The sequence below is a fragment of the Phyllostomus hastatus genome, unplaced genomic scaffold, assembly GCF_019186645.2.
Source record: "Phyllostomus hastatus isolate PE091 unplaced genomic scaffold, TTU_PhHast_1.1 phas_contig_17, whole genome shotgun sequence".
NCBI classification, from domain to species: domain Eukaryota; kingdom Metazoa; phylum Chordata; class Mammalia; order Chiroptera; family Phyllostomidae; genus Phyllostomus; species Phyllostomus hastatus.
This window is the reverse complement of record NW_025333664.1, coordinates 44150275-44222363: the sequence shown is the minus strand read 5'-3', so window position 1 is coordinate 44222363 and position 72089 is coordinate 44150275. Positions and strand designations below refer to the sequence as shown.

The 72089-nt window shown below is 39.1% G+C and overlaps 1 pseudogene; it reads left to right on the top strand.

Annotated features, from left to right (window-relative positions):
- The first annotated feature begins 42629 nt into the window (after window positions 1–42629).
- LOC123814701 lies at window positions 42630–55821 on the top strand (annotated as a pseudogene).
- The last annotated feature ends 16268 nt before the right edge of the window (window positions 55822–72089 follow it).

Below are 72089 nucleotides of genomic sequence, written 5' to 3'. Positions count from 1 at the left end.
GGAACAGCAATTATTTACAATAATAATGGAAGAAAATCATATTACAGACTCTATGTGATCTGAATAACAAGAATAGGAAGTATAGGACCTAGAGTAGTGTGCTATTGGAACACAAGTGAAGTGAAAGACAGTAAATTAAAAATATACTATTAAAGCGAAAACAAGGGAAACCAGTCAAACAATGCACTTTAATCAGCCAAGCAAAGAAGACTAAACAGAACGAAGAGAAATATAACAATACTAATGAAAGATGTAGGATGGCAACTTTGTTGGAGGAATCGTGATCCCCTTTCTCTGTGCCAGGAAGAGAAACTTGAGGATCAGCAGAGGAACAGACCAAAGGGTCTGGGTCAGTGAAACCTTTATGAAAGCAGGACATCAAAAATTATAGCAGACATTGAAAAACCAGACGGTAAGGAGACTGCTTCAAGACAACAGGGACCCAAGGATCAGTGCGGGAACCAGGAGGGTTGCAGACACCAGGCCCGGTGCTTCCAGGTCTGCCTCAGGGCACCCAGGAGAGCAGAGCTGCTGCTCCCTCCCTGGACAACGGTGGGTTGAGCAACACTAAGGGATGCCTTGTTGCCTGAAGGCATGGAGAGGGGAGTTGGACTGGGAGACAATCACAAAGGGGCTGCAGGCACCTGTGCATAGCCCTGGGAGGGTGACTGCCCCCAGCCTGCATGACCAGAAGCAGCCTGGGTGTGCACCTGCACCCCCAGACAGGTGGGAGTGTGGATCTTAGGAAAATCCAGACCTCCTCACAGCCATGAACAAGGAAAGGGCAAGGGGGTTTGAGTGTTTTTGAAGCCTGCAGCGGTGAACTCCAGGGAGCAGGCACCCCGTCAGGATCTCTGACTCTCATGCTGTGAAACCAGAAAGGACATGGTGCTTCGGGGGTCCCTGGAGCCCGCAATGAGACATTGATGGAAGTGCATGCCCCTTTGCTATCCCCGGAGCTTGCACAGTGAATCCAGAAAAGACACCAGTGCTTCCCGAGAGCACAGAGTCCACCATGGTGAAATTTGGGAGATGGGTGCATCTCCTTGGGATCTCCAGAGTTTACACCTTGAACCCAGAAAAGACGCAGGAGCTCTGCAGAGCCCTGAGGCCTGGGAGACTGTGGCAGTGAGCTCCGGAGAGCGTGCTCAGGAGTGCCCATATCCACATACCGGGTCTTGCAGATTGGCTCAGGGCAGAGCACCCTGCTCACCCTGGGGACAATACCAGAGAGGCTAACAGAGTTTTGACTGGGAAGATAGATAAGCACTCCAAATGCTCCTCAGCCTGCTGAAGCCAGCAAGACCAGAAAAACTACTCTGGCCAGTTAGAAACCAACAAGAGGCTTTTTTTTTGGGGGGGGGGGGTTGTTATGTTTGATTGTTTGATTTTATCTTGTTTTAAAGGTAACTTTTTATGTTTAAATTCTTAGTATTTTTATATCTCTCAATTCCTTATGTTTTTCTTCCTTTCATCCTAGTATTATTCCTTCCACTCCAAATTTATCTATCCTGCATTCCATATTCTTCTTTTTTTCCTTTTTTTTTGAGCTTGCAAGTTACTACAAATTTGTATTATCTTTTTCTCACTGTTCTGACATTTTTTATTTTAATAACATTTTGGTATTCTTCTTTTTTCTGTATAATCTTCTTTGCTTGGCTGGTTATACTGTCATTTGATAGGCTCCCCCTGTTATCTCAGTCACAGTGTGTTGATAATTTACTGTCCTTCATTTGTGTCCCATTATTCACCTTCCCAGGTTCTATACTCTTTATTCTTGTTATCTAGATCTCATAGATTTTGCCACATGATTGTTGCTTTAATATTACTGTAAATAAGACCTGGTTCATACAATTGTAAATACTACTCAAAACCCATACCTGATCTCAGCCTACTTCGCAATTTCCTGAACTATATTATTGTGGGGGTTTTCTCTATTCTTTTACACACTACTTCTATTTACTAATCTTTCTTCCAAGACTTCATCAAAATCTGACCTCCCCCAGCCTCACAGCTTTCTAGATCCAACTAACAATCCTTTCATCCCCAATAAGAGTCTTACCTTCTTTCCATCCTTTCTACAACATGGCTAGTGGGTTGGAAGATCACGGATAACACTATAAGTAGCCAAAGGATATCCCATCTCTTCTCTACTGGCTGCTAATGTAAATATCATAGAATACTGTCTTGCTGTCTTAAACCATTTTGCCTTATTCCTCCAATTGATCACAAAAAAGAGTAGGGGGAAGTTGTGAACACCAGGATACATGAAGGAGACTGCACCACTGAACCCCACAGGTATTCTACCACAGAAGTTTACACCGTAATCACAGGGAATCAGAACAGATCAATTTAAGGAACAGAGGCTAACAAGAAGAATCCCACGAACAATGAGAAAACAAACAAACAATCCCCAATTGAAGGGAAAGGAGGAAGCCTCAAAAAGAATGCTAAATGAAATAGAGGCAACTCAACTATCACACAGTGAGTTCAAAACAATGATTACCAGGAAGTTCAATCAACTCACAGTGAGCTACCAGAAACTACAGGGAAGCTACAACGATCTCATTGCAAACTATATCAACATGGAAAAGGAAATAGAAACTATCAACAAGGGCCTAGAGGAAATGAACAATACAATTTCTGAACCAAAGAACACAGTAGAAGAAATGAAAAGCAGGATTATGAAGCAGAATATTGGATTAGTGAGCTAGAGAACAAAGTAGAAAAGAACACCCAGAAAGAGCAAGAAAAGGAAAAGATGCTCAGAAAGAATGAAGAGGGATTAAGAGAAATGCAAGACAATGTAAAATGTAATAATATCCATATAATAGGGACACTAGAAGGAGAAGAAGAAGAGCAAGGAATAGAAAACCTATTTCAAAAAGTAATGATGGAAAACTTCCCTAATTTGAGGAGAGAAAAACTCACACAAATTCAGGAAACACAGAGAGTCCCAATCAAGAGGAACCCAAAGAGGCCCACCTCAAGATACATCATAATTCAAATGGCAAAATTTCAAGACAAAGAGAGAATCTTAAAGGCAGCAAGGGAGAAACAGGAAGTAACATACAAGGGAGCCCCAATAAGGCTAACAGCTGACTTCTCAATGGAAACACTCCAAGCCAGAAGAGAATGGCAAAAAATATTCCAAGTAATGAGAACCAGAGGTCTGCAACCAAGGCTACTTAACCCAGCAAGGCTCTCAATCAAGATAGAAGGCCAAATAAGAAGCTTCCCAGACAAAAGAAGTCTAAAAGAATACACCTCCACCAAACCAGCTCTGCAAGAAATACTACAGGGACTACTTTAATGAAAGAAAGGAAGAGAGAGAGAGAGGAACACATGTACATAAAAGGCAATGAATAAGTACCGATCCATAATAACCTTAAATGTAAATGGATTAAATGCTCAAATCAAAAGACATAGAATAGCTGATTGGATAAGAAAACATGACCCACACATATGCTGCCTACAAGAGACCCACCTCAGGATAAAAGACCTGCAAAGGCTGAAAGTGAAGGGCTGGAAACAAATTTTCCAAGCAAATGGACAGGAAAAAAAAAGCTGGGGTAGCAATACTCATATCTGACAAAATAGACTTCCAAAAAAGGGCCATAAAGAGAGACCCAGAAGGTCAATTCATAATACTCAAGGGAAGAATCCACAAAGAAGACATAAATATTGTAAATATATATGCACAGAACATAGGAGCACCCAAATACATAAAGAAAATCTTAGAGGACTTTAAGAAAGTTATTGACAGCAACACAATTACTGTGGGGGATTTTAACACCCCCCTATCAAAAATGGACAGATCTTCCAAACAAAATATCAACAAAGATATTGTGGCATTGAACAATACCCTTGAGGAAATGGACTTTACTGATATATACAGAGTCCTCCATTCAAAAGAAGGTATATACACATTCTTTTCAAATGTACACAGAACATTTTCAAAGACAGACAACATGATAGGATAGAAAAAAAGCCTCAACAATTTCAAGAAAAGTGAAATCATACCGAGCATTTTCTAAGATCACAAGGGACTGAAGCTAGAAACCAACCACAAGGAAAAAACCCAAAACACTCAAAATCATGGAGATTAACTAGCATGCTATTAAACAATGAGTGGGTTCAGAATGAAATTAGGGAAGAAATTAAAAGATTCCTGGAAAAAAATGAAAACAAACTCACAAAAACCCAAAACTTATGGGACACAGCCAAGGCAGTCCTCAGAGGGAAGTTCATAGCGATACAGGCCCACCTAAAAAAGTTAGAAATATTTCAAACAAACAACCTAACCTTACGTCTACAAGAACTGGAGGAAAAACAACAAAGACAGTACAGAGCAAGCAGAAGGAAGGAAATAATCAAGATCAGAGCAGAAATAAATGACATTGAGACTAAAAGCAAAATTCCAAGGATCAATGAATCCAAGAGCTGGTTCTTTGAACAGATAAACAAAATCAACAAGCCTTTAAGCAGTCTCATCAAGAAAAAATGAAGGAGACCCAAATAAACACAATCAGAAATGAAAGAGGAGACATTACAACAGATACCACAGAAATACAAAGGATTGTAAGAAATTACTACAAAGAACTGTATGCCAAGAAATTTGAAAAGCTAAGTGAAATGGACAAATTTCTAGAAAAATAAAATCTTCCAAAAATCAATGAAAAAGAAGCAGAGAGCCTGAACAGACCAATAACAGCAGAAGAAATTGAGGCAGTAATAAAAAAACTCCCAAGACACAAAAGCCCTGGATCAGATGGTTTCACAGGAGAATTGTACAAAGCATTTAAGGAAGACCTAACCCCTATCCTTCACAGACTATTCCAAAATATCCAAAAAAATGGGAGACTTCCAAACTCTTCTTATGAGGCCAACATCATCTTAATTCCAAAACCAGATAAAGACACAACGAAGAAAGAAAACTTCAGGTCAATATCACTGATGAACATTGATGCTAAAATCCTCAACAAAATACTGGTAAACCGCATCCAATAATACTTTAAAAAGATCATACATCATGACCAAGTGGGATTCATTCCAGGGATGCAAGGATGATGCAATATTCTCAAATCAGTAAATGTAATATATCACATAAACAAAAGCAAGACAAAAATCACATGATCATATCTATAGATGAAGTAAAAGCATTTGATAAGGTCAGCACCCATTTATGATAAAAACACTCAGCAAAATGGGAATAGAAGGATCATTCCTCAGCATAATAAAGGCCATATATGAGAGACCTATAGCCAACATCATACTCAATGGACATAAATTAAAATCTTTTCCACTAAGATCAGGAACAAGACAAGGATGTCCACTTTCACCACTTCTATTCAATATAGCAATGGAACTTTTAGTCACAGCAATCAGAAAAGAAAAAGAAATAAAAGGCATCCAAATCAGAAAAGAGGAAACAAAACAGTCACTGTTTGCAGATGACATGATAGTGTACATAGAAAATCCTACAGACTCCACCAAAAAACTGCTTGACCTAATAAATGAATTTGGCAAAACAGCGGGATACAAAGTCAATATCCAGAAATCAAAGGCATTTCCGTACACCAACAATGAAACAGCAGAAGCAGAAATCAAGAAAAAAAATCCCATTTGAAATAGCATAAAGAAAAATAAAATACCTAGGAATAAACCTAACCAAAGAGGTAAAAGACCTGTATTCAGAAAACTACATAACACTGAGGTAAGAAATCAAGGAAGACACAAACAAATGGAAACATATACTGTGTTCATGGATTGGAATAATTAATATTAACAAAATGTCCATACTACCCAAAGAAATGTACAGATTCAATGCAATACCTATTAAAGTACCAATGGCTTATTTCACTGACATAGAACAAACACTTCAAAAATTTTATGGAACCATAAATGACCCCAAATAGCCGCTGCAATTTTGAGAAAGAAGAGTAAAGTAGGAGAGATCACAATACCCAACACTAAACTATACTACAAGGCCACTGTAATCAAAACAGCCTGGTACTGACATAAAAATGGGCACATAGACTGGTGGAACAGAACAGAGAGCCCAGAAATAAACCCAAGTCTCTATGGTCAATTAATATTTGACAAGGGAGGAAGCAACATAAAATGGAGTAAAATAGCCTCTTCAACAAATGGTGTTGGGAGAACTGGACAGTTACATGCAAAAAAATGAAACTCGAGCACCAACTTATACCTTATACAAAAATAAATTCAAGGTGGATGAAAGACTTAAATATAAACTGTAACACCATTAAAGTCCTAGAGGAGAACGTAGGTAGGAAAATCTCAGATATTTCACTCAGAAACTTTTTCACTGACTTGTCCCCTAGAGCAAGGGACATAAAGGAAAGAATAAACAAATGGGACCTCATCAAAATAAAAAAGCTTCTGCACAGCTAAACAAAACAATATCAAAATAAAAAGAGAACCAACTGTATGGAAAACATATTTGCCAATGATACCTCATACAAGCGTTTAATCTCCAAAGTATATAAAGAACTTACACGACTCCACTCTAAGACAAGCAAACCAATTAAAAAATGGGCAAAGGACTTGAACAGACACTTCTCCAAGGAGGACATACAGAAAATCCAAAGACACATGAAATGATGTTCAATATCACTAGCTATCAGAGAGATGTAAATTAAAACCACAATGAGATACCACCTTACACCATTCAGAATGGCCATCATAAACAAATCAACAAACAACTAGTGTTGGAGAAGTAGTGGAGAAAAGGGGACCCTAGTGCACTGTTGGTGGGCGTGCAGACTGCTGCAGCCACTGTGGAAAGCAGTATGGAACTTCCTCAGAAAACTAAAAATGGATCTGCCTTTTGACCCTGCAATTCCATTGCTGGGACTATATCTTAACAACACTAAAACACCAATACAAAAGGATCTTTGCACCCTGATGTTCTTAGCAGCACAATTTACAATGGCTAGGTGCTGGAAGCAACCTAGATGCCCATCAGTAAATGAATGGATCAAAAAACTGTGGTACATTTACACAGTAGAATTCTATGCAGCAGAAAGAAAGAAGGAACTCCTACCCTTTGCAACAGCATGATGGAACTGGAAAGCATTATGCTAAACGAAATAAGCCAGGCAGTGAAAGACAAATACCATATGATCTCACCTTTAACAGGAACCCAATGAACAAAACAAAGAAACAAGCAAAATATAACCAAAGACACTGAAATAGAAGACAGACTGACAGTCACCAGAGGGAAGAGAAGGGGGAATTTCAGGGGAGAATGGGTAGGGTGTACAGGAACAAATTTCAAGGACACATGGACAAAAACTAGGCGGAGGGTTTTGGGGAGGGGTGGGTGGGTGGGCTGGAACGGCAGTAAAAGGGAGAAAAGTGTACTTGAACAATGATTAAAATAAAAATTAAAATTAATAAAAAAGAAAGATGTAAGAATAATGAAAAAATAATACAAATGTACACTAACTTGCAAGTTCTCTGGAATAGCAAAGTGATATTTTTTTCTCTCAGCTGTTGTGGTGACCCCTGTTTGGGTCCAGTTTTGGTCTTTTCACAGTTCCAGGTTTTATTGTCTCACTTGTGGGGATTAAAAAGAAAGAAGAGGAGGAGGAAGGAACAAGAGACACAAAGGAAGAGAAAGGAAGAAGAAATAAAAAAAGAAAGAAGGAAAGCGAGGAAGGACTTGAACGAAAAAAATTACCAAAAAAAAAAAAAATAAAAGCCGTCTGCTGGCTTCAAGCTGGCCAAGCCAGTTTTGCTGGTCTTCCTGCCTGCAGCAGGCTGAGGGGGAATTGGTTTCACTTTCCTCCCTTCCTGAATGGCACTTTTCGCAGTTGCCCAGGCTCCAGCCCAGTTCCTCACTTCTCTGGGGGGATTGGGGGACCGGGGACTGGCACGGGGGGTGGGAGGCGGCTCAGTTCCCTTCTGCACCCAGCCTAGGCCTTCATTCCACCAGTTTTGGGGTTCTTGAGGTGCACCAATTAGGGACAATTCACAACCCCCCTTCTTGCTCTCTACTGTCCTAGATGCTAGGGACTCTCAGTGCCCCTTCAGGTTAGTTCAGCTCCCCCACTGTGTTAAGGCTTTCTGAGGATTGCTGACTCCATGAGCTCTGCAGTGCTCTCCTCTTTCCTCTTAGAGAGGCAGTTGGCCCTACAGGCTGCCACTGCAGTTGCCACCCCCTCTGCTGTTTACTGGGGTGGGGGGCACAGGGGTTGGGTGTGAGGTGCCTCTGGGCATTGGGGTCAGGTGCGCAGCATCCAGGGCCTGTGGGTATGGTGGGATGATATGCTACCAGTTCCACAGGTTTGGATGTGCACTCTCCCTGGGGCTTTGACTGTGAGCGTGGGGCCATCTGTGTCAGCGTGCCTCACCGCAGGAATGATGAGCACCTGGATGAGAAGAAGGCTATGTCAGCTGCTAAAGGAGAATTCCCCAAACAGCTGCTGAGTGTCTCTTTTTTCACTTTTTCTTTTTGAAAAATTCCTCCTGCTCAAACCTGCTGCTCCATACAAAGGTCTGGCTTCTCACACAGTCCAAATCTCCAACCCAACAGGGGACTATCCGGATCATGGCTTGTCATGGCTCAATTCTCAAGTCTCCCCATCCAGTGCACACAGACCCAGTGTGTTTGCCACTTCATCTTTATTCCCCTCCTTGTGACTTCAAACAGCCAAGACTCTCCCTGTGCTGCTCAAATCTTGTTTGGCACAGGAGGGAGCTATTGACCCCACTCTCTCCCAAGATCAGAGGCAGACCCTGCAGGCACCAGGTCTGGGGCTTCTGCTACCCTGGTCCCCACGAGCTTATTGTGCTTAAACACTCTCCTAACTGTATGATTTTTCTATGTCCTCTACAATTTTTGGTCTCCAGTCTTCATATATGTCGGGGTACTGTTGGCTGTTCGCTCTGTTCCTCAGATCGGCTAGGTGTTTCACCCACGTGCAGGGGGAAGTGGACTCTGCTACCATCTATCTCACTGTCATCTTCTCCCTCCCTTTTCTGACTACTTCTAATCTCACAGTTGAATATACTGATGACCAATGAGGTAAATATTCCTTTCAAGTTTAATTTATAGTAAACCTTTTAGTAATGACATTAGGTCAAACCAATAAGGAAGACCGATTTTTTAAAATATTATGAATGCTAAGGAATATTAAAAAGTTGCTGAAATGTCAAAGCCCTTGGAAATCAGCCCATAAAAGATGAAAATAAGAAGGTACTTTTCTGGATAGAAAAAAATTTAGAATATGCTCATTAAATGGCACAGGTAAAATTTTTAGTGTTAGTAAAATTGGCTTTGAGGAAATGAAAATGAAAATACTGAGAGGAGAGTTAATTATTGTTAGGTAGAGGTTGTTTTTTTTTTAATCCTGATTATAAGTGACAGACAACACTCATTGTTTGAAGTGTCCCTAAATGCCACTCTCTATTTGCAAGGGCAGTTGTTTTCAGCATCCCTCCTTTGAAAAATCTGGTTCATAGTACTACAGATCTTGAAGCCTCTGGGTTCCATCATTCATAGTTTCGTAGATCCAGGTATTCAGGGATTACAGCTGAAAATCATTACATTCTCAAAAGAGAGCTAACTATGAAATCACAGGTTATCTCATTGTACTGATTGTTCTAATATTGACTTAGTCAGTTGCACGTAAAACAATTATTCTTTGCTTGTATTCTCAGGCTCAAATCCCCATTCAAATGATATGGAATTTCTAAGCAGGCAGATAATGGGTCCTTGGACACAGAAGTCAGTCAGTCCCATGATGCAAAGCAATGATTTAGAACCATCTTTTTTTTAAATTATTTATTCATTTTTTAAGAAAGAGAGGGAAAGAAATATTAACATGTGGCTGCCTCTCACATGCCCCCAACTGGGGACCTGACACGCAACCCCAGACATTTGCTCTGACCAAGAATTGAACCTGCTAACACCCAGTTCATAGGTTGGCCCTCAATCCACTGAGCCACACCATCCAGGGCTAGAACCAAATCTTAGCACTGCCACTCACCAGCTCTGGAACCTTACCCTCATTCCTCTCTGGAGACTGAGTGTGTTCATCAACAAGCAAGACCAAGATTCCTTTTATCTTATTGTTATTGGTGGAAGATGAGTTCTTGTGGTATCATAATAAAAAAGAATTTTCTGAGACCTGGATGAGAAGATAGGATTTTGTGGTAAATTTTGTTGATGATGTAAAATTAAGGGGGTTCCCCTCCTGACTTCCTAGTGTCCCATCTCTGTCTGTTTTGTCATGAAAAATGTCCAGTCTTGGCCTCAGCAAGTCCAAGATAAAAGTCAGTGTCCAGGATTTCTGCTGCTTGGTAAAGTCTAGTCCAGTCCAACATACAGCTAGCTTATGCTGTGTTTTTAACTGTAGTCCATTACTGTGCTGTGATTTTCAGACACCTTCCAGGAGGCTGTATGTGGAATCCATATGGCCATTGGCCTCATGGCTGCTAAGGCTACATGGCTATAGAGAGAGAACACACAAGTGCATGGTGGGAGTGCAGGTTGAGAGAGACAGAGAGAGAGAGAGAGAGGGAGAGGGAAGGAGAGAAAAGCTGTGAAGCTCCTTCATAGAGAGAGAAGGAGAGAGGGAGAATTTCTTTGTTCCCCAGGATTATAACCAGGAGCTTGGGTTTGGGATGGACCAGGTGCCTTTTCAAAAGAACTAATGAACTTCCCAAGTTTTCACCAGTGTTGAATGATTTTACTCCCCCTAGTTAGACTAACATGCCTCTTTGGTTAAGCTCCTGCCACTGTACACCATCCCTCAACAATCTGACACCTGAGTAGGGAAAGGAAGGTTGTGGCAGAGCAATGCTGTAACCTTTGGTGTGTAAAGCTGTAGCTTCCTGTCTAAGGAACAGACTATGCTTCCCAATTTATTAAGGTCAATATCAAAGTCTCTTTGTGTCTCATTTTAAACTAACAATTAGTTAAATACTGATAATAACATTTTTGTGTATAGCATAAAATAATTAAGACAATGGATGGAATAGAAAGATTGGAGGGGGAATAAATAGCAGCTGGACATAAGGCTATGTGGAAAGACACATGAAATAAAGACTAGAAGTGAGCCAAAATTAGAATTTGAGTTTCCCAGGAGCCCATGCAAAGAGAAAAGCAATAAAAGGTGAATAGTACCCTATAGTCACCCCTGTGTTCCCTTAAAACTTCCACCCTTAGGCTGCCTTTGTTGCACTGGGCCACTTCCACACCATCCACCTGCATGCAGGATAGGGGCAGATGGTACTATCACCAAGATCCAGGTACTACCATGTTCATGACAGGTTAAGCTTCTCTGGCTGGTGAGTTCTAGTATTTTAATCCAATGCATTTTGAAAAAAGTTAATGTTAATGCCACATAGCCTTTAATAAAAATCACAGGGTACTTGTAGGACTGCTGTATGGTACTCTAGGCTTAGTATAGATGATACAAACATATCAAACTAGTGCCTGCTCTCAAAACTTGAAATTTTGTTTCTGGATCCAAGACAAGGTATACTTGATTTTGTAGCAATAATATTTGTCTAGCTTGGGTTCTAGCAGAAGTGTATATGGTTTGTTTAGGTGACTCTAAGAAACACAAGTAGAGGAGGGTAAAGTGAGTGAGGAAAGGATGCCAATTGACCCTGTTTTCCGGAGTGGAAAGGGGAGTCACTGTAGTGTCATCAGCAAAAAGTAAAGAAAGAGGATCATAACAAGAGAAGATTACCACCCCCTAGACCCATCTCTATTATACAGTCAGTCATCCAGTTCTACTATTAGACATAATATTTATGGGCACAGAGATAGGAGAGAAACCAAAGATGGTATGGTGCCAGGGGACCACTGAATAGAAGAAGTGAAGATAAATGACTTGGTCATGATAGTTGGATATGGTAAAATCAAAGAGAATAAGTCCTGCAAGTGTTCACTGGCTAATATACTCAGATGCCTATAGCACATGAGGTCAATGTCAGGGCCCTATTGTTCTGATCTACTACTTCAGGTCCTAGACCAGCCAATATTTAAATAAATTATTTGTGCTTCTGTATGCTGAAAGGAATCCTTGTAACTAGTCATTATGTGGATTAATTCATTTTTATCATATTACCAGGGAAGAAATGGATTTTTCTTTGTCAATATTTAGTAAGCATCTTGACAGGCTTTATGTAAATTATTTTCACACACTTTCGGCCTCTAAGCACTCTACATCTTTGTTCTGATTTCATGCCTACCAATATTCTTTTAGACTATGCACATCTCAGATACTCTAATTTTGGGGTGGAGATGACTACTGGAGAATGAGCACTGTGTTGATTGGTTGAAAATTTAGAGTAAGCATGAAACTAATGGATAAGAGCTTAGGCAAAGGCAGGCTGGCTTTGGACTCTGGCCACATTTGTCACAATTAACCTTACAAAGCCTTAGTTTCTTCAACTATAAAGGGGTACCCTTTCTCATCCTTAACCTAGGGTTGTATTGACAATTAAGTAAAACAAACAAACAAACAAACAAACAAACTTGATTTGGTTATCTCATACATGACAAGGGTTCAATAATTTAGAGTGGCATCATTATGTGTTCATGAACACTTTATAAATGTGATTACTTTGAACTATGATTAATCTTGGTATTTTAATTTAAAGCTAATAAAAGAGCTACAAAAATTCAATTAACTATTACAGTAGAGAAAGGAACCCCCCCCCCCGCAGCCAAAAAGCTTTGGATGGATTTTTCATATACAAGTAAAGCTATTTAGCAACCACTGTTGTGGCCCACCATACCCTCTTAGAACCTACTGTTTGCTTCCACCCAATTGAACACACTTTTAGTGCAAGCATCTTTGACTCTCCCCCTGATGACATTTTCTGGTCCTCAGAGTATGCTCAATGTATAAGCTGAAACATCTAGTTTCTCCTGGACAGGAGAAACATTTAGTAGAGTTACTGCCCCAGCAGCAGACTTCAGCCAATGGTGTCTCTGGATAAATGTCACTTCTTCATTCTCACCCAGGTATAAAAAATCTGAGGCACATCTTACATCTTCTCCCACAAGTCTCTCCCACAAGACTGAGCCCAGGTGCCCAACACAATCACTTGACCACTAACACAACTTCTATTGGCTACTTCCTTACCCAGTCTCACATTCCCACTCCTCCACTGAAGTGGGATCCACTAGTATCACCTCCCACATTAAAAACTTACACCCAAATCCTTGCCTCAGGTTCTGCTTTGGGGGATGGCCAAACTAAGACAGATAATTTGTTTGGTGAAAGTAATCAGGTGAGGTCTATACATCTGGATTAAGACAAAGAAATATTTTATTTTCCTCAAATAAAAAAAGAGATTTCTAAGGTGAAGGTTTCATAGAGTATTAAGATCGTCCTATAGCAGAGCAACTCCATTCAAATCCATGCTCTTTAATGTACTAGTTCTGGGATATTAGAATAATCAACATGAGATATTGAACATAGTTCTTGACATAAAGTCTGATTATGAATTTTAAAAATACTCTTTAGTAAAGTATAATTTGCAAACAATAAATGTATGCATTTTAAGTATACCATTTATGTTCTAACAAATGCATGCAGTCATGTAAAAACCTCCCCAATAAAGTTAACATATCCATAACCTCAGACAGTCCTTTGCCATTGGCAGTCTACCTTCAACTGCTATCACTGTAGTTCAATGGACTTTGATTGAAAGATAATACTAATGATTGGATTCAGTCAAATAGGTAAATAACAGTACTTCGAGAAGATTTGCTTTAGTATGTTCTGTTATTTTTAGTCAAAATAATTTGTATTTCCCACTTCTGTGAGTAATAAAGAGAAAGAGAAAGCCAGTTTCAGAATTGGTGGATTATCTCCTGACTTTTAGATATAGTGAGGTGAGAGATAAGATTAAAGGGCAAACAAAAGGTGGAATAGATTTGAAATTTGCAACAACTTCTGCTATGAAATTGCCAGAAAAACAAATCTGTGACACATTCATTAAATTATAGAAAACTCCTTCAATCGTAACTTGATCTTCATTCTACTTCTTGGAATTTTAAATCATATCAAATTGAGGTCATATCTTCAATATCTTATATGGGTAATCCCAAGGAAGGAAGTTTCATAAAGGATATTTATGACTTGTTCTCTGAGTCAATAAATATTTTTTCAACAAATATTTGTAGGGTTTCTTCTATGCACTAAGGTCTGCCCTACACCCTCTAACATGTAGAAAAGGCATTTCTTCATGGAGAGTGCATCCCCAGGTAGATAATAATAAGTCAATACATAATCATATAAGGGGAAAATTAGTGCCAGACAGAGACTGAAACAGAGGGACATGATGATAGAGATCACTTTAGACAGTGTCTCTGAGAAGGTCATCTTTAGGCTAATTCTGAACCACATAGAATGAGCTAGAATGCACAGATTGAGGGAAATTGTGACAAGTAGAGGGAACTATTTATGAAATAGCCTTTAGGTTGGAACCAGAATGACACATTCCAAACCTGAAAGCAAATAAGTGTGGTCAGTACATAGAATCAGAGGTGAGCAGAGTGGCGTGAGATGGGAACTCATAGAGGAGCATGTCCTGGATGGGGGGAGTGTAAGGGCTTGTATATTCTATGAGAAGTCTTGACCAATTTTGAGATTATTTCTATTTTCAAAAATTTATTCTGAGTGCTGCAGGGGAGATGATATTGTGGTGGGTCAGGAAGAAGTTTGAATCTACTTAGTCATCCAAGTGAGATATGATGATATCTTGGATCAGTGATACAGATGGAGTGGACAGCTTCACACCTATTTGAGGTAAAGTAAACAGGATTTGCTGACATCAAGAATAACATTCACAATGTGAAATATAAACTATGAAGACTTGGAATATGTAAAGTCAGAGAGACAGCTTGAAGATTCATCAACTTTTACCAGGTATTTAAACAAATAGATAAGATGAGACCCACTGAGAAGATGCTTAGAAGTAAAAAGAAGAGCGCATTCTGAAATTTAGAAGACAAAGTGGTCATGGTGAATGGGGTTGGAGAAAAATGAGATCATGTATCATGGGAACCAAAAACAAAGTATTTTAAAAAATATTTTGGGGGAATGTAAAATACAGGAAAATTGTGTTTACTAGTGGCCACTGTCACTTTGATGTTCAGTCTGCTATATCAAGCAGACTTAACAGGAGAATTAACTTTGGCAAATCCTCATGGTGCCATCTTGTCCTCAACCTCACAGATCCTGTGGTTCTGCACACACCCAGTACTGTATTTGTTTTCTGCTTTGTACCACAGAACAAATGGTTCTACTTCAATATTTGCTTATTTCCTCCCTTTTACTTCACCCTTGTATCTCTGGAGAAATGAGAGAGTTTGGCATAATTATCACACTGATTCATGATCTCATATTGTAGCATTCAGGTTTTATTAAAGAAATCTGAAGTCCCAGTGCATGTATTTGTTGGGAGAAACATTCTTGGGTCAGTCAATAGTCATTCCTGTTTTATTTTACATGAGTGTTCTTAAAAATTATTTTACACACCCCAGGAATAAAGCAATTTAGGAAGTTACAAGAAGGTATGTTTTGGAAATAATTCTTGTTCATATGTTATCATTCCAAAACCTTGGTGTTGTTTTCTCCTACTTGCATTTCAATTTTCTAAAGTAAAACCCTTTGAACATATTCCCAAAATCCACTTAGGTTAAAAGAACACAGTTTTTCTTTTTTTGTTTGTTTGTGTATTTGCTTGTTTGTTTTTTGACATGCCCCAAATAGCAACTAACTAGACTGTCAAGTTTGCCAAAGCATCTCCAGGTTAAAACCAATGTTGTTTCTCCATATTTCCTTCTTATCTTTTGATGAGAAGCATATTTTTCAATATGCATAGAGTTAACCATTTACTCTGTTGATGATCCTTCAATTGATGACCCAAGCCATGTGATGTCATCACAGAAGAATGCTAAACTCCAGCAAAACACTTAGCTTTTCATTCTACGTTTGAGCAACCTAGAAACAATTTTGACAATATGATTCAACTACAAAAAATTAACAACAAAAACACTCCCATAGGTGGCCTTTGCCCTTGTATATGGCTTTGCCTTCACTTAGGAACTTGGGAGCTGCTTGTTTTCTCTTGAAAGTCAGAGGCAATCACATTACCCTAAGCCAGATAAAGAGAGGCACAAGAGACAAATACATGCTCTCTCTTGCCTTTCCCTAAAATGTGATGTGCTAAGGGGCTGAGATGAGCTACTTATTTCACTTTATTTCTATAATAGATTACTACTTCCTGTCCTCTCTCATGGATGGAACAACAGAGTTGAAGGACAACACTGTTTCCCTGCCATAACTATTTTCATAAAGATCACAAACTCTGGATTGCTAATGACCCCATCTGAGTTTTTACCTTCACTTGCCTCTCCAACACATTTGAGGTTCTTTTACATGTTCCTCTCACTCTTCTTCCAGGTCCACTTAGTCTGCTGGCCTCTTTAATGTCATTCTTTCTAGGATCCTTCCTATAGTTGCCTTTTCTTCTCACAAACTCTCAAAATGATGTCCACTTCAGAGACTTCCCTGAATAAGTGTGAGAGTCTAGGTCTCTATGTTTAAGTTTTACATATTTCAGCTGACCATATTCACCTGGATTTTTCAACCATTCATTTACTCATTTACATGCTCATTCATCTAATTAGTTGTGGAGGCCTGCTTGCTACGGCAGTGTGGGGAATTTGTGGCAAATAAAATAGCACAATCCCATTTCTCCCTGCTGAGTCAGTGTTATCACCACAGATACATCAAACTCAAAATGATCATGGCAGGACTCTGTATCTTGGACCTTAATACTTCCCCTTTCCTAAGTTGGTCCCTGATACTCAAGGTATGAATTGGACCTTTCCATCCCCAAGCCCTGGCAATTCTATACTCTATCTCACAAATCAGTAACTTTTTTCCATCTTCATTTCTACTATCAACACTCCTAGGTTAAGTTACTCCCAGATCCTACCTGAATTATGGTGACCACATTCTGCTTGATTATTCTGCATTTTCTCGGAATAAAGTAAATCTTAATCTGGCATGCAGACTCCCAGGATATATCCCTGCCCACTTTCCAGCCTCTCATTCTCATATCTTCCAATCAGAATCTAAAGTGGCTACACTGACAGCTCTGTGCAGTTGTAGGCATGTCCTGATTCTCCTGGCATTTTTTACATGGTGTTCCCTTCTCCTGGTAAGCCCTGCTCCCACTCTGCTCCTTCTCTTAATCCTTATCTCTTTGCTATAATGCCTGCCTATCTTTCAGTTCTCACTGTCACTTTCTCTAGTGAGTCAACTCCCCAAGGCTAACTTTGAGATATTCTTCAATATTTCCCACCTCCAAACTTGTAATGTCATTGCCTGACCATGTGATATGCTATCTTAGTACCCATTCTAGCATGGTGCCCAGAACATAGGGTGTATTTGGTAAATATTTGATGAGTTAATGAATGAGATAATTACTTAACCAAAGCTATCTAGCTGGGTATGATGGGACAAAAAAGGATGTGTCCTTGAAAGAGAGAAGGGACTTTGAATGAATAAAAATGTCTCCATTGGCCTTTCTAAAATTAATGTAGAATAAGAGTTCTGGTCAAGGTGGAGGCATTGGTAGAAACCCTTTCCTTCCTCACACAACCAACAGGAGTATAACAATCAATCTAAAATCAATAAACAACCAGAAGGGCCAGAAAATCAAACTGCATGGGACTCCAACAACCAAGAAATTAAAGAATCAGTCAATCAGACCAACCAGACTGGTAGGAGGGAGAGAGGCAGATGAGCAGATGGACAGAGCCATCAGCAAGGCTGTGGACTGTATGGGTGGGGCTGGCTGAAAGGATCTGTGGTGAGGCAGCTGATAGAACCACCCAGTGAGGCAGGGGCTGGCTGAGAAAACCGGGGCTAGGTGGTGGACCATTCGGGCAAGGCTGACTGAATGGGAAACTGAGACTCAGAGCTCATTGTGGACTATGGAAGGGGTTTCCATGGTGGGAGAAATTCCCAGTCTCACACAAGAGTTTTTTTTTTTTTTTGGAAAGTGGGGCTGGAGTCCAGCAAGTGAGCTACATTGTTCTTTCTCTGATCCCTCCCCCTCAGAGAGTGCCACAATGGCAGCAAAGAGGGTTTTCCTGCCTTGGTGAATACCTAAGGCCCCACCCCCTTACAACTTAACAGGTACACCCAGACAAAGAAATATGGCCCAAATAAAAGAACAGAACAAAACTCCAGAGAAAAAGCTAAGCACTGAGGAGATAGCCAACTTGTCTGATGTGGAATTCAAAACACTGCTAATCAAGATGCTCAAAGAACTGATTGAACTTGGTCAAAAAATAAAGAACAAATGAAGATTACTCAAAGTAAAATAAAGCAAAATATTCAAAAAGTAAACCATGACAGGAAGGAAACCAGGACTCAAATGAAATATTTGGAACAAAAAGAAGAAATAATCACCTAACTGTAACAGAATGAAGAAACAAGAATTCAAAAAAAAAAATGAAGAGAAGCTTAGGGACCCCTGAGACAACTTTAAATGTCCCAATATCTGAATTATATGGGTGCCAGCAGGAAATTGAAAACTTACTTGAACAAAGAATGAAGGAGAACTTCCCCAACCTGGTGAAGGAAATAGACTTAAAGGAAGTCTAGAGAGTCCCAAAGAAGTTGGACCCAAAGAAGAACACACCAAGGCACATCATTATTAAGTTACTCAAGATTAAAGATAAAAAGAGAATCTTAAAAGCAGCAAGAAGAAAAGAGAGTTACTTACAAAGGAGTTCCCATAAGACTATCAGCTGAATGCTCAAAGGAAACCTTACAGGCAAGAAGGGGCTGGAAAGAAGTATTCCAAGTCATGAAAGGCAAGGACCTACATCCAAGATTGCTCTATCCAGCAAAGCTATCATTTAAAATCCAAGGGCAGATAAAGTGCTTCCCAGATAAGGTCAAGTTAAACGAGTTCATCATCAGCAAGCCTTTATTATATGAAACATTAAAGGGACTTATCTAAGAAGTTGAAGAAGATACAAAACAATGAACAGTAAAATGGCAAAAACTCACAACTATCAGAAAATGAACCTTAAAAAAACCTTAAAACAAATACTAAGCAAACAAGTAGAACAGGAACAGAATCAGTGAAATGAAGATCACATGGAGGGTTTTCAGTGTGGAGGGGGAGGGGAAGAATGGGGGGAAGGTACAGGGAATAAGAAGCACAATTGGTAGGCATAAAATAGATGGGAAGAAGTTAAGAATGGTATGGGAAACAGACAAGTCAAAGAACTTCTATGTACAACCCATGAACATGAACTAAGGGGGGGAATTCTGGAGAGTTTGGGAGTGCAAGCTGGAGTGGAGTAAAGGGAGGAAAATTGGGAAAACTGTAAAAGCATAATCAATAAAATATACTTTAAAAAAGAATAATGCAGAATAAGTTCTGGTTTTTCCTGGTTCTTCCTCTTATCCCAGTTAGTAGAAATCAAATTATCCTTAAAGTCATTTGAGAAATTCCTGAATATTAAGTAAAACAATATTAATAAAAAGGTTCAGAAAAAGCTTCAGAAATTTGTCCTGCCTATTAACCTACATACAAAAATGGGCATATAATTATTTGCTATTAATTAATTGGGCTCCTGTATACATTTGTTATCGGAAATTCTCAATTCTTCTAGAAATCTGGTGTCAAAGTAGATTGAACTACAGATGGCTAGACCTGAACTGTAATAATATCTGGAACAATCTTAATTTGCAAATAATGAGAAGTTAGGAAATAATAGTGTATTATAAATATGCATTTGTAAAGTAGTTGTAAAATGCCTTTAAAATATGTGTAACTTATTTTGGCTGATTTTTGAGCCTTGAACTCTTGTGCTATAAGTCCTGAGTTTTAAAAAGTATCAGTTTCAACATCAGAAAAGCTACTCATTTGTCTCTACTTGGTCCATCAGCCAGGACAATAGTACTAGAAAGGTGGGCCAAAAAGCAGAACTAAGGGAGTTCCCTCAGAAAATGTATTTTCTTCCTCAAATGGCAACTGTGGGGAAGGTACTTGGGATACTCCAGGAGGTGAATCTACCAAAATGTGGTCCCAGGGTGGGGTGGTCCCTTTGGATAATGCAGAACCTGGTGCTCAGAGAAGTACATGGCTTGCTGCATTCCAGGAAGATGAAATTCTTTGCAGAGCTGTCCCAAATAGGCTTGTTCTATTGATGGATTTTTTTCCCTGTCACCAAAATTGCCTTCTGGACTCAGTCAACATGCAGAGCTTCCATTTGTGTACATTTGTGCCTGATTCTAAGCCAGGATTGTGCTTAAACTACACTCTAAAGTTTCCAGTTTTCTTTAATAAAAATAGCATTAGAACACCAATATTTATTTAAAGATGAAACTAATGATTTTATTTCCCTTACACTTCACAAATAACTTTTTACACAACTCATCAAATTTTTAATAATATATTTTATTATTCCATTTATTATTTTTATCAAATGTTAATCTTTACAATTCTGTGAAGTCTTTTATACTTTGCTATTTTTTAAAGATTAGAGTAGTGGTTCTTAAAGGGGTTAGGTGACTTGTTCAAGGTCATACATGAATAAGAAAAAAAGAATGGAGCAAAACAGCAACATATGTAGTGATAAATAACGAAAGTAAATGTGCAACAGGAGCAATCTTTTGTCAAGGAGCTTCATTCAGCATAGAAGATAATGAGACTCTTAGCTTCCTCTCCCCATCAACTCCATTTTTTTCTGCTCATATTAGAACACATTTCAACAATTAATGTTTCTTGGAGAGACTCCTGATAACTCCAAGACAAGAGCTCTGTAAAATCTTACCCTTTCTTTCATTCAACATTTAGACATTCATTTTACCTAACACCATTTTGAATTCTTTTAGGTTCAAAAACTTACAGTTATATTTCATATGATATTGAAACTAGATTTTTATGAAAACTTCCTCAAATTATTGGGTAAGACTTTACTCCTTCCATGGATTTGTCTTCTAACTGAGCACAGTATGCTTTGAACTCTTCCTGCTGGGGATCTGTACTTGGCTCACACTAGAGTATGGACACAGGCTGGCATTACTTGGGTTCTGGGTTGCACACTGATAGCAGGTACGTTACAGCCTACCTGGAGTCCTTCAGTGAGTTATTGTGAGGTGTGTTAATTGGAAAGGTCAATCTCAACCCTTCATTATGTAGTTGAAGAAGCAGACACAATGAAAGACCAAATGAACTATCCAGATTCCCCAGAAAGTGAGGTTAGAGTTGAGGTCAGAATTCAGGGGACCACACTTCCTACCCAGTGCTGATGACAGCTCACACTTTCATGATTTGACCTCTTGAGCTTGCATTTTTGCCCTGTGTTGATCGAGATGTCTTTGCCTTGGTAATCTGTTGGATTAGTGTTTGTTATGGCTCTTGGTAGATTTTTTTTCTCTCTGCTGGATCATTCCTACCATAATGTAGACATCATAAAATTTCTCCCGCCTGAAAATTCCTGTCCTGACCTTACATTCCCCTCCAGCTACCACCTTGTTTTCTAATCTCCATGAAAAAAAACTTATTTTCTTCTCTCATTCTCTCTTAAGCATGCTTTAACCAGGGATATATGAGTTCAGTTCATATGGTACTGCCATTGTATTAACCATTTCATTACCTTTCGAGTTCTACACACTGTATTAGGTACTGGAGACAAAATAGCTGATGATGTCCACATGACTAAGTCCATTGCCAGGATACCTTTTTGACCTGTTTGCATTACCATGTGCAGTTGGTCATGCCTCAACTGCTGGTCCTTAAGCACTTTGACACTTAGATTCCAGCTTCTTGGTTCCCCTTCTCGTTTTTTTTTTTGTTTGTTTGTTTTTCCCCCTTTTCTCTTCATAATGAGCTTATCTTTTCTAACCATGCTCACTTTCTTGAAGATCTATGTCATCTGACCTCATCACTTTGAAAACTATTTATACTCTAACAACTCCCACATTTTTAAAGTTTTTTTTTTATTGATTTGAAGGAGAGAGAGAGAGAGAGAGAGAGAGAGAGAGAGAGAGAGAGAGAGATCAATTTGTTGTTCCACTTATTTATGCATTCATTGCGTGATTCTTGTGTGTGCCCTCACCAGTGATCAAACCTGCAAACTTGGCCTATTGGGATACACTCTAAGAAAATGAGATACATATTTTATCTTCAGCTTGCAACTCTCCTTTGAGCTCAAGACATGAGTTTCTAATTGACTACCCAGTTACCTTTTGGGGTGTTTACTGAGCATCAAAGTGTAACATCTCCAAAACAAAACTGCTTGTCTTCCCCTTCCCCCTCTACCTTTCTTTTTATTGTCAACATCACATGTCCACTGGTGCACCTCAAAAATCTCAGTTATCATTGACCCTTTTTTCCCCTCACACCCCACATCCAATTTAGTAGCAAAATCTGTTGACTCAATCTGTTAAATTTACCTGAATCTGATCCCATCTGCCATTGCCCAGACCTCCATCATCTCCTGTCTAGTCTATCATTCCCCACCTTGTCCATCTTCCACAAAAAAGCCAGAAAGGCAACAAGAAGATAGTTACTCCTCTACTCCAATTCCCTGAAGATACCTCTCTCCCTTGTGATGACTCCAAGGTAACCCTATAAGATGAAGGTCCTGTTCTCTGAGCTAATTTCCACCTCTTCTATCGCATACTCACTGTGCTTCTGCTTCCCAGACACACTCTCATCTGAGGGCCCATGCACTGGAGCCCCTGTGCCAAGGACAATCTTCCAGATATATTTAAATGTCACTCCCTCCCCACCTCAGGTTCTGGTGGAAATGTGACCTTTTCAGTGAGGCGTCTTCTGGCTGCTTTTTAAAAATAGTGACACCTACCACTATCTCCAATTCCATCAGCTTTCCAAATCATTGTGCTTTGTTTAATTTTGCTACATAGCACTGGTCCACAACTAACCAAATAGTGTATATTACTTATTTAATGACTTACTGTCTGTGCCCCTCAAGCTCCTAACAGAGATGGAGTCAGATCTCTTCTTCAGCTTCTGCTGTGTACCCAGCACCTGAGAGGGTGCCTGCTACAGAATGGGTATCCAATAAACAGGTGTTAAAGGATTAGAAAGTACAGAGAAGTGAAAAAGAGAACATAAAGGACACCCTCCAATGTGGAGAATCCTGGCCAGCAGGATCCATGTATGTTGTGGCTGCTAGAGAACAAATACACATGGACAACAGAAGTCCTCTGGAGAAAAAGGGATGGCATGGCCACTCTCTGAGAAAGAGAGGGTGTGAGGGCCAGAGAACCCGTCCCTGACTGAACAGGTTTTTATTGGTTCTCTGGGTACCTTACATGGAGGGTAGTCCTCATTTACTATGCACAGATTCACTGCAGGGTATTACCTTTTACAGAAAACAAAGGAAAGAAGGTTGCTAATTACTTCAAAGAGAAGGATGTTGCAGACCAAGGAGAAAAGTGGTTGAACCAGTCACACTCCATACTTGGGAGGTTTAGCTCAGATTTTAGGAAGTTGCAGTAAGCCCTTGCTGCCTCAATTCAGGGTGAGGGAGTTTTAGCAAAAGCAAGTCTCATAGCATTCTAGGTATAAAGCAAGCCTGATTCCCCATGGAAAAACCTCTCCATGGGCATAGTCCTGTGTGCCACACTCACCCCACTGGTTTTCCACATGAGGGCTGAGTTACGGTTCCATGCCATGTGAAGTAGTTCCCTATACTCCACCTCTTTATCAAAGTTGCTTTAGTAAGCTATTTATGTATTATTATTATTTTTTTACTCTCTTTTAGATAATTTCCAAGCATACTGTGGATAAAATTATTTTTTTATATTTTTATTGAACTCAGTGGGGTTACATTGTTTAATAAATTATGTAGGTTTCAAATACACAATTCTATAATACACCATTCATATATTGTATTGCATTCACCACCCAAAGTCAAGTCTCCTTCCATCACCATTTATCCTCCCTTTACCCTCTTCTATCTGTCCCATCTCTCTTTCCCTCTGATAATCACCATACTATTGTTTGTGCCTGAGTTTAATATTTTGCTTAATCCTTTCACCTATTTCACCCACCACCTAACCTCTCTCCCTTCTGATAGCTGTCAGTCTGTTATCTGTATATATGAATCTGTTTTTTGTTTGTTTGTTTTGTTCATTAGTTCTCACATATAAGTAAAATGATATGGCATCCATCTTTCTCTGACTGACTTATTTTACTTAGCATGATACTCTCCATGCTCCATTCATGCTGTCATAAAAGGTAAGAATTCTTTCTTTTTTCTGAGCTAGTGAAAGTTACCACAGCTGTCTTGTCTACAAATGGGCTGATGGGCATCTGAGTTGCTTCCAAACCTTGGATATTGTAAATAGTGCTGCAAGGAACATAGGAGTACATATATAGTTCTTGAATCAGTGTTTTGGGCTTCCTTGGATATATTCTCAGAAGTAGAATTGCTGGATCAAAAGGCATTTCCACTTTTAATTTTTTTGAGGAAACTCCATACTGATTTCCACAGTGGCTGTACCAATCTACATTCCCAACCAATAGTGCACAAGGGTTCTCTTTATCCACATCCTTGACAACACTTGTTTGTTGAATTACTGATGGTATCCATTCGGACATGTGTGAGGTGATAGCTAATTGTGGTTTTCATTTTCATTTCTCTAATGATTAGTGATGTTGAGTATCTTTTAATATATCTGTTGACCATCTGTATATCCTCTTTGGAGAAGTGTCTATTCAAATCATTTGCCCACATTTAATTGGTTTTTTTTGGGGGGGGGTATTGAGTTGTATAATTTACTTATAAAGTTTCGGTATTAATCTCTTATCAGATGTGTCATTGGTAAATATGTTCTCCCATTCAGTGGGCTGTTTTTTGATTTTATTGTTTTCTTTTTCTGTGCAAAACCATTTTTAATTTGATGTAGATCTATTTGTTTATTTCTTTTTTGTTTGTTTGTTTCCCTTGATCTAGGAGATACATCAGGAAAAAAGATTGCTATGAGAGATCTCCAAGATTTTACTGCTTATGTTTTCATCTAGGATTTTTATTATTTTAAGTCTTATGTTTAAGTCTTTAATACATTTTGAGTTTATTCTTTTGTATGGTGTGACAAGGTGATTAATTTGCATGTATCTGTCCAATTTTCTTAATGTCATTTATTGAGTAGACTGTCTTTAACCCATTGTGTTCTTTCCTCCTTTGTCAAACATTAATTTACCATAAAGGTATTGGTTCATTTCTGGACTCCATTTCATTCATCTCATACCTGTTTTTATGCTAGTACCATGCTATTTTGATTATTATGACTTTGTAGCATGGTGTAATATCAGATATTGTGATAACTCCAATTTTGATCTTTATTCTCAAGATTGCTGAAGCTATTTAGTGTCTTTTGTGGTTTTGTATAAATTTTTGGAAGGTTTGTTCTAGTTCTGTGAAGTATGCCACCGGTATTTTGATAGTAATTGTGTTGAATCTGTAGATTGTTTTGGGTAGTAGGGACATTTTAATGATATTAATTCTTCTTATTGATAAGCATGGTATATGCTTCTAATCATTTGTGTCTTCCTCAATTTCTCTCTTCAGTATCTTATAATTTTCAAAGTACAGGTCTTTTACCTTCTTGGTTAAATTTATCCCTAGGTGTACCTAATTTTTCATAGTTGGAGTTCTAAATGGGATTGTTTTCTTAGTCTCTCTTTTAGAGATAAAATTATTTTTCATACAATTCTACTGTGATTTAAAATTAGACTGTTTTGTAACATTTTGTAACTGCATGATAATCCATCATATGAATTTATAATAATTGAATTTGGTATGCATTTTCCATTGTTACCAACAATGCAGAAATCTTTCTACATAAATCTTTCACAGTTTTGTATTTTATGTCCTTAAACATTTCTAGAAGTAGAATTACTATTGCTGGGTCGAAAGTTATCAGCATTTATTTTGTCAGCAAGAGTTAAGCTAATTGATAATATGTATTTGGGGGAATTTAATTCCAGAATATGCCCTCAAGACAGTACGATATTTACCTTATCTGTATCACAGTCTACTGCTGTGATATGATACTATGAAAATCCATATATAAAATAGTCCTTCATGGATTCAATATAACCATTATGTATTCAATATTGTTCACTGTGGGTCAAGGCAAAAAAAATGAACCCATTCATTTAGAAGTAATTCCTAACTAATAAGTGGGAACAGATAAAATTTTCTGATAGTCCTTTCTCAGGAAGCACAGAGTCAGAGAGTGGTATCTGTATTCCTATTTTGCTATTTATTGGCCCTACAGCTAAGGGTTTGTGTGGCCCTCTGTATATCAGTTGCCTTTATCTCAAATAAATGAGGTTATGTCAATTACCAAGGAATTATAGTTTTCTTTTTACCTTTGAGAGGCTATTAATCTACCAGAAATTATGATTTTCAAAATCACTGCATCTCATTTCTTATTTCTTAATTATATGCTTATTTTTTAACCACCCTAGGAATTCCACTATTAGGCATTTACTCCTCATCTCCAAATGAAAGAATATATCCACAAGAAGCTTTGTACAAAAATCCTCAATGTAGCTTTACATGATAGCCTGTGGGTTACCAACAGGTTATATTTATGGACTTCTACTCAACATTTAAAAGGAATGAACTACTGATGTATCCAACAGCATGAATAAATATGGAGATGCTGAGTGAGATAAAACAAACACATATTGTATAATTCCATTTATACGAAATTATGTAACTGGCAAAATGAATCCATTGGTGCTAGAAGTCAGACTGGGATTACCTTGATTTGGGGCAGAGGTGCTTGACTGAAGAAAATTTCTGGTAACTGTCTGGGGTGGTGTGAAAGTTCTATATCTCATACTAAGTGATGATTGTACACAAGTGTATACAACTGACAAAAATCATTGAATCAATACTGAAGAACTCTGTATTTCATTGTATGTAAATTTTATCCTCCCAAAATAATTTTTTTTTAATCACACCCCTTACCTAATGAGTCCAAAAACAGAATTAAAGAGTGTTTTGGATATTTTTGGGCAGGCTTCCCTTACTTGGAAGCATATATTTGGAGTTGTGAGTTACACTCTTGCATGGGAACATGCCTGTGTGGCTCAAAGTCCTCAGGCCAGTTTCTGAGCAGGACTCAGGCCCAGGCCTTCCTGTGTGTTTTGGCAAGCTACTCTCCAGTCTCAGGAGCCTCCCAGATCACTGTGAATGTGTAGGTGAAATGTAAACATGATCTCAGGACTGCAAAGCAGGCTGGCTGAGATGCTTTATAAACCCCAGGTGAGGAATTTGAAGACTTTTTAGAGAAAATGCCAAATGCACTTGCAGAATGGATGTAGCAGTTTAGTCTCACTGAAGTCAAGGCTTAGTTGTTGGCTTGTAGAAGTCCCAAAACAGCCAATGTGCTTTATTGCAATTTTGCAAGTGCTGGAATTTAAAGCCAAGAACAATCCTTTATGAGGATGAGAAACACATGTTTCCCAACAGTGGGACCAAAACATATGACCTTTGGGGAGAAGTATCACAGCTGCATGATTGGGTAATTATATGGGTAATTCCCCACAGGAAAGGAGATATGGAGGCAGGAGGTATAATTCTAAACAAATAAATAACAATTTGAGTAATTCAAGTATTCTGAAAATCCATGGTTTTTCTAAATTTTTTTGCTTGGGAAGCAAGAAATCTACCTGGAAATAGTGCTGTGTGTTTCTGTTGGCTCTCTGTCAAAGAGGATGAGAAGTACATCAGTACCACTGGCTCATACTGAGAGAAGAGGGTCCCTTTATCATTGACAGTATGCTAAAATATAAAAAGATAGTGCTGGGAAAGTTTGAGTGTGAGCCTGTTCTCTCCATTGTGCCCATTGTACAGGGCACAAGGAGCTGGTTCCAGAACCTCCACCAGTGAAGGTTGTTAGTATCATGTTTTGAAATTCACTCCTGAGCTATGTTATGTGGCTTGGCTTGTGTTTATTTTACTAACACTTTTCTAATTTGAAGACTGATTTGTGCTCAATATATTAAACTCAAGAAATAGAATGGCTCAAATGTTTTAAAAATAACAAAACTTCAAAATCTCATTGTTCAGAGAGGACTTGGGTTAATATTTCAATGTAGGCCTTTCATATACTTATAAATGTACACTACAAATATATCACCATAGTAATATTACTATTTTGTGGCTCACATTTTCATCTGTAAAAATATCATGTCAATAATATTCTCCTATAAGATGATTTTTATTGGTAGCATATATTCCATAACAATGTATCACAAGTTACCTGATTAATCATCTACAATTAAAACTTAGATTCAGCATAAATTGTTTTGAAAAACTAGATTTGATATTTTCAAATGAAAAATTCTTTTAAGCACTGATTAAAAATCAATTTAGAGTGATACTTCTAACATTTTACTAGTTTTTTCACAGAAACTTCTGAGTAAAGATAGGAGTAAAAACAGATTTTAAATTCTTCCTCCTGAAACTTAATGTCATCATCAAATCATCACAAAGCACCAGCACTTATCAAATTAAAAAAAGAGGAACTTTGCTTCAAATATGTATTTCCCATAATATTTCCAAAGTATAAGCCAGTGAAAGAGTAAAAGATTTCAAGAGTCTGTGTGCTCAACAGCTGTGTGCTGTGGTTCACACTGCCTCTGACATTACTCTTCAGAGAAGCCATATTGGTAGAGGAAAAATTGTTGACCAAATACATTTTTATCTTCACCTGAGGACATTTTTCACTGCTTTTAGAAGGGAAAGGAGAGAGAGAGAGATAGAGAGAGAGAGAGAAACATTGACATGAGAAACATCAAACAGTTGCCTTGTCATATGTTCCCTGACCAAGGATTGAACCCACAACCTGGATATGTGCCCTGACTGGGAATCTAACCTACAACCTTTTAGTCTACTGGATGAAGCTCCAACTAATTGAGCCACACTGGCCAGAGCAATATTCTTGACAAGAAATAAAAAGAGAGAGAGAGTACATGGAAACCATCTGTAAAACAGAATTCCCACCCAGCAAGTTTGTTGAAAAGTCTCTGAAGGCACATTTTTGCTTTTTTTGAAATTGGGTGGGATAGGAGGAAACTATAGATAATCAGAGATAAGATTCTTCTGTCATAAATAGTACATTAGCAAAACAAAATGCCAAGAGAAACTATATCAGGCAACATCCTTAGAAGGATCAGGGGAATCCAGGGAGTAACAATAACAATCAGCCTCTCCCCTGAGCAATAGTAGTTCAGATGTTTGCACAAAGAGGCTGGCATAGTAAGTAAAAAGTAGAAAAGTAAACAGCAGGTACAGGGTCCCCTGCTGGGTGTGCAGGGCTTCACCCTAGACCAGGAAGCAATCTGAAGCTCAAGGGAACCTCCCATGAAATTAGAATATGCATTCCTGTAAGTTGAGGGAACCCCATTTCAAGGCTTCTGATAAAAAGCAAAGAGAAAGCAGAGACCAGGGCTCCTAACAACAAAGCTGTGTGGCATGGGATAAACACAGCTTTAACACTTGAAGGGCCCCAGCCACATGCAGAACACATGCCTTCCTTCTTAAAAGATATAAAGCAATAATTAGTCACTACATCATTAAATATGTTCCATCATCTACATTGACTAATATACATTGACTACTAAAGGCAAAATCAAAGGTATCAGCATGCATTCAACATTTGTAAGTCTGAAACTGGCAAATCTAGAAGATGCTTGAATAATTATAAGTATCTGAGTGTTTGGTTAGTGATGTTTAAAGTGTAAAAGTGGGGAATTGTAACCCATCCCATCATTCATCTGATATTGTTTCTGTTAGTATTGACTCTGACTAATATGTAGCTTGTGTATAAACAGCATGTTTGTTTAAGAATCCTAGTACTAACTTTATAATACAGACTCTGACCTTCAGGCATCCCAGCTCCAGAAGATTTGCTGATCTTCAGCTGTAGAGCCAGAATGACATAAAGTTCTGCATGATGTGAATCCAGATGAGTAAACCAGGATGTTGTACACCAGACCATCATTTACCTTATCAGGATGGATTGTGTTCATCTGCATGTAGAAAACTTTTCAACCCCCTCCCTTGATCTCTTTGTTCTGTTTCCCTCTCCTGTTACAGATTGGACTTGGGTGGGGGGGGACAAGATACTGTTATCGAGTGGACTCCGTCTCCCAGGCTCCCCTTGTACTAAATTCTCCTTGCCCACCACCCTTAGGAATCATGGCTCTCAATGCCAGAGTTTGGTGAAAAGGAAAGGAACTATCTATGAAGAATGGGGGGAAGATGGGAAAGGTTCATCAAAGAACATGTATAAAAGACCCATGGACAAAGCCAAAGTGGGTGGCATTGAGGGTTGGAGTTGAGCATGTGTGGGGCAGGGGGGAAATGGAAATAACTGCACTTGGAAAACAGTAAAAAAATAAAAATAAGTAAAAAACCAAAATATTTTCCCTAAAAAAGTTATATGGGCTTAGAATAATGACTTATTGTCTTTGTTAAAATCCCAAAGTCCCTTAAAACACCCACAAACACACAGGGTCCTTCCTCCACACCTTTGCCCAGTCAGGGGTACTGTATCACAGGAAAAAAAAAATTTGAAGTCTGTGGCTCAGCTAGCCCCTGATCCTTCCCAGTAATCCATGCTCAGTTGGCAGGTCTCACGCAGTTCTCAGCAACATCAGCTGTGTCACCGGGATCTCCAGTTCTTAATCTAAACCCATGTGGCACCTTCTCATGGCCCATCAGCATGAATCCTTTCATCCCTTTCCTTCCCACAGCATCTCTCCTACATTCTTCCAAACTGCTAAAGAGAGAGCTCTACATGGCTGCTACATCTTGCTTTCCTGCTTCCTAAGCCCTGTGGTTAAGGAAGCCCCAAAACCGTGTGGTGCCCACCCAAAACCATGTGGTCTGCTCCACATGGCTATCCTGCCTGGTTTTAAATCCTGGCAGTTATCTTCCTCTGCAACCCCATTTCTGACTCCTCCTACAATTGGCCACATCTGCCAGCACTCCAGTATTTTTCCAGATTTTCTTGGCTGCTGTAGTAAGTCCAGGAACATGTGACCCTGATGCAGACCCCAGCTTGTGGGGTCCACCACATTGTGGATGGGGGAGAGACATTCACGTGGACTATCGAGTCCAGTGGAGGAAAAGGGTGGGCAGCTTCCCTTCTCAAGGGGAGCCAAAAGCCATGGCCTCTGCCATGACAGGCCTTTATTTGGTTTCTCAGCACAGTACTTGATGGTCCTCATTTACTATGCACAGGTTTGCTTTAGGCAGTTACCTTTTACAGAAAACATAGGAGCCAATGTCGCTAATCACATCACAGAAGAAGGATATTTGCAAATGAAAAGGGAAAAGTAGTTGAACTGGTTACATTCCATACTGGGGAGCTTTAGCATGGAATTTAGGAAGTTACTTTGCAGTAAATGTTTTCTGCAAATCAGGGTGAGGGAGTTTTCGTAAAAGCAAGACTCAACGGGGCCTAGGCACATTGTAGGCCTGATTCCCCATGGGAGAACCTATCCATGGGCATGGGTCCTGTGCATCTCCGAGTGGGAGTGGCCCCATGCCACACAGAACAGTCTCCTACATGACCCCATGGCATGGCAAACTATCTCCAAGCTCTCACACAAGTGTATAAAGGGGAATTTGCCCCCCAGTTACATCCTGAGTCACAGTCACCCCCATATCCCTGGCTCAAAGTGTGGCCACACTACTTAACATATCTATGAAATTAGGCAGCTGTTATAGACATGGATTCTTTTTCTTTTTTTTTTTTTTTGCTTTTTTTATTGATGTTTGAATACAGTTGTCTCCATTTTCCCACCATCAATTTCACCCACCCTACCCACACCCACCTCCCACCCTCAACCCCACCCCTCACCCCTTGGCTCCATCTATTGGTTTTTCACATATGCCCATTCATATCCCTTTACCTTCTTTCCTACATTATTTCCAACTCTCCTGCCCCCTGGTTACTGTCAGTTTGTTGTTGATTTCAATGTCTCTGGCTATATTTTACTTGCCAGTTTGTTTTGTTAATTAGGTTCCACTTGTAGGTGAGATGATATAGTATTTATTTTTCACTGCCTGGCTTACTTCACTTAGCATAATAGAGCTGTCCAGTTCTATCCATGTTGTTCAGAAGGGTAGGAGCTCCTTTCTCTCTGCTGTGTAGTTATCCATTGTGTAAATGTACCACAATTTTTTAATTTATTCATTTACTGATGGGCACCTAGGCTGCTTCCAGCACTTGGCTATTGTAAATTGTGCTGCTATGAACATTGGAGTGCATAGTTTTTTTGAATTAGTGTTTTAGGATTCTTAGGGTATAATCCCAGCCATGGAGTGGCTGGGTCAAAAGGCAATTCCATTTTTAGTTTCTTGAGGAAATTCCATACTGTTTGAGGCTACCCCAGTTTACATTCCCACCAGCAATGCACTAGGGTTCCTTTTTCTCCACAACACAACCAAACTTACTGTTTCTTGAATTATTGATGATAGCCATTCTGACCAGTGTGAAGTGGTATCTCACTGTGGTTTTAATTTGCAGTTCTCTGATGGCTAGTGATGCTGAGCATGCTTTCATATGTCTCTGGGCCCTCTGCATACACACTCCTTGGAGAAGTGTCTGTTCAGGTCATTTGCCCATTTATTAATTGGATTGTTTTTCTTCCTAATGTAGAATCATGTGAGTTCTTTATATATTTTGTGGATCAAACCCTTGTCCAAGATATCATTGGCAAATATAGCTTCCCATGCAGTTGGTTCCCTTTTCATTTTGCTAATATTTTCTTTAGTCATGCAGAAGCTTTTTATTTGGATGGAGTCCCATTTGTTTATACTTTTCTTTATGTCTCTTGCTTTAGGGGACATAGCAGTGAAAACATTGCTGGGTGGAATATCAGATTTTGTTGCCAATATTCTCATCTATAACTTTTATGGTATCATGACTTATACTTAAGTCTTTTACCCATTTTGAGTTTATTTTGCTGTATGGTGTAAGTTGGTGATCAAGTTTCATTTTTTGCATGTAGCTGTCCAGATCTCCCAATACCATTTGTTGAAGAGGTTATTTTGAATCAATTTTATGTTTCTGCCCCCTTTGTCAAATATTAATTGACTGTAGAGACTTGGGTTTATTTCTGGGTGCTCTATTCTGTTCCATTAGTCTATGTGTCTGTTATAATGACAGTACCAGACTGTTTTGATTACTGTGGCCTTGTAATATAGTTTGATGCCAGGTATAGTGATCCCACCTACTTTGATCTACTTTCTCAAAACTGCTGCCGCTTCTTGGGGTTGTTTATGGTTCCATATAAATTTTTGAAGCATTTGTCATATCTGTGAAATCTGTCATTGGTATTTTAATAGGGATTGCATTGAATCTATAAATTGCATTGGGTGGTATAGACATTTTAATGATGTTAATTCTTCCAATCCATGAACATGGTATATGCTTCCATGCATTTGTGTTTTTCTTAATTACTCTCTTCAGTGTTGTGTAGTTTTCTGAATATAGGTCTTTTACGCCCTTGATTAGGTTTATTTCTAGGTACTTTATATTTCTTATTGCTTTACAAATGGGTTTTTTTTCTTGATTTCTCTTTCTAATATTTCATTGTTGGTGTACAAAAATGCCTTTGATTTCTGAATATTGACTTTTTATCCCACCGTTTTGCCAAATTCACTTATTAGATCAAGAAGTGTTTTGATGGAGTCTCCAGGGTTTTCTCTACACACTATCATGTCATCTACAAACAATGACAGTTTTGTTTCCTTGTTCCATAAATTTAGATGCCATTTATTTATTATTCTTATGTGTTTGCTGTGTCTAGGACTTCCAATACTATGATGAATAGAAGTGGTGAGGGCAGGCACCCTTGTCTTGTTCCTGATCTTATTAGAAAAGCTTTCAGTTTTTGATGATGTTGGCTGTAGATCTCTCATATATAACCTTTATTATGTTGAGGAATTCTCCCTCTACTCCCACTTTGCTGAGTGTTTTTATCATAAATGGGTACTGTACCTTGTGAAATGCTTTTTCTGCATCTATTGATATGATCATGTGATTTTTTTTGTTTTGATTATGTGGTGTATTATGTTTATTGATTTGCAAATATTGTACCATCCTTCCATCCCTGTGATGAATTCCACTTGATCATGGTGTATGATCCTTTTAATGTATTGCCAGATGCAGTTTGCCAATATTTTTTGATGATTTTAGCATCTATGTTCATCAACAATATTGGCCTGAAGGTTTCTTTCTTTGCTTTATATTTATCTTTTGAGACTAGGATGATGCTGTCTACATAAAAAGAGTTTGGAAGTCTTCCCTCCTCTTGGATTTTTTGGGGAAGTCTGTGAAGGAAAGGGGTTAGCTCTTCCTCAAATGTTTTGTAAAATTCTGTGAAACTGACCAGTTCATGGTTTTTATGTGCAGGGAGTTTTTTCATTACTGCTTTGATTTCATCAGTTGTTTTGGTCTGTTCAGGCTTTCTGCTTCTTCTTCACTGAGTTTTGGAAGATTATATTTTTCTAGAAATTTGTCCATTTCACCTAGGTTTTCAAATCTCTTGGCATATAGCTCTTCCTAGTAATTTCTTGCAACCTTTGTATTTCTGTGGTGTCAGCTGTAATCTGTCATCTTTTGTTTCTGATTGTGTTTATTGGGCTCCTGTCTCTTTTTTTCTTGATGAGTCTGCTTAAAGCCTTGCCAATTTTGTTTATCTTTTCAAAGAATTAGTTCCTGGATTTATTGATCCATAGTATTGTTTCTATAGTCTCTGTGTTGTTCAATTCTGCTCTGACCTTGGTTATTTCCTTCTTTCCACTTGCTCTGGGTTGTCTTTGTTGTTGTTCCTTCAGTTCTTGTAGATGCAGTGTTAGGTTGTTTGTTTGAAATGTTTCTGTTTTTTTTTTTAGGTATGCTTGTATAGTTATGAACTTCCCTCTCAAGACTGCTTCCACTGTGTCCCAAAAGTTTTGGACTGTTGTGAGTTCATTTTGATTTGTTTCCAGGATCTTTTTTATTTTTTCCTTGATATCATTCTTGACCCATTCATTGTTTAATATCATGCTATTAAATCTCAATGAGTTTGAGGGTTTTTGAATTTTTATTTGTAGTTGGTTTCTTTTTTCAGGCCCTTATCTTCTGACAAGATGCTTTCTATGATTTCAGTTTTGTATTGTGTCCTATCATGAGGTCTATCTTTGAAATTTTTCCTTGTGCATATGAAAAGGGTGTATATTTTGCTTCTTCAAGATGAAAGATCCTATATATATATATATATAGGATATATATATATATATAGGATATATATATATAGGATATATATATATATAATCAGTTAACTCCATTTGTCCTAGACAATAAGCAGAGGTGTCAAACTCATTTTCACTGGGGCCCACATCATTCTCACGGTTGCCTTCAAAGGGCCAAAGTAATTTTAGGAGTATACAATTGTAAGTACTCATAATTGTTAAGGAGCTGAAATTACATCCTGCCCTTTGATGGCAACCTCAAGGCTGATATGGCCTCTGGTGAAAATGAGTTTGATACCCATGCCCTAGGGCATTGTTCAATGCCAAAACATCCTTGTTGATATTTTGTTTGGAATATCTATTTATTTTTGACAGTGAGATGTTAAAGTCCCATAGTATAACTGTGTTGCTGTCTATATCTTTCCTCAAGCCCTACAAGATTTTCCATATGCATTTGGGAGCTCCTATGTTGGGTGCAGATATGTTTGTAATGTTTATGTCTTCTTGATGGATTCTTCCCTTAAGTATTATAAAGTGACCTCAGTCTCTTTTTATGGACTTTGTTTAGAAGTCTATTTTTGCCAATGTAAGTATTGCTACCCCCATTTTTTTCCTGTCCATTTGCACGTAATATTTTTCCCAGCCTTTCACTTTCAGTCTGTGTAGGTCTTTTGTTCTGAGGTGAGTCTCTTTTAGGCAGCATATGTTTGGTTCATGTTTTCTTATCCATTTTGCTACCCTATATCTTTTTTTTATTTTAATCATTGTTCAAATACAGTTTTCTGTCCTTTAATCCCATCCCAGCCCACCCACTCTTCCCTCGCCACCTCCCTCCCATTTCCACCCCTCCCTAGGTTTTGTCCATGTGTCATTTATATTTGTTCCTTTAAACGCTTCCCATTCTCCCCTGATATTCCCCAAAATTCCCTCTCCTCTCCTCGCTGAACTCTGTCAGCCTGTTCTCTATTTCAGTGACTTTGGCTATATTTTGCTTAATTCTTTGTTTTGTGGATTAGGTTCCTGTTAAAGGTGAGATCATATGGTACTTGAATTTCACTGCCTGTCTTATTTCGCTTTGCATAATGCTTTCCAGCTCCAGCCATGCTGTCGCAAAGGGTAGGAGCTCCTTTTTTCTTTCTGCTGCATAGAATTCCATTGTGTAAACGTATCATTGTTTTTTGGTCCATTCATCTACCAATGGGCACCTAGGTGGCTTCCAACACTTGGCTATTGTAAATTGTGCTGCTATGAACATTGGGGTGCATAGATTCCTTTGGATTGGTGTTTCAGGGTTCTTAGGATATAATCCAAGCAGTGGAATTGCTGGGTCAAAACGCAGAGCCATTTTTAGTTTTCTGAGAAAATTCCATACTGTTTTCCACAGTGGTTGTACTAGTCTGCAGTGCCACCAAAAGTTCACTAGGGTCCCCTTTTCTCCTCAACCTCTCCAACACTTGTTTGTTGCTTTGTTGATGATAGCCATTCTGACTGGTGTGAAATGGTAGCTCATTGTGGTTTTAATTTGCATCTCACTGATAGCTAGCAATACTGAGCATCTTTTCATGTGTCTCTGGATCATCTGTATGTCCTCCATGGGGAAGTGTCTATTCAAGTCCTTTTCTCATTTTTTAATTGGGTTGCTTGTCTTCTTAGAGTGGAGTCATGTAAGTTCTTTATATATTTTGGAGATGAAACCCTTGTCTGAGGTATCATTGGCAAATATGTTTTTCCATACGGTTGGTTTCCTTTTTATTTTAATACTATTTTCTTTAGCAGTGCAGAAGCTTTTTATTTTGATGTGATTTCATTTGTTTATTCTTTCTTTTATGTCTCTTGCTGTAGGGTACATATCAGCAAAAATGTTGGTGCAGGAAATATCTGAGATTTTCCTGCCTATGTTCTCCTCTAGGACTTTAATGGTGTCACAGTTAATATTTAAGGTTTTTATCCACCTTGAATTTATTTTTGTTTATAATAACAAACAAGGAGGAGGAGGAGGAGGAGGACGAGTTGGGTTGTTGGTTTCCTTTAAGTTGGTACTCGTGTTTCATTTTTTTTGCATGTAGCTGTCCAGTTTTCCCAACACCATTTGTTGAAGAGACTGTTTTTACTCCATTTTATGTTGCTGCCCCCTTTGTCAAATATTAATTGACCATAGAGACTTGGGCTTATTTCTGGGCTCTCTGTTTGTTCCATTGGTCCATGTCCCTGGTTTTATGCCAGTACCAGACTCTTCTGATTACAGTGGCCTTGTAATACAGTTTAGTGTCAGGTATTGTGACCCCGCCTACTTTGCTCTTCTTTCTCAAAATTGCAGCAGCTATTCGGGGTTGTTTATGGTTCCATATAAATTTTTGAAGTGTTTGTTCTATGTCTGTGAAATATACCATTGGTACTTTAATAGGTATTGCATTGAATCCATAAATTGCTTTGGGTAGTATGGACATTTCAATGATGTTAATTCCTCCAATCCAAGAACACAGTATATGTTTCCATTTTTTTTGTGTCTTCCTTGATTCCTTTCTGCAGTTTTATGTAGTTTTCTGAATACAGGTCTTTCACCTCTTTGGTTAGGTTTATTCCTAGGTATTTTATTTTTCTTTTTGCTATAACACATGGGATTTTTTTTCATGATTTATGCTTCTTATGTTTCATTGTTGGTGTACAAAAATGCCTTTGATTTCTGGATATTGACTTTGTATACTGTTGTTTTTCCAAATTCATTTATTAGGTCAAGCAGTTTTTTGGTGAAGTCTATAGGATTTTCTATGTACACTATCATGTCATCTGCAAAAAGTGACAGTTTTGTTTCCTCCTTTCCTATTTGAATACCTTTTATTTCCTTTTCCTGTCTGATTGCCATGGCTAAAACTTCCATTACTATATTGAATAGGAGTGGTGAAATTAAACACCTTTATCTTGTTTCTTATCTTAATGGAAAAGATTTTAATTTTTGCCCATTGAGTATTATGTTGGCTGTAGGTCTCTCATGTATGGCCTTTATTATGTTGAGGAATGCTCCCTCTATTCCCACTTTGCTGAGTGTTTTTATCATAAATGGATGCTGTACCTTATCAAATGCTTTTCTGCATCTATTGATATGATCATGTGATTTTTGTCTTTGTTTTTGTTTATGTGGTGTATTACATTTACTGGTCTCCGAATATTGAACCATCCTTGTATCCCTGGTATGAATTGCACCTGATCATGGTGTATATTCTTTTTAATGTATTGTTGGATGCGGTTTGCCAATATTTTGTTGAGGATTTTAGCATCTATGTTCATCAGCGATATTTGTCTGAATTTTTCTTTCTTTTTTGTGTCTTTGTCTGGTTTTGGGATTAGGATGATGCTGGCTTCATAAAAAGAGATTAGGAGTCTTCCATCATTTTGGCCTTTTGGAATAGTCTGTGAAGGAAAGGGGTTAGCTCTTCCTTGAATGCTTTGTAGAATTCTCCTGAGAAACCATCTGGACCTGGGCTTTTCTTTGCTGAGAGTTTTTTTATTACAGTTCAATTTCATTTCCTCTTATTGGTCTATTCAGGCTTTCTGCTTCTTCATTGAGTTTTGGAAGATTATATTTTCTAGAAATTTGTCCATTTCATCTAGGTTTTCAAATTTCTTGGCATACAGTTCTTCATAGTAATTTCTTACAATCCTTTGTATTTCTGTGGTGTCAGTTATAATCTCTCCTCTCTCATTCCTGATTGTCTTTATTTGGATCCCCTGTCTTATTTTCTTGATGAGTCTGCTTAAAGGTTTATCAATTTTGTTTATCTGTTCAAAGAACCAGCTCCTGGATTTATTGATCCTTAGAATTGTGCTTTTAGTCTCTATGTCATTTAATTCTGCTCTGATCTTGGTCATTTCCTTTCTTCTTCTTGCTCTGTTCTGTCTTTGTTGTTTTTCCTCCAGTTCTTGTAGACATAGGCTTAGGTTATTTGTTTGAAATGTTTCTATGTTTTTTTATGTGGGCCTGTATCAGTATGCACTTCCCTCTCAGGACTGCCTTGGCTGTGTCCCATAAGTTTTGGGTTGTTGTGAATTCATTGTCATTTGTTTCCAGAAACTTTTTGATTTCTTTCCCAATTTCATTCTGGACCCATTCATTGTTTAATAGCATGCTATTTAATCTCCATGATTTTGAGTGTTTTGTTTTTTTTTCCTTCAAGTTGGTTTCCAGTTTCAGTCCCTTGTGATCTGAGAAAATGTTTGGTATGATTTCAATTTTCTTTAATTTGTTGAGACTTTTTTGTGTCCTATGATGTAGGTGATCTTTGAAAATGTTCCATGTACTATTGAAAAAAAATATGTATTTATCTTTTTTGGGATGGAGGATTCTGTATATATCAGTTAAGTCCATTTCATCAAGGGTATTGTTCAATGCCACAATATCTTTGTTAATATTTTGTTTGGAAGATCTGTCCATTTTTGAAAGTGGGGTATTAAGATCCCCCACTATAATTGTGTTGCTGTCAGTATCTTTTTTAAAGTCTTCTAGGATGTTCTTTATGTATGTGGTGCTCCTATGTTGGGTGCATATATATTTACAATGTTTATGTCTTTTTGGTGGATTCTTCTCTTGAGTATCATAAGGTGACTTTCTGGGTCCTTTTTTATGGTCCTTTTTTGGAAGTCTATTTTGTCTGATATGAATGTTGCTACCATCGCTTTTTTTTCCTGTCCGTTTGCTTGTAAAATTTGTTTCCATCCCTTTACTTTCAGCCTGTGTAGGTCTTTCGTCCTGAAGTGGGTCTCTTATAGGCAGCATATGTGTGGGTCATTCCTTCTTATCCATTCAGTTATTCTATGTGTTTTGATTGGGGCATTTAATCCATTTACATTTAAGGTTATTATTGATAGGTACTTATTCGTTGCCATTATCGTACCTGTGTTCCTCTCTCTCTCTCTTTCTCTCTTGTCCTTCCTTTCCTTAAAGCAGTCCTTTTAGTATCTCTAGCAGAGCTAGTTTGGTGGAATTGTATTCTTTTAGCCTTCCTTTGTCTGGGAAACTCCTTATTTGGCCTTGTATCTTGATTGAGAGCCTTGCTGGGTAAATTAGCCTTGGTTGCAGACCTCTGGTTCTCATTACTTGGAATATTTTTTGCCATTCTATTTTGGCTTGGTGTGTTTCCATTGAAAAGTCAGCTGCTAACCTTATTGAACCTCCCTTGTATGTTACTTCCTGTTTCTCCCTTGCTGCCTTTAAGATTCTCTCTTTGTCTTGAAATTTTGCCATTTTAATGATGTTGTGTCTTGAGGTGGGCCTCTTTGGGTTCCTCTTGATTGGGACTCTCTGTGTTTCCTGGATTTGCGTGAATTTTTCTCTCATCAAATTAGGGAAGTTTTCCATCATTACTTTTTCAAATAGGTTTTTTATTCCTTGCTCTTCTTCTTCTCCTTCTGGCACCCCTATTATACGGATACTATTACATTTCATATTTTCTTTCATTTCTCTTAGTCCCTCTTCATTCTTTCTGCGCCTCTTTTCCTTTTATTGCTCTTTCTGGGTGTTTTTTTCTACTTTGTCCTCCAATTTACTGATCTGATCTTCTGCTTCATCAATCCTGCTTTTCATTCCTTCTACTATATTCTTCAGTTCAGAAATTGTATTCTTCATTTTCTCTTGGCCCTTATTGATAGTTTCTATTTCCTTTTCCATGTTGATATAGTTTGCAGTGAGATCATTGTAGCTTCCCTGTAGTTTCTTGTAGTTCATCGTGAGCCTGCTGAGCTTCCTGATAATCATTTCTTTGAACTCAATATCTGATAGTTTAGTTGCCTGTATTTCATTTAGCATTCTTTCTGAGGCTTCCTCCTTTCCCTTCATTTGAGGATTGTTTTTTTTTTGTCTTCTCATTTTTCGTGAGACTCTTCTGGTTAGATGCTGTTTCTTAAATTGATCTGTTTTGGTTCCCTGGGTTTATGGTGTGAACTCCTGTGGTAGAATACCTGTGTGATTCAGTGGTGCAGTTTCCTTCGGGTACCCTGGAGATCACAGCTTCCCCCTACTCTTTTCTGTAATCAGTTGGAGTACTAAGGCCAAATGGTTTAAGACAGCAAGAGAGTATTCTATGATAGTTACAGTAGCAGCCAGTAGAGGAGAGATAGGAGATCCTTTGGCTATGTATAGTGTTAACCGTGATATTCCACCCATTAACCACTTTTTAGAAGGGATGGAGAGAAGATAAGAGTCTTGTTTGGGAGATAAGGTTTTTGAGTTGGATCTAGAAAGCAGTGAGCTTTTGGGAGGTCAGATTCTGAGGTAGGGTGACAGTAAAGAATAGTAAGCAGGTGTAGTGTGAGAGAGAATAGAGTTAACCACTACAGTATTAGAGTTCAGGAAACCATGAAGTTCGCTGAGATCTGGGAGGGGTGTTGTGTAGTATTTAGAATTGTCTGGAATAGCTATTATTTTCAGTAGTATTAGAGTAGCAATCATATTATGGAGTCTATGAGATCTAGATAACAAGAATAGGTAGTATAGGACCTTGAGTAGTGTGCTAATGGCACACAAGTGACGTGAACGACAGTAAATTAGCAACACACTATGAATGAGATAACAAAGGAAACCTGTCAAATGGTACAATATAACCAGCCAAACAAAGAAGTCTATACAGAAAGAAGGGGAATACCAAAATACCATTAAAGTTTTAATAATGAATAAATAATTAAAAAATGATAATACAAATATTCAATAACTTGCTGGTTCCAAAAAAGAAAAAAAAAGCAATAAAGCAGAAGATGGAAGGAGGAAGAGATAAATTTGGAAAGAAAGGAAGAAGGAATAACCCTAGAAAGAAGGAAAGAAGCATAAGTAATTGAGATGTATAAAAATAATAAAAATTAAAAAATAATAAGTTACTAAAAAAATAAAAAGACAAAATAACAAAAAAAGCCTCTTGTTTGTTTCGCATTAGCCAAACCATATTTTTTTCTGGTCTTGTTGGCTTCAGCAGGCTGAGGGGCGGTTGGTATCTCTTTTCTCCCTTCCTGTTCAGAACTCAGTCAGCCTCTCCAGTACTCTCCCCAGGGCTAGTTGCACGTTCTCCCCAGAGCCAGTCTGGTGCCTTTCCACAGGGCCCTGGGTGTGGGATCTGGGTCATCCTAAGCACACTCTCTGGAGCTCCTGGCAATTGGCTCCCTGGATCCTGCAGAGTGTGGAGTGTGCTCGCCTTCCCCATGTTCATGGTATGTGCTCTGGGGATCCTGTGGAGCTCCTGCGCCTCTTCTGTGTTCACGTGTGTGGGCTCAGGGATCCTGAGGGGCACACACTTCTCCTGAGTTCACGGCCATGGGCACTGTGGATCCTGCTGAGCACCCGTGCCTTTTCCTTGCTCATGGCTGTGGGCTCCGGGCCTTGCACAAAACCACACTATCTCCAGGTTGAGGGTGCTGGCACGGCGTGCGGCAAGGCCACTCTTGGTAGGCGTGCGGCAAGGCCACTCTTGGTTGCACAGGCTCTGGCACACACTCTTCCCAGGGCTATGCATGGGTGCTCACAGCCCCTGTGTGATTGCCACTCAGTCTTCACTCCCCTCTCTTTGCCTTCAAGCAACCAGGCCTCCTCTGGTGCTGCTAAGTCCTTGTTTGGCTCCGGAGTGAGCGGTTGACCCAGCGCCAGGAGCACTGGGCCTGGGGTTGCAACCTGGCCCTGGCGCTGATCCCTGGGCCCTTATTATCCTGAGACACTCTCCTTACTGTCTGATTTTTCAATGTTCGCTACTATTTTTGATCTCCAATTCTCATATGTGTTGGGATACTGTTGGCTGTTTGCTCTGTTCCTCTGCTGATCGGCTAGGTTTTTCTTCCGTGTGTAGGGGAAGTGGAACCTGCTCCCTCCTACCACAACACTATCTTGTCTCCCCTATATCTTTTGATTGTAGCATTTTACACACTTACAATTAAGGTTATTATTGATAGGTATCTATTCATTGCAATTTTACTCCCTTTGTACCTTTGCTTCTTTCTCTCTCAGTGTTCTTATTCATCTTCTTAAAGCAGTCCCTTTACCACATGTTGCAGTGCTGCTTTTGTGAAGGTGCATTCTTTTAGCCTTCTTTTGTCTGAGAAGCCCCTTATTTGGTCTTCCATTTTAACTGAGAGCCTTGCTGGATAGAGTAGTCTTGGTTGCAGAACTTTGTTTTTCATTACTTGGATTATTTCTTGCCATTCCCTTCTGCCTTGTAATGTTTCTGTTGAGAAGTCAGCTGCTAGCCTTATTAGGCTCCCTCGTATGTTACTTCCTGTCTCTCCCTTGCTGCCTTAATATTCTCTCTTTGTCTTTAAATTTTGCCATTTTGATTATGATGTATCTCGCAGTGGACCTCTTTGGGTCCTCTTGATTGGGGCCCTCTCTGCTTTGTGGACTCATGTGGCTTCTTCTCTCATCAGATTAGGGAAGTTTTCCATCATTCCTTTTTTAATCAGGTTTTCTATCACTTGCTCCTCTTCTTCTCCCTCTGGTATGCCTATCATATGGATATTATTTTATTTCACATTGTCACGAATTACCCCTCTTCATTTTCAGTCTTTTTTGTTTTGCTTGATCTTTTCAATATATTTTTTTTTCTATTTTTCCTTCCATCTCACTGAGCTGGATCCTTTGCTTCATTGAGCCTGCTTTTGATTCCTTGTACTGTGTTCTTTAATTCAGAAATTGTATTCTTCATTTCTTTCTGGACCTTGTTGATGATTTCTTTGTCCTTTTTTATGCTGATGTAGTTTGCAGTAGGTTCCTTGTAATTCCCCAGTAGTTTTTGGTAGTTTTCAGTGAGTTCATTGAACTTCCTTATAACAATTGTTTTGAACTCAGTATCTGATAGTTGACCTGTTTCTATCTCATTTAGCATTCATTCTGAAGATTCTTTCCTTTAGATCGGGGGTTTGTTCTTTATCTTCCTATTGTTTGTGGGACTGTTCTTGTTAGCTTCAGCTTTTTAAATTGCTCTGTTTTTACTTTCTGACTTTGAGGTGTGAAATTCTATAGTGGGAGGCCTGTGAGATACAGTAGTGCAGTCTCCTTGATCACCTGAACTTGATATTCTTGGGATATCCATTATGCCTTTTATGTTGGCTTTCTGGATATAATTGGATTTGATTGTTGTTGGGTCATTCTTCCATGGGTTCTTCCCTGCCGCTGGTAGACTGAGGGTTATTTCACCCACATCTTTTGTGCTGTTGTACAGGGGCTGCCTGAACAAAACCAGAGCCCAAGAAATAAACCTACACCCACAAATATAACTTTCCCCCACAATCCCACTATCAATAGTAAATGAACCAGTATTAACACTAGTGTAGTAAGATTAAGACTATTATAAGAAAAGAGAATAAATATGAGATGACCTACTGAAAAAAATGATTTTGAGAAGGTAGAGGGAGGAGCACTAATAAGAGTTTGGGAGTTAGAGCAATGGAAGGAGAGAAGGTAAAGTTTACCTCATGAATAAATAAAGGGAATGAAGAGTGTGAAATGGAGTATTAGAAGGGAAGGGTTAAATATTAGGTTTAAATAGAAATTAAAATAGTGTAAAGTAAAATAAAGTGAGAGAGAGAAAGAAAAAGGAAGGAAAATATTAAATAATTAATAAAAATATAGGGGCCAAATTAGAGAGAAAGATCCACCAGAGTACTACCAAGAACAAATGAGCTAAAATTCATATAGGTGGTATGGGAATAATAGGGGAAAAAGAAAGAAATATCTAAGTGATATTTAGAGGAATGGGAAGTGATTTTGTAATGTTAGAGGGAGAGGGGATACCAAGAGTGAGGAATAAAAACTAGACTGAGGGAAAATTATATTTGGTATGTAAAGGAAAAGACAAAAAGGAGAATAAATAAAATAAAATGGGAGGATGAGAGAGAAATAGAAGACAAAAAAGAAAAAGAAAACAACAGGATCAACAGCATAATAACAATTTTAGTTAAAAAAGTAGTAGGAAAGTTGTCCAGTAAAATTTTTTATTTGAAATACAGAATTAGTGAAGCTCTAAAGATATCCTTGAAAAAACAATGCAACAAAAACTACCCTAACAACCACCAACTAGCAAATTTTGTGACAAGTGTACAGGGAACACGGGTATTTTAATAGTTGGATAAAAGGATGTGAAATGACACTTGACAAGAGAATTCATTTTAAATATTTGGACAGAGGAGAAATAGTAAGAGTGTGGATTGGAAATAAGTTGTAGCTAGAGAGAAAACCAAATTTTAAATGAGAATATTGCAAGGAAAGAGGAAGGTAAGATAGGCTAAGGGAAAGGAGGGGCAAAATATGTGAATTGAAATACACTGTAGTATAAACTCTTGTGACATATATACAAATTTGCTGTACAAGAAATGAATGTTATGAAGCTATGCAGGAAAAGAAGTATCACAAATCATGAAGAAGACCACAGTGGCTTTCATGTCGGTAGCCTCTTATATTTACCAGTTTTGTTTTGTTTTTCTTTCTGGATCTGCCTCTGGTGATGTCATATGTTAACCCCGTCTGATCTTAGGCAACCTATTTGATGTGTTCAGGGATCTGCTGTCACTGGCTGTCTTCAATTATTAATATTGTCCCTGTGCACTCAGCAGTCAGGTTTAAGCACCGTAGGGCCTTCTGAATCCCTCCTGCGGTGGGGGCTATTGTTTCCCCTCAGGTAGCTGCTGCTCAGAGGAGAGTGATCTACCTGAGAAAGATGATTGCTGTGTGTGCGTGGGCTGATTGGCTCAGCACTGGATCCAGACAGCTACTTTCAGTTCTCTCCCAAAAGCCTCTGTTCCCAGTCTTTCTTCAAGTCTCTCTAGTCCAATCTTTCCCACCTTTGCCAGTGATCTACTATCTCTGGCTGTCTGTTGCAGTTGTTTACCTGGTCACTAAGACTCAGCAGTCAGGGTTAAGCACCAAAGGGCCAGGGCAGAGACCCTCCTGGGTCGGGACTATTGTTTCCCCTCAGTCTACTGATACTCAGAGCAGACTGGTCTGCCTGAGCACAAAGGCTGCTTCTGTCTGGGAGATGACTCAGCACCAGGATCCTGGTAGCTACTCTCTCAGTTCTCCCCCCAAGGCTTCTGTCTCCAGTCTCTTCTCAGATGTCTCCAGCCCACTCTGTACCTGCCCTTGCCTGGGCCCCAGGTAGGTGGCTACAAATGAAGATTTGTGTGTTGGACCTTTAAATGGTCCTTGCGTCTCCATCTGTGTGTCTCTGGCAGAAAGCAAAGCTGCTGCTCTTTCCACTGGTTGTTGTCTGTACTTTTCAGGCTTTGGTGTTCTAGGCTGGGAATCCTAGCTTAGGGATTAGACCCCAGTCCTCTTTGGGAACTCTAATTGGCTGCTTAATTATCTCCCCTGCGCTGCCACCTGTGGGCACCCAGCCAGACTTCTTGTGTCTCCACCACACTCCTTACCACACTGGTTGTTTTGAAGCTGGTTCTATATATCCAAAGTTATATGCTTCTCTCTGGCTATTGTTCAGGTTTTTTTGTTCCAGGTGGTTTCTCCACAATTGAGTTGTAATTCTAGGTTGGTGCTGGGAGAAGATAAGTGTGGCTCCTGTTCAGTCCTCTACCATCTTCCTCCCCTGATATATATATATATATATATATATATATATATAAAGGAGATCAAAATATTTCCTTTGATCCAACTTAGTTTGTTCATATCCTTGAAAGGATAGATGGAGGTTGGTGTAATTCTGCAAATATTTATCAAATGCTGACTTTGTCTCCTCTTGAAGCAGAGATACACACATTTATATCTCTTATAGGAAGATTCTAGCCTCAAGAGGAAAAATATTTTTCCTCTTCCATGTTCATAAACTTATTAAAGTAAAATTCAATATTTTATCCTAGAAAAGTGAATGGCATAGTAATACTTGGCAGCTTCCCTTCTGGTCTTCAATCAGACTCCCCTGGTTTCTAGAAGTTTGTATGGCATGACCAAGAAGGGATTAGGAATCACAGAAGTGAGCCTTATCTAAGCTTGTGACCTGGTTATTCTGTGATCTTAAGCATAATATTGTTAAAATAATTAAACAAGAAAGCCATTGGACTGAACTAGCTCTAAAGCCTTGGTAGCCTGCATAATTAACCAAACTTAAGCCACAGTCATTGCACTTAAGTATGAGAAAATAAAACTCAAGAATAACCACTCACCAGCAGCCAACTAGACCTTCCTAAATAAAAGCAACTGCTTAGGCTACAGCCAAACAATTAGTTTTCTTGCTTGGTTGCCCATTTTCTCCCTAAAATCCTCTGCCCAACCTCCTGTTGTATGGATTGCTCCTAACCATTTCTGGTTTGGTGCTACCTGATTTGAATCAACGTACACTCAAATAAACTCTTGAACATTTCAATGTACATCAATTTATCTTTTAACAATTCATATACCCATTAAGACTCAGTTTCCTGATCAGTAAAATGCAGTATAAAACAGCCTATGGCATAGGCCTATCAGGACATTAAGTAACACACAGCATGGCACCCAACCCAGGTCAGCTGTGATTAAACACTACTAACTGAAATCACTTTACCAACAAAAAAATGGTTTCTGTGATTTTCAGGTAAGTGTTTAATAAATTTCAGTGAATTGTATATTCTATCTGATAAGAACAAAATGTACAATTTGTCTCAATAGATGGTCTGAAAGGAAAAGCATTCTAGAGCTCTTAGGGATACCACTTCTAACAAAAAGTAAGATTTCTCAGACCTGTCTGCCTTTTTCAGCTTTTCTGTGTTGCTGGGAGTTCCATAGACTGTTGTTTGAAGGCAATTTTCTTATTTCCTGGCATCTCCAGGATAGTGACTATAGAAGATATGAGCACCATCCCAGGAAATTGCAATTTCTCCATGCTCTAAGAAATTCCTCAGGAGTGATCAGGAGTTGTTTTTCCTTCCCATTCTTTTTATTTTCATTTGGTTTTGCTTGCTATATTCCCCACCTCCAATATACTGTTTGTTGAGTTTGCTTATTTTCTTAATGATTAAGAAGATGAGGTTCTCCCATATCACCTGGAAGGGATGGCTCCTTGTCTTTGACCCTCCATTCTGAAGACTTCTTGCCCTTTTAGGGATGTGAGATGTGGGGTATTGTAACAAACACCATGGATTCAGGTTTTTTCCTTGGACTCATTTTCTGGGAGGAAATTTCACTGATTGAAATCCTTATTTTTTGTCATTGTTCATCCTGTTCTTCTCTAGTCCACCCATACTAAATTGTATTTGACCATGGCCATTAGAGCCTGTCAAGGTACTAACTTATTGTAGAACAGCTAACGTATATATATTTAAAAACAATTAAGATAGTTGGCAAGTTTCATCCTAACTGATGGGAGAAACTGGTTATTGTTTATCTTTTATTTCCATTAGGAAATTTCAATTATTTTATAAGAAAAAATGATTGTCTCCCTTTGTTCAATACTCATTCTTTTTGTTGTTATTGTTTGGAAAAATGAATTTATTTATTTTCTTTTTTAAAAAAGTTCAAGTATACTTGTTTCCACTTTCCTGCCACAACTTGTCCCACCCCACCCACCCCCATCTCCTACTACCCACCTCCAATCCTTCCCATCTTTGAATTTGTCCATGGGTCCTTTACACATGTTCCCTAATGATCCTTTCCCTTCTTTCCCCCATTATTCTCCTCCCCCCTCCACTCTGGTTACTGTCAGTTTGTTTTTTATTTCAATATCTTTGGTTATATTTTACTTACTTGTTTGCTTTGTTGATTAGGTTCCACTTACAGGTGAGGTCATATGGTATTTGTCTTTTACCACCTACCTGGCTTACTTAACTTAGCATGCTGCTCTCCAGTTCCATCCATGCTGTTGCAAAGGGTAGGAACTCCTTTCTATCTTCTGCATAGTATTCCAATGTGTAAAGGAAGAAATAAACACATGGAACTTCATTGAAATAAAAAGCTTCTGCACAGCTAAAGAAAACATCAGCCAAATGAAAAGGGAACCCGGTGTATGGGAAAATATATTTGCAAGTGATATCTCTGACAAGGGTTTGATCTCCAAAATATATAAAGAACTCAGACAACTCCAGGAAGAAACAACCCAGTTAAGAAAAGGGGAAATGACCTGAATAGACACTTCTCAAAGAACATACAGAAGGCCCAGACACACATGAAATGATGTTCAACATCCATAGCCATCATAGAGACACAAATTAAAACCACAATGAGGTACCACTTTACACTGGTGGGAATGTCCATCATAAATAAGTCAACAGATGGTAAGCACTGATGAGGTTGTGAAGAAATGGGAACCCTAATGCATTGTTGGTGAGAATGCAGACTGTTGCAGCCACTGTGGAAAACAGTATGGAATTTCCTTAAAAAAGTAAAAATGGAACAACCTTTTGACCCAGCCATTCTACTGCTGGGATACCTTAAGAATCCTGAAACACTAATTCAAAACAACCTATATGCTACAATGTTCACAGCAGCACAATTTACAATAGTCGAGTGCGGGAAGCAACCTCGGTGCCCATCAGTAAGTGAGTGGATCAAAAACTGTGGCACATTTAATATTCATTTATATTTTGGTATAATAAATTGAGAAAATCATCATAAGATCCTCTCTTGTTTTCTAAATGGAAACATGTGCAACAGTTAGGGATGTCCAAACTTTTGGCATCTCTGACCCACACTGGAAGAAGAACCGTTGTCTTGGTTCATACACTAAATACATTGTGACATGTAATCACAAAAAAATCTCATAATGTTTTAAGTAAATTTACAATTTTGTGTTGAGATGCATTCATAGACATCTTGGGACACAGTGGCCCACAGGCTGCAGGTTGGACAGCCCTATAGGAACCTGACCACTTTTGATCACCTGCAGCACATACAGATATAGTCCAATGGTCTCTGGCTGCTTGTCATAACTTAACTTTTTAGAGTGCTCTTTTAAACTTGTTATAAAAGACAAATAATATAGAATCTATTATCATAATCATTTTAAGTGTATATTTCAGTAGTGTTAAGTACATTCACATTATTCTGCAACCAATCCCAGAATTCTTTCCATCTTGAAAAACTGAAACTTATACTCATTAAGAAGCAACTTTCCATTTCCCATTACCCCCAGTTCTTGGAACCACCACTCTATTTTCTGACTCTATGAATTTGATTACTCTAGGTACCTCATATAATTGTAATTATATAAGTGCTTGTCCTCTTGTGATTTTTTTATTGAACTTAGTATAATTTCCTCATGGGTCATTAGTGTTGTAGCATGTGTCATTTTTTTTTCTTTTTTATGTTTGAACAACATTCTATTGTGTATATGTACACTACATCTTATTTATTCATCCACCTATGGATGCTTGAGTTGCTTTAATCTTCCTATTGTAAATAATGCTGCTGTAAATATGAGTGAACAGATATTTCTTAGACATGATGTTTTTAATTCTTCTTGGCATATACCAAGAAGTGGATATGCTAGATCATATAATGATTATAGTTATTTTATTTTCAGAAGGAAGCACTGTACTGTATTCTATAACAGCCATACCATTTTACATTCTTCCTAACAGTGCACAATGGTTCCAATTTCTCCATATCCTTACTAATACTTGTTTTGTTTTGGTTTTTTATAGTGGACAACCTCATAGGTTTGGGGTGGTATTTTATTATGATTTTTAAAAATATATTTTTGATTTTAAAGAGAGAGGAAGGGAGAGAGAGATAAAAAACAAACAAACATTGTTTGTGCCCTGACTGGGGATTGAATTTGCAACCTCTTCATGTGCTCTGATCAGGAATCAAACTTCCAACCTTTTGGTGTATAAGATAATGTTTCAAGCAACTGAGCTACACCAGCCAGGTCATCATTGTGGTTTTGATATACATTTTCCTAATGAATAGTGATATTGAACATTTTTTCATGTCCTTATTCACCATTTGTATATCTTTTTTAAAGAAATGTCTATTCAAGTCTTTTTCCCATTTTATAACCAAATTATTTGTCTTTTGTGTTGAACTGTAGGAGTTCTTTATATATTCTGGATATAAATCCCTATTAGATATATGATTTGTAAATATTTTTTCCTATCCAGTGGGTTGGCTTTCACTATGTTGAATTTCACCTTTTGATATACAGAAGTTTTTAATTTTGCTGTAGTCCAATTTATCTATTTTTTGTCATCTATGCTTTTGTTGTCATGTCCAAGAAATCATTACCAAGTCCAATGTCAAAAGATTTTCTGCTAAGTTTTAGCTTTTGTGTTTAGGTCTTTGGACCATTTCAATGATTTTTTTTAATATGATATAAGGTAAGAACCCAACTTCATTCTTTTGCATATGGATATCTAGTTTTCCCAACACCGTTTATTAAAAAAGTAGAGAGAGTTCCTCAGAAGGATTTTTTTTTTTATTCCAAACAACTGTAACCCCCTGCCTCAGGGCTTCTCTGCCTTAGGAGCATGCTTGGCTCATGTTCAGAAGAAGGCAGAGGTGCATTGGAGTAAATGTTACAAATTCATTACTTAGCCAATGATGGGTGAGAGTTGATGGGAAATGCTCCAGCCTCCTACCCTCAGAAAGGGACAACTCTAAGATATGTTCTCCACCATTTCTCAGAATTCCCTAACAGAATGTAGCTTAAGTTGCCAGAGCAGTAACTTGCTCGATAATGCTCATTTTATTGGTTTGTTTTCCCTTACTGTTCCATTTCCCCACTCCTATCAAGGTCTTCCTGGGATCACTTCCCAATAAACCATTTGCACTCTAATCCTGATCATCTTAGTATATGCTTCTGAGGGATCCCGACCAAATGACTCTCACTGAATTAAGATCCCTGGCAGAGGGTCTGGGATTGCACACAGACTGGCACTTAGGAATCACTGTGTGGTAGATGGAACATGGCACAGGATCTGGATATACCTGTGTTCAAATTCCACCTGAGGAATATGCTAGAGTCTTGGTCTGAAGCAAATCATATAATTTCTTAGAGGCACAATAAAATGGGGACAATAAACTCCTCTTCAAGTTGTCTCTTGCATTTGAAAAAATATACAGGGGATTCTGGCACATAGTATTTCCCCATAAATGATAGTCATTGAATTATTATGAAATCCCATAACAAAACACATTATTCTTTAATGATGTGTGAGACTAACAGGTGACCACAGAGGCCACCAGCAGCTCTGAAATTCTGAAACAAGGAGATGACCAGCCATGCACAATAGACTCAATCTTCTGTAAAAACGAATCTTATTGTATATATGCAAGTCGGCTTATTATTCCAGATAAACAGTCCATTGAAGCCAGTGTTTGGTCCTCAAAAGGGAGCTGGAAAATTTCCAATGAAAAAAATTATGGCCATCACTTTTTTTAAAGTAAGTTTTATTGATTATTGTTGAGTATAGTTTATTGACTATTACAGTTTGTCCCATTTTTTCCCTTTATCACTCTCCTCCCTGCACTGCCTTCTGAACCTCCAGCATTACCACTCCCCTTAGTTAATGTCCATGGGTTGTACATATAAGTTCTTTGGCTTCTCAATTTCCTACACTATTCTTAACCTCCCCTTGTCTATTTTGTACCTACCTATTATGTTTCTTATTCCCTGTACTTTTTTTACCCTATTTCCTCCTCCCCGCACTGATAACCCTCCATATGATCTCCATTTCTGTGATTCTGTTCCAGTCCTAGTTGTTTGCTTAGTTTTGATTTTTGTTTTTTAGGTTGTTATTTTACTATTTATATTTTTTTTACTTCTATTTGTTAGATAAGTACCTTTAACATTTCATATAACGAAGGCTTGTGATGATAAACTTCTTTAACTTTACCTTTTCTGGGAAGCCCTTTACTTGCCCTTTCATTCTAAATGATAACTTTGCTGGATAGAGTAATATTGGATGTAGGCCCTTGCTTTTCATGACTTTGAATACTTCTTTCTAGCCTCTTCTTGCCTTTAAGATTTCTTTTGAGAAATCAGCTGATAGCCTTATGGGAACTCCTTTGTAGGTAACTCTCTCCTTTTGTTGCCATTAAGATTCACTTCTTATCTTTAATCTTCAGTAACTTAATTATGACTTGTCTTGGTGTGTTCCTCCTTGGGTCTAATTTCTATGGGACTCTCTGAGCTTCTTGGACTACCTGGAAGTCTATTTCTTTTCCCAGATTGGAGAAGTTTTCCTTCACTATATGTTCAAATAAGTTTTCAATGTCTTGCTCTTCCTCTTCTCCTTCAAACACGATTCAGATGTTGGCATGCTAAAAGTTGTCCCCGAGGTTTCTAAGCCTCTCCTCATCTTTTTGCATTCTTGTTTCTCCATTCTATTCTATTTGGATGCTTATTTCTTCCTTTTGTTCCAAATAGTTGATTTGGTTTCCTTTCCTTCGCTGTTGGTTTCTTGTATATTTTCCTTTCTTCATTTTGTGACTGAGCTCAATCAATTCTCTGAGCAGCCTGATTACCAGAGTTTTGAACTCTACATCAGATAGGTTGTCTATGTCCTCATCACTTAAACCATTCATCCAGCCTGTGCAATGGAAATCAATTGCACAACTCAGCCTGGATGAATGTTTATTTAATCCCTTGGTTGTTGGACTTCCATGCAAATGATTTTCTGGTGGTTCTCATTGCCCTCTGTTTTTTAAATTTGTTGTCATCCTTCTTTTGATTGTGCAAGGAAGCAAAGAATTTCTGCCTACACCTGCATTTTGGCTGGAGGCCACTATAAATCTTGCCATCTCTTCAAGATATCTTTATTTTCACCCATTCCCCAGCATCCCTTTTTTCCACTATGCAACATTCCCCTCATTTCACAAATGAGGGAGATATGTCATTTTGTTTTAATTATTTTCCCACACTTCATTTAAAACAGCAGTTTCCCTAGGAGCAGTGCCTTAAGCTCTTTCTCTTCTGAAGATTATTCTCACTTTTATTCATCTAGATACTCCTCTTGTAAATGCTGAATTTCTTCTCAGTTGAACAAAGGCTGTGGGGAAATGAACTCTTTATCAATTTCTCTAACTACCTTTTCCCATTGCATGACTTTGTGAATATCAGGGAAAATAGTCACTAGCTGCCAAGAGAAAATTCAGCACTGTATAAGTTAGATAATGACTATATTGCCCTTCAATAAAGACTCAGTACCCTGCATGATATGTTGTTTCACAATATTATGGTACCATTTAACCCATTTGCCACCATGCTAGAAAAATCTGTCCATACTAATGAAACCACTATTTTACTTGAGAATAACTGATTTGCCAAATGGTCAGCAAAGCAGCATGTGGGCTTAGTTAAGTATTGAAAGGGACATGTAAGAAAAACAATAAATAATTTTTAAAATCAATGAAATATTTTGAATCCAGAGTTGAATTTACAGAAAATTTTCAGAAAATGAGTGATACTACAGGTGATATTGTTGACATAAGAGAAGAAAAATAGATGACTTCAAATTTAAAGCAAAATGCTGAATTGTGCATTAACCTCATTCCAAACCCAAAATGTCATATTTTGAAGCAGATTGTGCAAATGATATAAAATTCAAGGATCTTCTTGTCGATAATAAACTGTGGAATTGATCTGAAGAACTAGAATAATAAAAATTGTTGCTGGGTGAACTTGATAGCAAACTCAATACTGTGATTGCAAATGGAGAAGATATAATGTCTTCTGAAGAGGAGAAGGAAGATCAGACTAGAAATGTGAATGTGATGCACTCAGTAACAGAGTTCGTGACTCCCAGCTACTATTATAAGGACCTCACAAATTCAGAACTGCTCAATGGCCAAATGAATAATCAATTGCACAAATCAGTGAATGGTTCACATTCTTATCACAGTGATGAACATGGTGATGGAAACAGTAGCGAAAATGAAAATGTCCATGATGTTTTAGGGGTTGGAGACAGTTCTATACCTACAATATATTTTGCTTACACTGTTGAACCTAAGAGGGTCTGAATAAATATTGGAAAATATGACTTTAAAATTCAGTGAAAAGAGGGAAGAAGCCAAACAGAAGTGAAAGACCAGCTGTAGTGATGCCCATTTTGTCCAAAAGCTGCCTAAGATCAGGACTCCTGAGGATATCCACAGGGTCTTCATTGATGTAGTGGACAGACAGTATGTCTCTGAAAAGTCAGTGCTAAAGATGCACCACTGGGAGAACAGCATTTGCAGTGAAAGCAGTGCTGCAGGCTTCAATGAATGCAGTGGGCTTCAGTGACTCCCTGAGCTTCTGAGAAGTGTTAGCTGTGAAGAGGCCACTTGTGGTGACACCAGTGATAACCTTTTGGAAGAGGAACAAGAAAATCATAAAAAGAAATTTTCACCCATATCCAGAACACCTGAGACTTTTTCTGGAACTGTCATAATAGGAAAAGTACTTTTATTGCCCTCCTTAACCCCACACCAAGCTGTGGCTCATTCGGTACTGCCCACCATTCCAGAATGAAAAGAAGTTCTGTCAGAAGTATCAGAAGAAATTTCAAATAGGGTTTCAAAGTTCAAAGTTGCCAGATTGAAGCAGAGAAATTAGGTCCAGGCTAGGAAATGGGAGTATATAACATAAAACCTAGTTTTGCATTTGTTGAGAATATGTACCACAATTATGTTACACATAGCTTGAAATAAGGTGTTCTGAGTAAATCTGGCAGTAAGTTATCTTATTTCTATCAATGGTATTCAAAAATCAGCTCAAACATTTGAGTACTTTAATATTTAACTTTTTTGTTAATTCTCTGAATACTGTTAACACCCTTGTCTAGCTTTGTCTTATAATGCTGTAGAAGCTTTTCAAATTATTTTTCAAAGAATACTGCTCACATTCATTCTTTTTGTGTTTCAAAGTAAATACAGGCAGTGTTGTACTAGCTGTGTTGTATTACATACTACATGGACCATTTTAAAGAAACTTAAAGTTTCAAATAGATTCAACATTTATAGTACTTGCTTTATAGCATTTTAGAGACACTTTTGAAAAAAAAAAAAACAACTTCCTCACTGTTGGTGGGAAGGCAGATTGCCCATCAGTAAATAAATGGATAAAAACACTATGGTACATTTACACAATGGAATACTATACAGCAGAAAGAAAGAAGGAGCTCCTACCCTTTGCCACAGCATGGATGGAACTGGAAAGCATTATGCTAAATGAAATAAGCCAGGTGGTGAGTAACAAATACCATATGATCTCACCTTTAAGTGCAACCTAATCAACAAAACAAACAAGCAAGAAAAATATAAGCAGAGACATTTGAAATTAAGAACAAATGGAGAGTAACAAGAGGATATATGGGAGGGGATAAAGGGGGTTTCAGGAACAACTATAATGGACACATGGACAAAACCAAGGTGAAGGTGGAATCAGGGGAGGGAGGTGGGGATGGCTCAGGTGTAAGGGAGAAGTGAGGGGGAAAGGCAGAAAACTTTACTTGAACAATAAAAAATTAAAATAAAAATAAATAGTAGTTGAGAATAATCTGAACATTAAACAAATAAAAAATATTTAAAAATTCTTTTAGGTTTTACAGCTAGGTGGCTATTTTAAAACCCTCTCCCTTTTGACTGTCATTTTATCATCTCTGTGACAGAAAGCCATAAGTAGCCAATGGGAAAGTTTCTTTGATTAGAAGAATAGTATTTTGTAAAACATTTTTTTCAAGTAAAAATTTTATTAAACTTAGTAAAAACAAATCTCCTCCCAGATACTTTCTCCATCAGAGCCTCTCACACTCCCACCTAATCTCCTATACAAATATGTTTCTCTGTCTAGGTCTATGTACACTCCAAAACCAACAACAAAAAAAGATGCTTGGCATAGGTACTTGTGAATTTTGACTGATAGAACAAGTATCTAGCTGTAGGTCATTTACTAATTACTCCCAATTAAAAATATAAAAACACAAAATGGCTCTTCCTATTCTTTTGCCTGTCTATATAAATATTCACTGGTGCCAAACAAAGCTTAACTAGACCTAAAACATTTCTATATAGCAAAGGAGAATAGCTTCTGTCCTCAGTCTTGATCCTCTCTTTTTTGTTTGTTGTTGTTGTTATGTGTGTGTGTTCATTGGTTTGAGATAACAAATAAGAACATAAATACTATCATCTACTCTTTATTAAATCAATCATGTTATTATTCTTATATTAAAACATGCACAATGAGAGTTCTGGCCAAGATGGAGGAGTCGGTAGAAATCTTTCGCTTCTTTGCACAACAAAAAAGAGGGTAACAACCATTCTAAAATCACTAAACAACCAGAAGTACCAGAAAACCAAACTGCATGGAACTCTGACAACCAGGGAATTAAAGAAAGAGTCAACCAGACCAACCAGGACAGTAAGGCAGGAGGACAGAGAGAACCTGTGGTAAGGCAGTGGACCACATGGGCATGGCTGACTGAATGGGAAACTAAGACTCAGAGCTGACTGTGGATTTCTATATCCCCCAAAGGGATATACGATTATGTTTATTTCAAAGATGAGGACAGCGAATCATAGGCAGACTAAATGGCTTCTCCAAGAGTTACCAAGCTCAAGGATTCATCTTTTGGGGTGCTCTATGCAAAGTAATTTTATTTACTTGCAGTGTGTAAAGGAGACACGGGATTCATATCCAAAGCCTTGTCAGCCTGAAAGGAGGTTTAGTCATTGCTTATAGACCCTATTTGGCTAATTACACATTAATTTCTTTTTTGCATTACTGCAATTGTTGAGTTTCTGTCAAGCTTATCCTGTTTACAGCTGTATCTGCCAAACCCTATGCTATATTTTAACATTTAGCAAGAATAGCATTTAGTAAGAACTGCCCAGACTGTGACACCCTTGTCCTATCTAACAAGTACATTTGACTACAATGGTGAGGGGCAGATCTGCACCTTTGTCTCTATCTCACTGTCTCAATGCTGGGTAATCCTTGAAGAGACCAGGTGACACCAGCCCTGGCTCAGGGAGTTCCCAGAATTCCCACAAATAGTCTCAGCATCTCTTCCTAACCATCCCCATGGTAGGAGGAAGGGAGGAAGAAAATGTGCATTTTTAGAGTTGCATTCCAAATTTTCCTCTTGGTCTAATTTCTGAGTTTTTTTTTAAGTTATTAAATGTGTTTTTCAATTAGAGTTGACATACAATACTATATTAGTTTCAGGCACAACATAGTGATTAGACCATCTTGGTGTAACTTTCACAAAGTACCTAATCCTAAGCACCTCCCTTCAGCCTAACACACTCAAGGTTTTAATGTCTTAAAGTACCCTGGGTCTCCTTGGTCCTGTAGAAAGTGTGGAGCCTCTGCAAAGATTAAAAGGAAAATAAGCCCTGACCATGCACTCGTGAGACTCTTGCTCCTCCTGCCAGCAGTCTGTCACTGAAATACAGTGACAAACTGTATTGTCATGGTGACATGAGGCTGGGGAGGAAGTTGTGAACACACACTGGATCCCAGTCATGACACTGGAGGGAGACAGAACATTATTTGGCCATGATCTTATTTTAAAGTTGAGGCAAAAATGACCAGGAAGGATGGATACAAATGATATCAGAGGAGGACAAGGGTGTCTTACCATCCAGGTCTGCAAACAGGGTTGGGTAACCATGACCTTGAGGTTACAGCAATATTTCTGGGCTTGGCAAAAAAAGTGAGCCCCTTTGGGGCCACCTCATTTGGGAACTTCAGCTCTTCAGGATATAAGTATAGAAATGTTGGGGGCAGACTACTACCAATGAGCTAAAAGTGAGACCAGTGTCTTCAAGTAACCCCCAGGGAGCACAGAGCCTCCTCTCTCTGTTGAGTTATTATTTCAGAGAGCTGAAGTCTGAGCTTAAGCTCTTGGGAACCATAAACTGTTGGCAAGTTGTCAAAAGGGTGTCCTAAGCACAGCATGTCATGCACCCCTGGCTGCATCCCAGAATGTATAAAGGAGCTGCACAAGCCTGTCCTGCTCCTCCTTGTTTGAAAGTATTTTCTTGCCTTATTGTTCTGTTTCCCCTCAACAGAGACCTTAAAATAGTAGCATAGCTGTTATGAGAGGCCAGCTAGGTTGGCTGACCAAGAATTTCCTGAAACCACCCAGTATAGGGCACTCATTGCTCAGTCCTCTCCAGCTATCTACCCAGTGCTGCCTGGCTTGTGGGCCTTCCTGCTTCCCACTCACCTCCCCCCACCTTTTGCATTGGGTGGATGTTTGTGGTGAGTGTATCCAGGAAGTCAGCACCACTCCCTTCCCTGATCTCCAGGGTGTAGCAGAGTGAAAGATCTTCAGAGTAGCTCTTGCAAAAGGAGTGCAAACGTGGGATAGAGCAGGGTCTGGGCATCTGTGTGAGGATGGTATCTGAGGTCACAGGCTCAACAACACTTTCCATTTGTGGAATTTTTTTCTTACATTTCACTTTCTAACTTAGAGAACAGGATTCAGAAATTCTCTCAAACTTAATGCTTTTCTAGTGAAATCACTGGCATTGAAATAAAAACATGGAGATAACTCCAGGCACTTCCTAGAGAATCCAGCTGATCCAAATGGCCTTTCATTGGGGCATCATCTTGCCAGCCTAAGAAACTTGTTATTTCAGAATTTCATCTTGTTATCACTTGCAGATGTTGGTCCAACTAAAACAAAACATCAACCACACAAAAATCAGACAGATGGACAGGTAAATGCAAAGTAGACAGAAGTGCCAGTTTGTGAGTCAATGAGTTCTTAATCAATAGAAAGAAATGTAGTACTTCTAAGGGTATGAGAGCATGCAATCTGTCTACTTTCTGCCATTGACAAGCTCAGGAAAAGCCAAGGGCACCCTTTACCCTTAATATTCTCTTAACAGACATTCTCTGAGAATGCCACATGTGCCCAGGCTGGACTAAACACCCAAGACAGCAGTATAAAAGACAGGCCTGCTGAGGCCCTTCTGATCAGCAAAGCCTCCTTCACAAGGCCAGCCTCTCCAACCAGCCTGTAGTTGTTCTGCATGCAGGCATGGAGACCATCTGGGCTTTCAAGTTATCTTTATTAACAAGCTTCCTGCTCAGTGCTGCTTCCATCATTTACAATGAAAAAATCTAGGGATTTTATTTAAAAACTCGGGGGTACCTCAATTTGCCTGCAGAAAATGTTCATTTCCCTTGGTTAACATAGTTTGACAATACAAAGACTTATACATGAAGGACAGCACTGTCATTGGCAGACCTTCTCTTTAACTCCTGGGCTTTCCTGAAATGAAAGCAGCACACCTGGCTGGCATCACTCTCTCCTTCTCTCTTTCTTTCTCTCCCCCACAATGTTATTGGGATACAATTCCCATACCATATAATTCACCTGTTTTATGTGTACCATTCAGTGGGTTTTGAGTGTTCATAAATGGGTCTCTGGTCCATCTCTAATAGATTTCCTGGCTACCTTGACTTTCCACCTCTCCTTCCCCACCCCAGGTGAATTCAGGGCCTGCCATAGTGTCCTTCCTGCCTTCTGGCTATGGTGGGAAGCCCATTAACTAGGAATCAGGTGATCTAAATCTGCTACCCACTGCTCAGGTGACAATCATTTATTTGCCCCAGTTTCTACAGTCAACAAGGACTAAAATGAGATCAAATGGGTTGATGAATGTAAAGACTCTTTAAGGAATAGTAAATCTAGAAATGTAAGGTTATTATCATACAGGGTCAAAGGCCAACTGTGAAAAGAAACAGTACTCTAGGGCAGTACTGTTCAGTCCTGGAACCACAAGGGTGGCTACCAAATACTTGACATGTGATCTGAACCAAGATGTGCTGTATATCATGGGCAAAACCAAAGAGGGGTAGGATCAAGGATGGGGAGTGGGAATGGCTGGGGTTGGGGAGTAGTGGGGGGGGATAGAGACAACTGTACTTGAACAACAACAACAAAAAGATGTACTGTGTATATAAAACATACACCAGGTTTCAAAGACTTAGTATGAATATATATATGAAAAATATCTCAATAATAATGATTACATTGACCAAAGTTGAACTGATAATATTTTTGCTATAGAGGGTTAAATACAATCTATTATTGAAGTTAATTTTATTTTATTTTATGGGGCATTAGAAAAATTAAAATTATACATGTATCTGGGTGATATTTCTATTGGAGGGTACTGCTGTAGGAAAAAATAATTTGAATTTGAATGTCCTCTGTCATCTTCCTTCTTTCCTGTCTAGGGAAGAAGCAGCATCTGGAAAGAAGAGAGAGGCTGAGATCTCAGCATCACTCTGGTGCAGGATACCTTTGAGGGACAATAAGCAGTTGGGCAGCCCTGTTTGTTTTCACAAACACATGAGGATGAAGTTGCATTTTCTCTGGTAGATGCTGAGTTCTTCAAGGCAGGCATTGAGAGTGTCTACCCTCAGCCCCTAGACAGTTCTTTAAAACCAACTCCCTTCCTTTTGTTCCCCTCTTATAGGTAGAAACTGTGAAGGATATCAGACTGGCCTTTGGCAGTGAGCTGTCACTGCCATTAGCTATAGCATGCATGGGTCTGTGATTCAGCTAGTGGGTCACCAACAGACTTGGGAGCTCAACACTGCCAGCTTAAACCATGGGGCACTTATGATCAGAGACTTCTTTACTTTCTTGCTTCCCAGTCAGCTGTTGGGAACTGCCCTGTCTGGTTTCAGAAGCTATAACCCTCCATGGCTAAGGCTGAGTAAAATCACCTTGGGACCATAAACCACCAAGGAGACAAAGTTTATCCTCCCAACAGGTGTGCAGCCTCTGCTTCCTTTACTTAACACTGCTTGGCCCCAGGCAGATGACTAGTCAGCCAATGACAGGTAGAACTCCTCAAGGGAGAGACAGCCTAAGACAGGCATGGTCATGAAGGGGCCATCAGGGAAGGACTTAGGGGACTATAGAAAAGGGGTGATGGACCTTCACTCCTCAGCTTTGTCATAGCCTGTGTCCTCATTCTATCTGTAAAGTCTCCTAATCTCTTGGCTGCCAGCATGCTCCACCTGACTTAAGCCTGAAACTGTGCCAGAGGCAGGTGGGCCCCTGTGCAGGAATAAGTGGTTTCCGGGGGACAATCAGGCCTAAGAAAGAATGCATAAAATCCTGTTAAACTTGCTTTGATAAGAATACCCTCAATTTAAATAAGGGTCCCAACATAAAATGAGTTTGTTTCCCAAAGTTTTATGGCCCTTTGGCATCACTCTATCTATCTGATCCTGACTCAGAATAAGCCCTTATAATTCTTTGAATATCTATTATTTGATCATTACTACCTCACAATGATTGATGAGCTTTATGTATATGCCCCGTATGCCCATGCAAATTAAACCTGCACCCAGCACCAGTGAAACACCAAGCTTGGTCATGACACTTGATTAGGCATCCTCTTTAAATCCGAGAATGTGGCTGAGCTTCTGCAGCTAATTATATGTCAACCCACAGGCATACACACATGCAGGCCCACAAATGCACACATGCATGAATCCATCCCACACAACCAGAGACTCCACTCACCTTCCCTGCCACTTTGTTCCTGACAATGTGCTGAATAAGGGGATCAAGAGGGAACCCACCCCTTAAAAAAAAACACCCTTTTGTTCAACATATGGCAGAATCACCAGGCTCCAGTGAGTGCTTCCATGTCTTCTGCTGCAGCTCCTAAATGGGACCATAAATTTTGAGGTGCTCAGGTGGTCTATAAAATGGGGCTACTTTCCCCAGAACCCTGGGCAGCTTTCTCCTGTGAACAATGGAATCCTTCTTCCTTCATCATGGATGTGAAGGCTGAGCCCTCCCAACTGATCTTTGGCCCACTCCTATGACATTCCTCCAAGATTTCCCATTATGTGGTCTCAGCACATGGTCTAATTTTCTGATAAAGACACATAGGCAGGGTTTGGGGCTTGATTTATCTGCCTTTGCATGACCAAAAGCTCATGCAATTCACTCTGTGTAACAAAGGAGAAAACTCTTCCAATAAACATGGATGCATTAAAGAATGGTATTTATTTCCCTAGAAAATTTTTACTTTACCAATGTCCAGACAGGTGCAAAGACCTCTAGTCTGTGTATATCTGTATTTGCATATGTAGGTATAGGGTTATATCTATCAGACTATTGATTAGCCTATCTATCTATCTAATCATCAATCATCTACTATCATACCTGAGGAGATTTTAGTGGTTAAGAGAATTCATATGGAGTCAGACAGGCTATAGTTTAAATACAACCTCTCACCACTTACTAGCAGTAGAATAAGTTATTTGCCAGTTGTGCACAAATTACTTTATCTTCCTGATCTCAGTTAACTATGTGTAAAACTGACCCTGTTTTATGAGGTTGACAGAATGATTAACTCCACATGTCTCACACATAGGGGGACCTTCACAGTGGTAGCCATTCACAGTGTTACATTTTCTGCTCATATATGCATGCACGTACACACACACACACACACACACACACACAGACACACACACACATTATATGTAACATGTGGGTCACTTCCAGCCTGTCTGGTTATCTTAACACTTCTATTCACATCAGCTTTTAATGGTCTCACTACTGTAGCCAGTACCTGAGGTTCCTGTAGGACAGCTCTGAGGTGGAACCTGCAGTCTCCAGAGCTCCCTGCAGGGCTGAGCCAGTGCTTCCCTCTTGGGACTGTCTTGGAGATCCTACCCTTGCTTGTCCTGCTTCTCTCTTCAATTCCACTCACTCCTGTTCTGCCAGATACAAACACTTCCAAACCGAACACCCACAAATCCTCGGGCTGTTTCTGGGCAATCTTCTGAGATAGCAAGCACACCCTGGGAATAAAAGTTAGAGCTCAGGATCACATGGAAAAAGTGGAATCTCTTTCTTAAAGTGAAAAATGACCATCAGCCCTGAGCCCTAACCAAATGCTCCTGTTAGAACAATTTCTAAGGAGTTCCCCAAATAGACAGTATGCTGGAGGTGCTTTCCTCCTCTAGATAAGCAGCTTCCCCCAGAAGAGTTAGATTAATACTCAAAATAAAATGTTTCCTATTATTTTTAAAATAAAACATATCTAGGAAGAAAAATAATTTCAAGTAATATTATTCTTACACATTCACATTCAGACCTGAAAAACAGTTATTATTTTTCACATCTAATAAAAATTCTTTTTACTAGCAGTTTTGAATAGAATATCTTAGAATAAATATTTGAAACTTAGATGATTCCTCTTCTGTAGGATTATCCAGAGTGGAGGAGCAGATGGCTTAGCATGTAGGTTAGCTCTCTCAACTCTCATCCCATCTCCTTCTAGCTCACATTCAGAAAGCCAAATGCTGTATTTCCTAGCATCCCCTGCAGCTAACTCTCCCCATGTGACCTATTTCAGACCACAGCAACATGAGGCAAGGTGCAGACCCTGTGCACAGTAATGGAGTAAATGTGCCATGGCTTTAGCTGTCTAGGCCCTAATGTCATAGGTGGCAAGTAGAAGGTAGCAGATTTTCTGCTGAGACTGTTAGGAGGTTTTCTTGTACCTCTGTCTGCTCTGCAAGTGTAGCATCCACACCTAATTAAATGGCCTCCCATAGGTCTGTGAGCATCCAATTCCCTTTACTGAACCTCCTTCCATTCAAACTCACTAGAGGGCACACTGTTGTCTACAAAAATGATTGGCTCATCAATGAGAGTCTAGACACCAATGAGACCCTGGGCATTACTGCATTTATTGAGCAACTGCATCTTCATTTACCTAAAAGAAATTCATGGAGCTACCATTTCTGAGAGCTTGATTTGTGCTTTACATACATGATTTTATCTGATCCTCAAAAAGACTTCCAAGGTAGATTTAAAAAGTAAATAAGTAAACTGCACCTGGGAGAATATCAGCAACTTGCCCAAATTCCCAGTGGCAGGTGAGGTTTTAACGTAAGTCTATCAGATTACACAGTCCATAAGATTTCTCCTGTCCCACATTTCCCACTTCTGGACATTCTGTCAGATATATACACATGCAGGGTCAGATATATATCAGTGAGGCAAAGGAAACTTTGATTTGTACCCATTTCAGAGATATAAAAACTGGGTCTTACATAGGCTAAGTGACTTGCCTACAACTAAATAAGCTTCTGAGGCCAGAGAAACCAAGGTGGACCTCAAAGCCAGGTTTTCTGACTAGTTTCAGGGTTGGCATTTCTCCCTATACTACACTGCCTGGCCTGCTTTCAAAACAGGTAGCTTACACAGAGCAAAGATGGAGACAGTATCAGGGATTCAAGATGGGACCTTGAGCAAGAAATATGAAAGAAGGCAACTTGATCAGTTTTCATTAAGAAATCATAACCACCATGCCCATTAAATTCAATATATTTCTTGAGTATATACAAGCTGACCATTTTTTCTAAGTACTGTAAATATATTTTACCACTTATCTGGAGTTAGAGTCTAAATTCATTAAGGTTTAGGCTGATTGTTACTTGGGAATAGTCTTCAAATTCCAATTTATGTAATAAGGATTTGAGGGTCAAAGTTGGCCCAGTTCCTATCATCCTCCAGTATTCAGCAATGTTGTAGACACTTTCTCATTCCACATGTCCTTTTCTTTGTTGTAAAACATTTGCCTTTGGTGTGTAGGATCCATAAAGTGTTGACACTAAGCTGCTCTCATGAACCTCAGTATGAGGGAGAAAGCCCACATGTTTCAACATGGCCAAAGAGCTTGGAAGGGTTCTCTCAGGTCTGACTTTCACTTTATGAGTTAAGAGAAGGATCTGAGGTTAATGGGTTTTCCTTCAATAATTCCAGCAGGTGCTGCCCATAGTAAGGAGGAACTTTTATTTTCTGAGCCCTATTCAAAATGTTCATTTTGAAGCTAGTGATGCAATAGATCCTATAACATCAAAAATTGTTTGACATCCTTTGACACACAGACCTTTATTCATCTACATCACTCAAGAACTCCTGATGGTAAGAAGGGCCTTGCCTCCAACATATGTCATAGCCCTCAAAGCCTCCCAGGGTGTATTTCCAGCTCTCAGCACTATTCACAGCACTTCCTGAGAACAGGTTTGCAAATGCTTGAATTCGTTCTATTCCCTTAGACACCCACCTTTTTCTTGCCTTTGAGCTTTTACACATGTTGCTTCCTCTCCTGGAACCCACCCTTTTATTTATTCATGTTCTGTTCCTCCCCATAAATCTGAGTGAGATGGAATTATGCCTGGAAATTATGATTCATTCTATTCTGCTTCTCTCAATTGTAGCATTAGTTGTAGGAAGCCCACCCATAAATTCCAGGCCTTTCCTGTGCCTCATATCTAACAGTCTTAAAGTTAGCTTTTGGCCAGAGCCAGTGAATTCCAGATGGAAGTGCTAGAGCAAGAACAATCACCCTGCTTCACACACACACACACACACACACACACACACACACACACACAGTAGCTCTCCACCAATGACTGATGGCATAGTGAACAAATATCCCAGCTTACTGCCCTTCAGGCAGAATTACTCTGAAAACACATGATCTACAAGGATTTTCAGAGATTCCCCAGAAAGACTTTGCTCTGACTGTCTACAGTGAGAACTTGTTTGATAACTCACCATGTGCTGGTTGCCTTCCCTTCCTTGTCTTACCCCCTTAGTCACTTGCTAGGGTTTTCTGGGATCATCAAATAAACTTACTATACTGAAATCCTTGTCTTGGGGTCTACTTCTGTGGTAACTCAAGCTAAGACACCCTGCTAATGCCATAGCTGCCTAACTAAATTGTCTGTACCCATCACCAAATTCTAAAGTTAGGGTAGCCTGGGATGTGGAGGCCTTATTCAGTAGTGTCCCAATGCCTGGCTTACTACTTAGTTCATGATCAGTGTCAAGAAACACTTTCTGAATGCAGAAGACACACTATAGCATATGGAATAGTTTAGCCATCTGGCAGGGAAGACAGACACAAGCATATAAATAATGACTCTGAGAAATAAGGACAACAATTGAGGTAAATCAAAAAGTAACACAGAGGAGGAGTGATTATTTGTATGTAAGGTGTAGACAGAGTCAGAACAATTTGACCTCTGTGTCTTAAATGACTGAATAGACCAGGTAAGAACACAGGAAAGACATTTAAACAGAAACAAGAAGAAGGACTAAATACAATGGACACAAAAATGTGTCCTTGATCTTCTTTCAGGGAAGGACTTTCTGTCCAGCAGGCAGTGTGGTTATCAGGGACCTGCAGCTGCCAGCTCCTTCCTGTTCTGCTCAGGGGCAGAGAGCCATCTTGCCAAGGTCAAGCCATTCCTGGGGTTGTTTGCATTGGAGACTGAGTGAGATGAGAATATAAAACCCTGGCTACTTTAACCTAATTCTGGACATTGTGACAGGTAATAGTTACTCTTGAGCTCACTATGGCTACTCATTGCCCAGTCCTGCATTCATTCAATTGTGTGTTCTCCTTGTTCCCTTCACAGATATCAATCCCTATTTAGGGTTGCCAAATAACAACACATAGTTCTCAATTAAATTTCAATTTTAAATAACCATTCTATATAAGTATATTCTAAATATTGTGTGGGACATATTTTATTTATTATTTATTTATCTGAAATTCAATTTTACTGTGCATCTTATATTTTATTGGAGAATGTTAGCCCTGATAAATATTTCACCCTAAATTCCAACTCAGTATCTGCTCTGAAGACCCCAACCTGCAACACTAAGTATAAGGGAGCATGGTGTGATATGGTAGCCCCAGGTAGTCCTTGCTGCTGAAGCAGGAAAGATGGGGAATTGGAAAAAGAAGCTGTCAGAAGGTAAGGTCTTAAATATCTTCATCCTAAAATATTTAAATTTTATCCTCCAGGATGATGATGGAAACCAATGGAAGGCTCTAAATAGGAAAGAAGATGGCTGGGTTTGCATTTCAGAAAGGCCTCTCATGTGAATGTGTATGTGAGAGGATGGCCAGGAATATGCAAAAATAGAGCTGTCAATCAATCCTAAAGTTTAGTGATTGGCTAAGTTAATAATGGTAAGGGACTGGACTGAGGGGCATGATAATGACAAGGAGACTGGGACTTCTGAGATGTTTAGAAGTGGAGAAATTTGCTTGGTAGCAGATGGGTATAAGGAGACAAAAAAGGAGAAGATTGGATATTTCTCAGTTTTCCAGCTTAAGACATTATGTAAGTGGATGAATTTAGTTTAGTTAAGGAGCACCAAGTCATACCTTGGACTGCGGTTACTCAGGAAGCTGGGCTAAGCTTACAAACTAGGCTTCATGGGAGATGAATCCTAGGGCAGCACCAGTGACAAAGAGCAACTTCTGGCCCAACAGGTGCAACCACCTGGTCTCAAAGCAACCATCAATGGCAGGAAAGGAGAGGGATTTATTTTATGGGCCTTTTCTATTTCTCTCAGTGGTCAGCTTCTGCTCCATGGGGCACTAACACTTTATTCCTCTGGATAATGCCACCTAATATCTCTGTGAAGGCAAGTCCTGTATCTGTGGGTGCAGCCCAAGTCCCTGAGCTCATCAGAGTCCAGAGATGGTAGAAGGAGCCAAGTTTCAGGGGTTCTGAGTGAGCTGGCCTTGGGTGGCAAGAGTCTGGAGTTCTGTGGTGGGTGCACAGTGGTTGTTCCAAAGCCTATTCCAGGGAAGTCAAAAAGAGCAGTCAATTTTAAATGATAAGTTGATGGTAGATATGGGTTCTGCACTGAACAAGTGGTGAAGGACTAGGGTGAGTGAGAAAAGCAAGGCTCTACAGCCCCAAAATCCACTTGATGCAACCTGTTTGATAACTGGAATAAACAGATCTACTCTGAGGGAACTGGGGGACCTCCAAAGGCTGTCCCATAATCCTGGAGTATGGTTTTCCAGGGTACGTGGGAGATGTGCTGTTGTACATGTCAACATAAGGGGATTAAGAACCCAGGTAGTCGGGGTAGTCTGTGGTATGGAAAAAAAGAGACAAGCAATGTGGCAATAAGTTTAGTGCCCACAGAGCCAGAAGAACCAACATACGAGGTGCTTTCAATTCACTGAATAGAAGGGAGAAGGATGATCAAGTGATACGCTTATTTTCACAGAGATGTCTGTTGGTTTCCTTGTCACACAAATGTTTATCTCATGATCTCATTTGGAAATTCTTCCCCAAGTATCCAGACTAGGTGAGAAGCAGGGTTGAGAGTCAGTTCCTAGGTGATAAGTCACCCATATTGACCTAGAAAATAACAAGGATCATTTTCTTAAATTTCTCAGCACATAATGTTGGCATTTTTTCACATGTAAGAAAAGTAATTTTATTCCAGCTCACATAATTTGATTTGGTTTTCTTTTATTTTTAACATTTTTGTTGTTGTTCAAGTATAGTTTTCCACCTTTTCCCCCACCTCTCCTCACAATGCCAGCCCTCCCCCCTTCCCTGTTTCCAACCCCCCTTATTGTCCATGTGTCCTTTATAATTGCTCCTGTAAACCTTTCACCCTTTTCACCCATTACCCCCTCCTTATTCCCCTCTGGTAACTGTCAGCCTGTTCTCAATTTCAATGTCTTTGGTTACATTTTGCTTGCTTGTTTGTTTTGTTGATTAGGTTCCTGTTAAATGTGAGATCATATGGTATTTGTCTTTCACCGCCTGGCTTATTTCTCATAGGATAATGATTTCCAGCTTCATTCATGCTTTTGCAAAGGGTAGGCGCTCCTTCTTTCTTTCTGCTGCATAGAATTCCATTGTGTAAATGTACCCTAGTTGTTTGATTCACTCATTTACTGATGGGCACTTAGGTTGCTTCCAGCACTTGGCTATTGTAAATTGTGCTGCTATGAACATTGGTATGCATAGGTTCTTTTGGATTGGTGATTCAGGGTTCTTAGGATATAATCCTAGCAGTGGAATTGCTGGGTCAAAAGGCAGTTCCATTTTTAATATTCTGAGGAAATTCCATATTGTTCTTATAAATAATTTGTATTGCTTTTTCCACTAAAATTTTCTCCATTATACCCTCTTCCACCTCCACCCATCTTCCTATCTTACAAATCACCACACTGCTGTTCAAGTCCATGAGTTCCTTTCTGTTTTGATTGATTCCCCTATCCCAACCTGCCCATCCCAGAGCTGTCAGTCTGCTCTCTATCTATGAGTTTCACTTGGTATTGTTCATTAGATACCACATATGAGTGAATTTGTTCATTAGTTGTTGTTGTTGTTGTTCATTAGATTCTTTTTATAAATGAGATCATATGGTATTTGTTTTCCACTGACTGGCTTATTTCACTTATCAATAGTCTCCAGTTCTGCCCACGCTGCCTCAAAAGGTAGGAATTTCTTCTTACTTTCAGCTGTGTAGTATTCCATTGTTTAGATGTACCACAATTGCTTTTCTTTTTTAATCCACTAATCTGCTGATGAGCATTTAAGCTGTTTCAAAATCTTGACTATAGTAAGCAGTACTACTATGAACATGGAGGTGCATAAATTCTTATGGTGTTTTGGGATTCTTTGAGTATATTCTCAGCAGTGGAATCCCTGGGTCAAAATGCAGTTCTAGCTTTAGGTTGTTGTTGTTGCTGTTGTTGTTTTGAGGAAATTCCATACTATTTTCATAGTAGCTGCATCAGGCTTAATTTCTTCTAACATTGAACTAAGGTTCCGTTTTCTTCATATCCTCAACAGTTCTTGCTTTTTGATGATTTGTTAATGATAGCCATGTTGGCAGATATGAAGTGATATCTTATTGTAGTTTTAATTTCCGTCTCTCTGATGATTAGTGACATTGAACATTTTTTCATGTGTTGATGAGCCATTAGTATATTCTCATTGGAAAAGTGTCTATTCAGGTCCTTTGCCCATCTTTATTTGGGTTATTTGTTTTCTTGCTGTTATTGTTACAGGGTGCAGCCAAGAGGGGGGACCCCAAATGGGCATTTAAAATGGGGTCCAGAACTCAAGGTGTCTAGGAGATTTTAGGATGTCTTCACCATCCCCCCCCAGGGTGTGGGTTGGGGGAAGGGACAAATGGAGCAGGGCCTTTGAGAGCTGTTTCACATAGCAACAGCCTTGTAGTTAACCTCCTGCATGGTCATTTAACATATCTATAGCCTTTGGCCGGTCACTTAGATATGTTAAATAGCTGTGGCCAGGCTCTGAGCCAGGGGAATGGAAGTAACTACCCCACCAAGGTGTAACTCAGGGGCAGGTCCCCCGAGTTACAGTGCCTGCATGGGAGCTTGGAGATGATTGGCTCCATGACATGGGGCCACACCTGCCCAGACTCATTATGGCAGTCCAGTAAAGCTGGAAGGGTATGAGTTCTGGCATGTGAGGCTGAGTGTAGGAGGAGTCAGAAATGGGGCTGCAGAGGAAGATTGGTGTGGGGATTTAAACCCAGACATGGCAGCCATTGAGGGGGAGAACCACGCGGCCTTGACAGAGTGGAGACTCCCGCAGCCCTGAGAGAGAGAATCACTATGTGGCTTTAGCAGAGAGTGGCGACCCCCCCCCCCAACTTGCAGCCATTGCACAGGGGGAGAAGCATGCGATTTTGGCTGAATGGGGACTCCTGTGGCCCTGGGAGAGAGGACCACCTGCCTTTGCCAGAGTGGGGACCACCACCTGGTTTTAGCAGAGATCCTAGCGACTCAGCTGAGGGTGCTGGGAACCCAAGGAGGTCTCCCAGTCAAGATGGAGTACTAACTGGGAATAACCAGAGGACTGCCTGAGCCATGGACTTCTATTTCCTTTCCTGAGATATGGTACTCTGGACTGGGCAAAGGGGGAAGGAAGGAAGGACTGTGTCTGTTTGTGGGTGTTTTAAGGGACTTTAGGATTTTTTGATAAAGGCATTAGGTCACTACTTGAAGTTT